General features: G+C 41.1%; 4 protein-coding genes across 11 annotated transcripts; 2 read left to right on the plus strand and 2 right to left on the minus strand.

Moving 5' to 3' along the window:
- Window positions 1-2994: 2994 nt before the first annotated feature.
- plcxd2 (phosphatidylinositol-specific phospholipase C, X domain containing 2) lies at window positions 2995-14546 on the minus strand. The gene is made up of 9 exons (XM_034212111.1): window positions 14473-14546; window positions 7743-7839; window positions 7457-7593; window positions 7193-7312; window positions 7011-7064; window positions 6775-6930; window positions 5914-6024; window positions 5574-5704; window positions 2995-4531 (listed from the first exon to the last, which is right to left on the minus strand). The coding sequence occupies exons 1-9, from the start codon at window positions 14491-14493 to the stop codon at window positions 4372-4374; spliced, it is 987 nt and encodes a 328-aa protein (XP_034068002.1). The 5' UTR covers window positions 14494-14546; the 3' UTR covers window positions 2995-4371.
- On the plus strand, window positions 9262-20072 carry mak (male germ cell-associated kinase). 4 transcript variants are annotated; one of them, XM_034212107.1, is made up of 17 exons: window positions 9262-9375; window positions 11186-11307; window positions 11444-11584; window positions 12978-13032; window positions 13152-13273; window positions 13514-13593; window positions 14483-14615; window positions 14767-14938; window positions 15033-15200; window positions 15720-15959; window positions 16083-16363; window positions 16584-16729; window positions 17103-17249; window positions 17911-17997; window positions 18549-18668; window positions 18889-18984; window positions 19254-20072. In XM_034212107.1, the coding sequence occupies exons 3-17, from the start codon at window positions 11481-11483 to the stop codon at window positions 19412-19414; spliced, it is 2112 nt and encodes a 703-aa protein (XP_034067998.1). In that variant the 5' UTR covers window positions 9262-9375; window positions 11186-11307; window positions 11444-11480; the 3' UTR covers window positions 19415-20072. The 4 variants fall into 4 exon arrangements, with proteins under 4 accessions (XP_034067998.1, XP_034068000.1, XP_034067999.1 ...); XM_034212109.1 differs by lacking the exon at window positions 18889-18984; XM_034212108.1 differs by lacking the exon at window positions 17911-17997.
- A 20-nt stretch (window positions 20073-20092) lies between these two features.
- tmem14ca (transmembrane protein 14Ca) lies at window positions 20093-22337 on the minus strand. 2 transcript variants are annotated; one of them, XM_034212113.1, is made up of 5 exons: window positions 22248-22337; window positions 20978-21062; window positions 20691-20792; window positions 20502-20589; window positions 20093-20277 (listed from the first exon to the last, which is right to left on the minus strand). In XM_034212113.1, exons 2-5 carry the CDS (start codon window positions 21051-21053, stop codon window positions 20220-20222), a joined length of 324 nt encoding a protein of 107 aa, XP_034068004.1. In that variant the 5' UTR covers window positions 21054-21062; window positions 22248-22337; the 3' UTR covers window positions 20093-20219. The 2 variants fall into 2 exon arrangements, with proteins under 2 accessions (XP_034068004.1, XP_034068003.1); XM_034212112.1 differs by lacking the exon at window positions 22248-22337 and adding an exon at window positions 21145-21370.
- Window positions 22338-25489: 3152 nt separating this feature from the next.
- On the plus strand, window positions 25490-37960 carry tfap2a (transcription factor AP-2 alpha). Of its 4 annotated transcripts, none has more exons than XM_034212041.1 (7): window positions 25490-25670; window positions 29827-30246; window positions 31313-31364; window positions 32645-32870; window positions 33556-33674; window positions 35202-35343; window positions 36431-37960. In XM_034212041.1, the coding sequence occupies exons 1-7, from the start codon at window positions 25638-25640 to the stop codon at window positions 36714-36716; spliced, it is 1278 nt and encodes a 425-aa protein (XP_034067932.1). In that variant the 5' UTR covers window positions 25490-25637; the 3' UTR covers window positions 36717-37960. The 4 variants fall into 4 exon arrangements, with proteins under 4 accessions (XP_034067932.1, XP_034067930.1, XP_034067931.1 ...); XM_034212039.1 differs by lacking the exon at window positions 25490-25670 and adding an exon at window positions 27180-27379; XM_034212040.1 differs by lacking the exon at window positions 25490-25670 and adding an exon at window positions 27184-27379 and having other exon boundaries at window positions 32651-32870.
- The last annotated feature ends 33339 nt before the right edge of the window (window positions 37961-71299 follow it).

Below are 71299 nucleotides of genomic sequence, written 5' to 3' on the forward strand. Positions count from 1 at the left end.
AGACTCAACATAAACACCCTTATGATATAGACACACCAATTTGCAAAAAAGAAAAGCATGCATGATGATCAAAATTTTTTTGCATTTTCATCCAAATGGTAATTATAAAGCAAAAAAAATTACTTGTAGAAAAATGATCTTATTTTCAAACATGCAAACCCATACTTTATGCAAAAAAACATGTGCAATTTATTCCCTAAAAGTCAAGAACTGTTGGTATTTAAGCAGTGGCAGGCTGCTCTTAGTATAAGTTATGTGCACCATCTGAAAACTCTCTGCTACATGTACAGTCATGCACCAGTCTGGAGATATCACGGAGAAGAGGCCAGGAGTTCTGTATCAGAGGTATGTCATATTATTTGGCAGAGGTTCAAGTTTTCTCCACAGTTCATCAGAGAGGTTGCAGAAAACACACATTATGCACGACTATAATACAACCTTATTCAGGCAGAATGTTGTTTAGGCTGTGCACACACACCACAACTGAAGTGGAATGCCCGGTGTGTTCTTATGGCTGGAAAATGACAGATGTCGTCTTTGAAAGTGGTTCTCGGGTTAGGACTGAGGCCAGGGAGGGTTTGCCTTCGCACAAAACAAACAGACGCACACATTTTTAAAGCAGCAGGACTATCTTATCTCACAGGCACCACTGGGATCGCTCTGCTGACAAACAGGAAGAGAGCATGATCCACTTTCACCACTGCTTCCTTTAAAGTGAATCTACAATAAAGTTAAAAGACCCAACGGATAAAATACAGAAACAAATAAGTATCCTTTATATTTTATATAAAGCCAAACTTGGAATAGGTTAATTGGGTAGGGGGCAAATGCTGTCCATTATGTTTTTATGTTTGCCTTGGTATGGCAATATGTCACATGGTCATTTTAGGTCTTGACTCAACAGATGCATCTTTGGAGCCTGAAGCCTTAAAAGGGGCACAGCTAAATGTTATCAGGATAAGGCTCTCGAAAAAAAAATGGTTCATTTCCTTTTGAAGTGTTTCCAGGAGTTATTATGCATCCATGGTTGCTTGCTAGCATGAGAGCGGCTAAGCTTTCCCAATGACATCATCTAAAGGAGCCTGTGGGTTAGGTTTGAGGGCCGCTGAGCGTTTGACAGCATTCCGAGGTGAATACCACAAAATCCCATGTGATCCCAGGAGGCTGAGCAGGAGCTCTGGAGCTGTTTGGACAGGGATTCAAACCGGTGACCCTGCAGTGAGAGACAGCTTCATTTAAATCCATCATACCTTTCAGTCTTATTTTAATTTCGCCTGTCTGATGTAAAAAAAGGCTGTGAAACATCTGAACCACTTGACATCAAATCTCCGTTGTCATCAATGATGAAGGGCTTTGAGGATTAGTGTGTGTAAAACTATTCAACCCACACGCTTTAAATGACAACTTAATGACAGATAATTGGATGACACTGACACTGTTTGTGGCTTAAGGGTGATTGATGTGCCTCTACTCGTTCTGCCTTTTTCCTTTTCCGACCCCACAATGTGTCAGAGGTTTAGTCATAAGAAGAGTGTCACCGGTTTTTACAGCTGTTTCAATACTGTAGTTGTTTTGGTCAATGAGGGAACACTACCACATCTGTGTGTGATGGATGTTGACTGACCTGGTTGATTCAGATCAGACATCACTTAACACCCGGGATATAGCAGTGGTTACTTAAATCAAACTTGGTTTACTCACCAGGATATTTGCAGAGCTGAATCACTTTTATAGTGTGACATACATGGCTCCCTAAGACACAAACGCACCATGCAACCAAAGCATGAGTGTGACGATATTCCTGACACTCAAATGGCAAAAAGAAGACTGGAAACCAACTATAAATGTGGCTGCGTTGAAACCAAGTGAAGATTGTGAGGTTTCACTTTTGGTGTAGATAGGGGAAAAGACTGCATTTGTATTATTTAGGAAGAGAAAATTACATAATGGGATGTAAAGGGTCATACAAATAAAGTGTGGCTGCAGATCTACACAAACTGTGGTGCCCAAAAATACATGTGTCAATGTTTGCACATATTTCTGCAGAGAATGTTTGTAGAATTACAAAATCCTGGCTGAAAAACCCAGGCTCAAATGCAGTACTTTAAGACTTTTTTTTATAAAATCATGCCTGAGTTAACGTCTTCTCCTTTGAAACCTTGGAAGCCAGCAGGGGTCCAGAAAAAAATAGAGGGAAGGAGAGGGGACCAATCCAAACAACAAAGGAATGCTCTCCATCAGTTGGAGCGCTCCGCTCTCCCACTTGCCTGCCTTGGTATGTGTAATTACTCGGCAATTAAAGTGCCTCAGCATGTGACTGTGTGTGTGTTGGTGTGTGTGAGCCTGGCGGTGCTTGGTGACCATGCTGAACCATGTCAACAATGTGGCCTGGACAGATCAGGCTATTTCACACAAGTGAGTCATAGAGTGAAAAAACGAAAGGCATAGTGGATGAAAAGAAAACAGTATATACAGTTAGATAATGATGCTGCTGAAGGAGGGAAATGAACAGCTGTTAAAATATCCCTTTCTGCATCTTAATGTAAGCTGACCTTTCTCTTACTTTCTTATCTTCTTCTGCAGTCTCCTCTTATTCTGGTAACCACAGGAATGCAGGTTGACTGTCCCTGCAGTACTTTCATTTCACGCATAGTAATCACCTAGCCCACAAAGCAGAACACAAACACAGTAACGCACTCAGACACACACTGAGATATTCATTTCAGACGACGATATTTTAGCCTTTCTGCCCTTTTCTATTTCAACATGTAGTAGACAATGTATTTTTTATAGAGGTCGATGCAGACATGAAATATCCTGGATATGGTCAAATATACTGCAAATGCTCCTATATGCATTTACCCCACATACCTAACTGTCTCACAACATTGTTTCCATTCCAGCATCTCGAGTCAAACAATGGAAGGGAAAAAGTACTGAGCAGAAATACTATAAACAGAAACATTTATAGCCATGTATACATGCACATGTTTTATGAGCATTGTGGCACAACTTCCACACATATGTACCTCGGCGATCCCCGCATAAAGGTGCAACGGATTGAGGCTCTAGTTTAATGGAATAGCTTGACAATACTGAGAAGGTGTTGGCACAGCGGGCTGCTTTTTCACGACCTGTGACTTAACATAGAAACAAAAAAACTAGAACCCGTACTTTTCATTATTGGAAAACCGCCAAGTGCATAGTTAAAAAGCCAACTTTAGCTCACTGAACATCTGTTTACAATTAAGTGTATACCAATTCCAATACCATCAAGCTGAATATTTTCTTTAACAATTCTTTATAAAAATGTGCTAGTACTCTGTAAACCAAATTCAATACCTATAAATATAGCATTTTAAATAGCACAACATTTATACAATAAAGGATCCATGACCCTTTCTTGCATGAATTATGAAAGCCTCACTCAGGATTTTTTTACCAAGTGTCTTTTTATTGCTCTTGGGGCATTACAAACAAGATTTTAACTTTAACTTTTAACTCTAGTTTTTTCAAATTTAGAAAATAAATGTTTTATATGTCCACTCAGGAATGCGTTAAAGTCTAAACTGAACATTTGGAAAAAATGATAAATAAAGATGTGCAAACTTAAAATTACATTATAATAACTTAAGTATATATATTTAAGGCCGAAAAGATATTGCAAAGGAAGTATTTTCAAGAAGAACAGTAGCAGTAACAGTATGAATTTTAGTTGAAATATAGCCAGTGATGCATGACGTCCACTTTAGTGGATTTCCTGCAAACATAAAATCAATACTTTGACAATTTATGAATGATATGATTCCTTAGTTGTTACTTGAGGTCACCAAATGTGTTATACCTGCAGGGAGCGCTTTCCCTGAAAGGATATCGGCAGGATATCGGCAGGTGACATCTGGCTTTCTGTCGTTCATCTTGGTTTAGAGACATTTATCATGCACTTGCACTGACTTTCCACTGAGTGGCAGTGTATGGGATGATGCAATATGGTCCTATGTAGTGGCTGATGGTGCAACTATGCCATCAAAACCCATGCATACAAGAAAACACCTTTTGAAAAGCTGTCCACTGTAGTGACCCCTATGCGTGAAAGGGTTAAAGAAAATCAATTATACTGTATATACAGAAAAGTAAAAACGTCATAAACATTGGAGATATGTAACAATTCAACGTAACAAAGAGTTATTAATTGATATAGGAATGGTCATTTTATGGGTTTAAAAAAATCCTTTAAAAATGACTTAAGGAACTCCAGCATTATGTAGAAAACCCTTATCCGACAATGTTTTTGGAAGAATCTGCAGTCCGACCTCCGACCTCCAATACGCTGTGGGTCAGCACATATTTGTCCTGTCGTGCAAACACGTGTCATCTTTGTTTTCGCTCCTGTTCAGACAGCAGCAGGTTGTTGAGTTTGATGACAATGTTTGCAAAGTCAGTGAGCTCCACAAAGTCCGAGGTGATTATGTTGACCCCGTCCAGCCCCGGCCTCTGAGCCTCCACCCAGGAAATGATGGTGGGCAGGTTCCTAGAGGAGAAAGTGTATATGAGAAAGCAAACAATAACACTTCTTAATGTTAAACTGACGGATTCCCTGACCTTACAAACAATTATCTAAAGCCATGTTTCTGTCTCTGGAAGGATTATTGTTATTATTATAACATGTGCCAAACTCTAATCAGTTGTTTCTTAGCTGAATGTCTGTCTGTCCACCTCATTTCATTTGTTGATAAGATTCTGAGATACAGTAATTGGATTTGGGAGACAATGGACCTGATAGGAAAAAGTGAAAGGGAGTGCTGTTAGTTTCCGTCTGTCTGTCAGTGACTGCATTCTCTGCTCGTATTGCTTTGAATTCAAACACTTTCTGTTTTAGTTCTTGTCATAGAAGCACACACTGACCATGGCTCTGTAGCGGTAGCAGTTCCAACACTCTTAAACTCTCCGCTATGTCTGAGCCGCCTGCAGCAGAACAAAACCAGGAAGTCTGTTGTGTATCCAGCAGTGATAAACAATCCCATTTCCTCGGAAGGGCAGAATTAGGCCTCCTCCTGTCTCGCCACAGATTCCGCTCAGGAGTTTTATAGCCCAGCATCAGTGGCTGTTTCTCTCACTTTTGAGGGAAGGTACTCTAAGTCAGGAATTCCACTTTCAGCTGAGGATCAGAGAGCTAGCTGGCTGCTATACTGTGTGCAAATAATGTAGTCCTTACTTAGGGAAAGATCTCTTATCTAGGGGTGAAATGCGTTTCTGTTTGATTAGATTTAAATGTGTTATTTATATTTTCATTTGCACCACATATTTAGTTTGCTTGTATTAAAGATGATAATAATTGTTACTGTAGGCATTTGTAGCATGTACTGTACTGCCCTCCGTTAGGCCAAAAATAAATATTACATTGAGTTGAGCATTAGAGGACAAGATTCAAAGATACATGACAACATAAACACTCACACACATGGGATGGATTCCTAAATCTGTTATACATGTTTCAAAGCAGGTAATATATTAAAAATCTATTGATTAAACCCTTGCATTAGTTTACAGAAATCTTAAACTCAGTCACTGACCTCTCCACCAGGTAGTTGCGCAGCCCCCACAGCAGGCCCTTGGCCACAGTGTTGACCCTGGGTGTGAGGATGGCCTGAGACACGTGGAAGGAGCCATGATTTGATCTGTCTTTCAGTGTAGCTTCCAGGAACTAGACGGGAGAAGGTCAAAAATGAACTTGGTGTGAGATTTTTCTGAACATAACTTGAGTTACATATGGTACTTTGTTTTTAAGCTTGAATCCATTGTGTGTTAGTGAATTGTTAATATCTTTACAGTTTTCAATGGATAAAATACAATAAATATACATGAGGCTCCCATGCTGGTGAGTAGTTGCCACAGTCTGTGTTGTTTTCTGACCTGCGTGAGCTTGTTGGGTTCGGTGGTGTTGGCCCAAGGAGCAGGGATCTTGTTGCCGGGCCACATGACAGGGATGCCCTGAGCTGATGGATGGTGGTAGAACACAATCACCTGAGGAGAAAGTAAATAAAAGACAGTGAGCAGATAAGCTGCACAGACCGGGTATATGAGTAAATATCAGGTAATTAAACGTATGTTTTAATTTCTCTTATCTTGCATTTACACTAAATGTAGCACATTATATGCATACAACTTATTGGCACCAGTGCTGAATATCCCTGAAGGTAGGTGTAAAAAGACTGTTTAAAATCATGAAAACACATTTGACTTGTCTGCTCTTCACTAAAGAGATTAAGCAGAGTACTGGTTGCGTGTCTTTACGAATGAAACTTAATAAGATAGTTTGGCTTCCTTTTGAGCTGCTAATTGTACAAATCTCTCCTCGTCTCCTCCCTTTTCTTCGTCTACTCTGCCTCCCTTTCTTCTTTGCCAACTAACCCAGTTACGGATTAGGGCCAAAGGAGCAGGAGTTAAACTGATAGTATCCGAACCAGGCACTGACATGCACGTAGGACCATGCTGACGGAATTGCACGCACACAGATGTGTCTGAAGCGTGTGTCCATATGTTTAAGTATCATCTCCTTAACAAATGACGCTCATCACTAATTCTTGTCCAGAAGGTCACAAGTGACAGGGATTACCTGACCTCATGCGTTAAGTGTGACGTCAAATACACACACACTTCCATGCTGCTTTTACTACATGAGCTTTAAAGGGTCTTAACACTGGAGTCAATACACAAAAAATGTGGTTGGAATAATGTTTCAAGTGATGTTGTGCGTCCACTTTCATTCATCACCTGGTATTTATTCTTCCAGAGGTAGTCCAGAGTGATGCTGTCCACTGCACACATGTTACAAAGCTTGCTGCCAAACACTTCCAGCAGCATGGTGAGGAGGTACACATGATGCTCTGCGCCCATCGCATAGTAGTGGTTGAAGTCTAGAAACACTACCTGAATCAATCAAACAACAGACTGCATCAGTTAGTGTGTCTGTGCTTTCTGGAAATTATGTTTTTATGAAGGATTCTCACCTCTTTCCTGTGTTTGCTTAAGAAGGAGTTGATTTCTAACAAGCCTTCGCTCACCTGTGGGGGAGAAAGGTTGGAAATCACTTGTTGCATCAAGCCTTAAAGGTAACAAAACACTTTTTCAAATAGGGACCCGGCACATGTCGTGAAGCAGTAAAATGTCAGAAAATATGTAGTCCACTCACCTTGTGGCCAAACAGACCATGGATGAAGTAGATCTCCTTTCCGGACTCCCGTGGCTTGGAGGAGACTCGTAGATCAAAGTATCGGATTCCTGCTTCCAGCTGCTCCTTAAATGTCAGATTCTAGGAACACACACATCATTTATTACATCACAGGTTTAGTTAATGGCTTCAAAAACAGCTGTTACATAGACTTTTGAAATCTGCACCAAAAATCAGTGTAAATGACAACTATAAACTAAAAGTGTGTACATTTTAACTCAGTACCTGGGTCATGGCCCACTTCACCATGACCTTCTTGGCTAACACGCTGAACATGGTGGCCAGGTACTTCACAAATGCCTTCTGGTCGGGGCCAACAGGAGCATGCACATCCACCCAGTAGGTAAAGGAATCATGAGACCCTGCAAGAGAGATGAAGAGAAATTAAAATGGAATAGAGAGAGGATCCAATCATATCCCTCTCACACTATAGCTTTATTGTTGTGGTATCCATGCAGGTGGGATGGACAGAGGAGCAGAGGAGACACATCTTTACGCACGAAAGGCTCACCTGGCACGGCGAGGTGTTTGAGGGGCATGGCACTGAGCTTGGGGGGCAGAGAACCCATCCAGTCGGCATTGACATTTCCAATCCCTGCAGGTCGGGTCTTCATGTCAGAAACAGCCAATTAAAAACAAACCCTCATGAAACCGCGCTCTGGTGGAGATGCAATCCTGGAGGAGGATTCCTGTGTGCTCCCGAAAGATACAAACTACCGTAGATCATGTTCTAAAGTTACAGTTAATCTACGTATACCAGCGGTTCAAAACGACATCAACCTCTTACGACACGTTAGCTGTCCCGGTTTCTTTAGAGCCGCGCTGTTTTCCTACCGGCGAACAGGAAACAGTGGAGACAAGCAGCGGGTGGCTAACGACTGTGCTAATCCTCTTAGAGCAAAATTACACTTGTTATCTCCCCTCTCCTGCTTCTTGGGTTTACCTGCTTTGTGTGTTAGTGAGCAGACCACCACTTGGACACATGCTTACACAGAAAATATAGGAATGTTGTCTTCATTTTAAATTAGAATAAGCAAATCATGACCTGTAGCCTGTAAGAATAAATATGATACCCACGTTATTATTCATGCCATATGTCTGTGATCATCGCGGTGATGGGGACTACTTGGTGCATGTAACCTTCATCAGGGACTCATGTCTGTGTTCACGACCAATTATTTTAGCCAGCCCGGCTAAAATAACTGGATGGCCTACCTGCCTGTCAGCCTTCCATCTCGTGCACACATGTATCTCGTGCCCTCATTGGTCATGTGCGCGTTCGTGTGTGTTGGAGGAGGGGGTTTGTAAGGAAGTCTGAAGGAAGGGGCAGATTTTTTTCGGCTGCGTACTTTCAAATTGTAGCGCACTTGAGCTGGTTTCTCCATTCTTACCTACCTTACCTTTAAGGTAAGATTGATGAGTCTGACAGCTCTATACTGGTCCATGTGAAAATCAACACAGAACAGAACTACGGCTCCATCTTGTGGTGGAGCACATTAACTACAGTGTCCAGATATGAAGTAAAGAGGTCTCACTCTGACCCTTTTTTTGTCGCCCTGAACATTTATGCTGTAAATAATAGCCTGGAAACAAGTCACCTTGGCGGACAGATTTGAGTTCATCAGCTAACAATTCATCTCTGTCATTATGGGTCTGAAACTAGTTTGCATGGATAACAAAACAATTCAAACATAAATTAGGCTACCTGTCGCTTTGGTTCTTGCTTTGTGTGGCCGAGTTCAAAGTTGAACTCAAAGGTGTTAAGAACTTCGCCAAAGACTGTTAATATTACTGGCAACACAACTTCAAGTCAATTACACTTCTTTCAGAAAAACTAAAGTTCAATCTGTATATATATTTTATTTTTCTAAATCATGGTTTAAATTGTTTTCATGGATGTATTGTTTTTCTTAGATAAAAAAAAAACACTTCCGCAAGTCCCAGAAATCAATGCGTCTGAGCGCGCCCCTCGTCACATGGAAACAAGCGTCACGTTTGTATGGTTTGTATGTGCGTTGCCATGGGGAGCAGTCACGCGCACGTAAAGTATCGCAGGAGCTAGCTTTAGATATTTAATCTGAAGAAACTTCGAGCTATCAGCAGGCGCAGACAACGGCCGAGGAAAGGAGCAACGCCTCTAAATGGTGAGTTAAAAACTGGAAGAAGAAGAAAAGGGGGGTTTGAAAGAAATTCCAAGAACATGGTGGTTGAGGAACTGAACTGTCAAAGCAGACATGTCAACAACAAATGTTTCTCTGGTTTTAACTCTTTCTGATGAACTCCACTGTCTTTTATTTTTACAGCAATGATATCAGTTATTTTTTAGAGTTAGACTAGGATGTCTTTCCTTGCTGTGTGTTACATTTAATGTTTATGACAGTATAGTTTAAGGGAATCAATTACCTCCAAATGTACTTTGTCAAGAAATGGCATTTAGAATTTATGATCCAATTTAATTATTCTGTTTCTTTTCCGCTGTCCGGTTAGTGTCCACGTGTTTTCAATATAATTGACCTTGAATAGCTTCCTAATGTCATGTGGCCTGGATACTTTTCTTAATTCCCTTTAAATCCCTCCACAACAGATTGCCATATGCGAAAGCTGAGTGCAGGCCAGCAGTCCTTTGGCTGGCTTCTCCTCTTGTCTTAGAGCTTATTGTTTCACTGAGACTTGGACATCAGACAAGGTTTTGTTTAGAGCAATCATTTCTGGTCTATATACAGCATGCACAATGTATAACTAATCTATAAACATTTACATATTTGTAATTGTACTGATTATTAGGAGACATAAAGCTAAATCCAGTTTGGACATACTGTTTGGAGGGCCCCATTCAATGAAATGTACACTGATCTTATTTTGTGTGGTAACCCTTGGTTTACCTGCATCTTCATTTCTTCTAATCTAAATACAGCATGTCAGCGATCGACAAATGTACTCAAGTTTCAAGAAAATAGCTGACAGATGGAATTCAAATCCTAACACTAATGCTCAAAACTATGCTTTAATAGCTTTACATGTGTGTATGCTTTTCATTGTTCTTCAACCAATCCATATATTAACAGTTCATCCATTTTAAATGTTATTACCTGGATTATGTCAGAGTATGCATGCTGTGTTTCAGTCTACAGGGCTACCACTGTTTAACCTTGACATTTAAAGAGATTCTTCTGATGGTTGATAAAGAAAATAGCAATGATTGGTCATAAGTCCACTTTTGTAGCCTCTCATTATCAGAAGAGGTTCTTTGACAGTACAATCCCCCCCATGTAATGAATAGTTTACACCTTGAGGATAGTTCAAATGGCAAAAGTAACTACCATGTCCTACAAGATCTATAGATGTATGTTAAGTTATCAAAATATACATTTTACGACCATTAAAACCCCAGACTTTCTCTTGGCCTTTCTTTAAGAGAAACTGAACAAGAGGTTAAACTTAAAAGATTTCAGGGAGGCTACTCACTTTACCTTATTAGCTTTAAGTTAAAATACACGAGGCAGGTGCAAGAATACATATTTATGATTCGATACATATGCATAATAATACAATAATTGTATGTTACAACCTAAAACAGCACCGTGGACAGCTATGCATTTCACTACTAGAGAAATTAAACGATATCAGTCTGACAGGTGCGGTTAAAAAAGCCCTTTGGCTGAATATGCATCACAACATTATGATGACTAAGGCCTTTGGTGTGAATCAGATCCTCCAGGCAGGGTGCTTGGGGAAGGTAGTGGATGCCGGTAAGCGTGATGGTGATGTAACATCCTATTTACATCCCTGTTGACTTAATCTGCCTAGGGCTGGCTTTGTCATCTCTCTTGGGTGGTCATGTGCCTCCTACTAGTGAGACACACGCCTAATCCTCCTCCCTGACAGAACAACAAGAAGTGCTCCTCGTTTAGCTTTGTAGATCTAAGGAAAATCCTTGTGTTTGGTGATTTCCAGGAGTGGGTGAAGCTTCAAACTGTTGGCACAGTGTCCACTTTTGGCTGACCTACATGAGCAGGATCCAACCTTTCTAACAACGGGTCAGACACTGCAGGATGAGTGTGGAACTGCAAGGGTTGGTGAGCATCGTGACAAACTGGCCTTTTAAAAATGATGTCTTCTAGGAAATTAACTCCACTCAAGAATAGGCAGATGAAAGACTTTTGATCATTTGAATTGACTCAGTTTCCCCCCCCCCACCCCCACCTTATGCAGAAGGCAAGTTAAGACCCTAATGAAACCGTCTTGAGAGATGATGAATCGCTACACCACCCTGAAGCAGCTGGGTGACGGCACCTACGGCAGCGTGCTGATGGGGAGAAGCAACGAGTCTGGAGAACTGGTGGCTATCAAGAGGTGAGGGTATTGATCCTTTTTTAAATATACATTTTGTCCTCTTTGTTTCAGCATGTCTTTGTTATAGCATGACAATATCGCAATATTTGTGGTTATTTTCCCTATTGTGACAAAGCATAAATGTGCTCTCTATCTAGTGTTAAGGGCAGCTTTACAAGTGAGTGCACCATACAGTACTGACAGTTCTATATAAGTGCAATAACTAACTTGGTATTCCTGCATTTAACTTGTATTGCAGCACTTGCATTCTTTTTTATTGCACTATTTTACTTTCTCGCCTAAGATTGAAATCGCCAACAACTACACTGTTTTGTGCGTATGACGATAAAATCTTTGAATCTTAAATATTTCTCAAAGTTCATACAGTGCACAACCTAGTTTACATCGAATACTGTTTAACAAGTCTAACGATAACCCGGGAAAATGTCATCACAGCAAGACATTTAATAAAAATAGTGCGATATTTGAATATAACCACACTCTGGAAGTATATAATATCAAGGTTTAAGTTTCAATATACACATTCGTTAAAGAAATTGCTCGTTATATATCAAATTAAATTGTACCCACACATTTCTAAACCAATTTCTGTGCAATATTTGCCCACCTTAACACTTTTAGAAAGGATGCACTCAATTTTTTTTTACAAAACTGAACTTGAATTGTACTTGTACCCTGTATCAACATCTAAAACAATGTTCAAAGTGAAGTTTAGGACTTCTGGTTTCCTACCATCACTAGGGCAAACAACCGGCTAACATGCCTTTGTTCCAGCAGCGTGGCAGAAGGGTTCAATAATAGATGAGAAACCGGGGAGATGCATCCACCGGCTGATTATATGGTTACCATGCAAGTCAATACAGGTGGTGACGGTGAAAGGCAGTGAAAGTAGAGGGAGTGTGTCGGGTTGCTGTCATTGTGGAAGGGACCACAGAAACTGGCAGGTGACCAGAGGGGAGAAAGAGATACGTGCACGTTCTGTGACTCTTACATAACGGCAGGTGGAGGGAGAGGTAACGCTGATCAGAGAAGATAAGCTGTCGTAAATGTGTCTCGCATACCAGCTGTGGTGTGGTTTGAATGTATATAGCAACACATACTGCGATAACAACTTAATACAACTGAATCAAGTTGCATTTCACACTTAATTTAAGAAGAGAAGCAAATGGTAAAGATGTATTTATGTCACTTTATGGCTTGAGCTTTTGCTGGTTTTATACTTCAAATGAAATGCGGTGAAATTTGAAACACCTCAAAAAAGCTGAATTATTGATGGAGGTAAACAAAGGAATTTCGACTCTACTGTATGTGGGTTATATGCCCTGCAAATGTAGTGTCTTGTATTTTCAAGTTGCATGTAATAATTCACATCTGGTTTTGACTTCCCCCACAGGATGAAAAGGAAGTTTTACTCATGGGAAGAATGTATGAACCTAAGAGAAGTGAAGGTGAGGATGATCTTGAAACTTTAGATGATGCTGTGTTACGCAAGCAATTATGCCTTAGAGCAGAACGGTGCCATATTATTGTTGATGTTCTTAACTTTTCCCATGATTCGTCACACTAGTCTCTAAAGAAGCTGAACCATGCGAATGTGGTGAAGCTGAAGGAGGTCATCAGAGAGAACGATCACCTGTACTTTGTCTTTGAGTACATGAAGGAGAACCTCTACCAGCTTATGAAGGACAGGTAAGAAGACATTAACACACTCTACAATGTATGTCTGCACAGAAGTCTAGTTTGAGCTTCCAGAGCTTCCTCTTTCTGGCGCGAAAAGTTTAGACATTCATTCACACAAATAGGATTGTGATGTTCCTTTATATTTTCACGTGTGCTACATTTTTCAACTCATTTGATCAGTTAGTGTGTACCAAAAAAAAAAGCGATTTCATGTATTCTTTCTGAATCCTATCAATTTTATGTTTACAGAAAAAAGTTGTTCCCTGAATCAATTACAAGAAACATGAGCTTTCAGATTTTACAAGGCCTGTCATTTATTCACAAACATGGTAGGTGCACTGTGTTCCCTTCATGGCCTGCAAGTGCATGACAGTGGTTGCATACTGCAAGATTCACGGCATATTGAGAAAACTAAAAAGCTATAAAAAGTGGAGCATTTCAATCAAAGTTCGAACTTGGCAATCTGGTGATAAATAAATAAGAATCTTGTCGTTTGTAAACCCTTAATCATCTAACCTGTTGCTCTGCTTTACTTTAAAGAATGGATGTGTGTACGTTTTGGGGAATGTGACAGTTACCTTGCACTACCTGCTATTTTTTCCACACATCCAGAATGCATGTTCTTTTCAGGATCTCTCTTTCTTTTAACTGCTTTTCTTTCATTTTTCTTTTAACCCTCTTTCCTTCCTTTTCTGTCTCTTTGGTTTTCTGTTAGAGAGAATAAGATGTTCTCAGAGAATGAAATTAGGAACATCCTGTTTCAAGTGATATCTGGGTTGGCTTTTGTACATAAGCATGGTAAGAGGCTTTACTCTGTCATTCTTTACCTGTTCATATTCAGAATAACCTTTCAGTAGTTGGTTTGGGTGTATATTGTAATTTAGTGCTAAGTGCACTGCCAACATTTAGATAAATTCCCTTTAATGTACATGTGGAAATAAGTATTGTATACCATCAATAACAGGCTACTAAAACAGCTTGCTTAAGGTTAAAGAAACAATGTATCCATGGTTCAAAATGTCAATGTTGAATACACAGACCATTGAACCAAGGCCAGCGCTGTCAGCGGGTATATACACCCAATCATCAGCTCCACCGTTTTTCCTTTTTCTTCTTCTAAATTTAGCGAAAGTTTTAAATACTAATGTAGAACAATTGCATATGATTGTAATCTGGCAATGTGCTTTACACAATGACTTAAGACTTACCAATCCACAGGGTTCTTTCATCGGGACATGAAGCCAGAGAATCTGCTGTGCATGGGTCCAGAACTGGTGAAAATAGCAGATTTTGGACTGGCCAGAGAGATCCGCTCCAAACCTCCGTACACAGACTATGTTTCAACCCGATGGTAAGCATAATGAATCGCCATCTTAAACACAGAGGAGAGCATGTGCATCTATTGCAGTGTGCTTAACTGCTTTGGTACAGATGCAAGTTAGATTCACTTTTTGCAATACCCTGATTGTACGTTTGTTTACTTGATTATGTCCTCTGTCCAGGTACCGGGCTCCAGAGGTCCTGCTCAGATCGTCTACCTACAGCTCTCCTGTTGACCTGTGGGCGGTGGGCTGCATCATGGCTGAGCTCTACACTCTCAGACCTCTCTTCCCTGGAAACAGTGAAGTGGATGAGATCTTTAAGATATGCCAAGTTCTAGGCACCGTGAAAAAGGTGAGAAGAAACAGAATGACGAAAACAACATAAAAATACCTGATTAATAAATAAAACATACATTTAACCATCTGATGGTGTCTTCCTCCCGTAGACGGACTGGTCAGAGGGCTACCAGCTAGCTTCTGCTATGAACTTTCGCTTCCCCCAATGTGTGCCCACCCACCTGAAGACCCTCATCCCAAATGCCAGCAACGAGGCCATCATACTGATGAGGGACCTGCTGCAGTGGGACCCCAAAAAAAGACCCACTGCTGTACAGGTGGGGGAGAGTATGAGAAACCATAGCTTTATTTGCATTAGCATCCTAATCCCAGTCATTTGTTATTAGTTCTGAAGTCATGCCTGATTCCCTCTGGCCCTCTGCATCACGTATCCATATCATGCAGAAAACATGGTCAGGTCATTACATGATTAAACATAATTTCCTCCACTGAGACGGTTTGATTACTCTGTGGGCCCTGGGTAGGAAACACCTTACCAGAGGGAGGGACTTTTCCATTCTCTGCTTACAAAGCTCCCAGGTGTAGGATCACATCCAGATTTAGCTGATTCCAAGGAAACAATTCAAATGATGTTTAACTTACTCCACACAACATATACATATCTGAATAGGATAACGTCTACATTGCTATTCTTTGTAATGCATTGTCACATTGTATACATTAAAGCAAACTTCCTTACAGGTTTGAGTGTGAAATGTTAATTCATAGTGAACAATGCTCAGGGAGTAATCGTAATAGCTAAAGAACAATCTGTATTCCTCTCTCTTCCTGTCCAGTCCCTGCGTTACCCATACTTCCAGGTAGGCCAGATCTTAGGGCCTCGTCCTCAGAGCCAGGAGATCAAGAAGGTCCAGGCCAGGCCGCCGGTCTCTGAGTCCAAGGCTGATACCCAGCAGTCTTCCTCTGACTCCAAAGCCTCCACTTCCTCCTCCAAAAACCAGCAGCAGCCGCACCATCATCATCCTCTTCAGCAGATCCCCCTTCCCCAAACTGAGAGTAAAGCAGGAGGTCATGCAGTGAGTATCACAAACATTATTGTATTTCTTGTTGAATCAAATAATGGAGTTGTCTGAGTTTATGCAGATTCAAACACTACCTTGTCATACATAAAGGAGTCTTTCTGGTCCCTTACCTTGCAGAAAGCAGCATCGCAGGGCAGTGAGAACAGCGTTGGTGGGGGGGGGATGGCGGTGCTGAAGAGCGGCCGTCGTCGCTGGGGCCAGACCGTCGCCAAGACCTCAGACAGCTGGGAGGAATCAGACCGCTCAGAAACCGCCGTCTCCGACTCCAAGAAGCCCAGCCTGGGGGACGCAGAGGAGGAGTGGGGCCCTCAGGAGGAGAGGGGCCCTCAGGAGGAGAGGGGCTCTCAGGAGGAGAGGGGCCCTCAGGAGGAGAGGGGCCCTCAGGAGCATCGCCCACAGTAAGTGTCCTAACATAACTATATTGGTGAATTGTGATTTACATCAAGCATCTCGCATTTCTCAAGAGTTAGTTATGTATGCAAAATGTCCTTAACTTCCCTAAATGATTTAACAAATCTATTACCCACCATAGGAATAGGACTTATATTCTGACTTTATGTGATGCATGGAGTTGCTTTTTCGGTACAGACTCTTAAAGTGTCTCGTTTATGTTTTCAGGCCCAAGCCGTCGGAGCAGAAGCCTCTGTATTCCTACAGCACAGTCACTAAGCTACCCAACAATGTTAAGATGGGCCAAATGGACCCCAATCTCCCAGGATCTGCTGCACGACAGCACTACCTGAGCCAGTCTCGATATCTGCCAGGTAAGACTGCATGATTAGCAATCCTTATCCTTGGAAAGAGAGCACCAAATTGTAGCGTTTTATATGCAATTTTTCAATTTGTTGTTATAGTTTGGCATAATATCCCCTCTTACAGTCTTTATATGCGTTGTTTAAAATGTCAGATGAGCTATTGTAAAGCATGACTGCTGGTAGATCTAGTGTTTAATGCTGAATGACACTAACTATCGTAAGAAAACCTAAGAATCAGCAAGTCCAAATGCAAATGTCCCTAAATATTGGTCCTAAAAACAAAGCGTTATCATCATACTTTAGGTCACCTGATCAGAGAGTTTCAGAAAAAATTCAACGTGGTGATTTAAATGTTTGTGTTGATCATTCCTGTTGCTTTTAGGGTTGATCGGCAAGCATCAGACTTCTTCTGGCGATAAGGAGTTGAGTGGTTTAACGCTGCGGGACTTGTGGGAGAACTCCTCAAACACTGTAAATAAACCGCTCGCTCCTATTGGAGGAGGATTATCAGTCACGAGAGCCAAAGCAGGTGAGGACTAATGTCTAACGTAGAGGTGTTAAGTGTCCAGATTTTACTAACATGTTAACAAAATCAAATCTATCAGAGATAAGAATCAGGACATCACCTCCACCCACCTCATTATGCCATGCAGTGGAAACCTGGCTACTGTCAGTGTCACATGATACAACACTTCTGTGCCACCAAGGCACTAAATGCTAATGATGCAGCTAATGTCTCCTGATCAGTAGTTATGGAGCCATTGACAAAGCAGGGTTAGGAGTGAGTGTCTGCGACTTTAGAGAAGGGAGATCTCTATAAATCATTTGTCATGTAGACAGACACACAATATGGGTCCCCGCTGTGCTCTCTTCTTCTTCTTCCGTCTCTTTCTTTCACGCTGTCTCTCCCTCTCCATTGCTTATTCATGAGATTAAGACTGTCGGTGTAAGATCAAGTGTTCCTTAAAAGGCCTTCAACTGCACCCCCTACTTATTTGTCCCCACACTCACACACAGCGTTTGTTTTGATACACGTATGAACCTATTTGTATCTTTACAGTCAAGAACAATAACCCTTTTTCTAACTGAGTGCTAACATGATATTTATCTCACATTTCTGTTTTTCCTTTTCCTCTTCTTTCTGATTGCATGCATTTCTTCTTCGGCCCTCCTTTTCCGTGTGAAACTAGAAGACAATGCCTCTAAATCTGACGATAGCCCGCCAGAGAAAACTGTTGTTAAAGAAAGAATGCTGGAGAAAATTGATCTCTCCAAAGGTATTTTATTTCATGTGAACTTTTGTGTTGTATTTTGAGTGTTTGCTGATGCAACAAGCTTCAGTTATTCACCCAGCATCTTAACATGTGAATGAACCCAACTGCCAAAGACTCTGCAGGAGACAAGGGTACAAATACACAGTTTAGCCAGAGAACTAAGAGCTCCAGTTGCTAAATAGATGTTAGATTGCACTACAACCACAACATCTTCTTGGGGGAACAATAAGGCTTTTCACTAATTACCCCGATAAGCATCTGTGAGCTGCAGATGGATGGAGTCGCTGCAGAAGCTGAATGACTTCAATCACTCGGCCTTAGTCATTTGTTTGGGTCCTCAGTAGCTTTTGCATATGCAGTAGCCACTTCACACACATCATTTGTATCAGTAAAGCCATGTGTGAGAACATCTATTAAGTGTGTTTTCTAAATTTGACTTCATTTGTATGTTTTCAATGGTGTACATTATTTAATCTTATATGACCGTGAGAAGCAGCTAATGGAGGTTGATACATTAAAATAAGACACATTAACTATGTTTTCTTCTATTTTAGGGAACTTTGTGAGCACCAAATACAACCTCTCTGGCGCTTATATTCCTTCATTCCAGAAGAAAGAGGTGGGCTCAGTGGGGCAGAGAATCCATCTCGCTCCTTTGGCTGGTCAGCACACAAGTAAGATTTGATCATGCTAAGCTGACATAATTATTCTTAATACCTTTACATCTGGTAACTTCACTTGATCCCCCTTTTTCCAGCTCCAACGGTTTCACTCCCTCATCTTTCTGAATATCAGTTTGCCATGACTATTCGTACTCCTTTACTCCCTTTCTCTAATCAATTTATCACCTACTTACTGGTACTATATGTTTCTCCTCTTTCTTCACTCTTTCAGTCAATCCTTCCTCTTCTCCTGATAACAAAAAAGAGAAATCTAAATCTGCAAAGGCCAAGCCTGTATCCAACTCCTCTTTGAGCGAAAGTAATGAAGGTATTGGCCTTTTTCCAGTAGTTACTTGATTTTTTTTTTAGCCTTTTAAAATGGTTCTTGCCTGATTCCTTGCATTGAAGTTTTCAGATGAACAAAGCTGTCCTTCTGTATTGTTATGGTCCAGTGCTTTGACTGCTGATGACATTAAGATCCTAGTAAAATCCTGTCTAGCTAATGTGGATGTGTCCTGCTTGCTTTATCTGGCTATAGCTTATGTGTTTAATACTGTTTTTATTAGAGAAAACTCACTGACTTGCGTGTTCCTCCAGATTACGAGGGCTTGAAGAGGAGAGCAGACAGGACTCAGATGAAGGGGGGCAGCTACTCGGCCCTGGGGAAGACTTCTGGGAATCTCCTCAGCCGAGCCCCCCCCGTGCAGCCGGTCCACGGCAGGGTGGACTGGACATCCAAATATGGTGGAACTCGGTAGATCGGACAAGTCATGCAGCTTCTCCTGCTTGATGGACTCTTGTATACATATTTAGATAATGGATGTTAACCCCAAGCACAGTTTTAAACACACTGAAACCCTACAGGGAATGCAGTATGTTCCCCTGAAACAAATGACAAAAAAATTAACAAGGTAGCTGGTAGGGGAAAAAACTGGTCTCAAAAGACATGCTTTCAGGAGACATTTTTCATGCCACAATTGCATAATTCTGTTTCCAGAGAGCCCAAAAGATGTTACTGTAAAACATGTTTTGGAGATGACGGTTGCCATGATGCTGAATAAGACTGTCTGCTAGACAATCCCACTGTACTCCAGTGTGAGCCAATTCTACTGTTAGTGTTGAGATACTCTGTGTACAATTCAAATGTAGCATAGCTTTTCATTTTTATACTGTAGTTTATTATTGTTGTCAAGTATTGTTTTAATACTGATAGAAAAGCACTAACAGTAATTTATTAACGTTGATCCCTCTGCTTTAAATTTCATAACAAATTGTAATAGCAACAAAAACGATCCCTTCAACTTATTCTGTGCCGCAAGACAATGGCACACCTATTTGTATTATGCAATGAATTAATTGAGCATTTTGTAAACATTTTATACAAATAAATAAATGAAATGTCATAATGCACTCATACAAAAAGGACAAGACAACCATTTCTATTATATAAACAAGGTTCTATATTTCATCCTCAAATATACACTTTACAAAATGACATTAACGGTCAACAGTGAAAGACAGATGCTGACATGAAACAGATCATAGGGTACACCTCAGAGTCCATCACGACTCCTGGGGTTTCTGGAGCAGAGACAGACCGAGCTTTCCCACCATCACAAGACTGAAACAGGAAAAAAATGAAAAATCACATCTCTGTTTTTGACATTTGGCCCATCGTCTGGGGTCAACAGAAAAGGTCCATATAATGAGCCTATCACAGACATTCATCAAGTACATGGTCTTTCATAGAGCCAACCACCACACCTTGTCTGAGTCATCCTTTTTACCTCTCCTTGAATATGTTCATGTATGTAAAATAAATCAGTTTTCTCATATGACAAATACCTTGCTGCAGCCATCAAGCCAGCTGGCATGAACTTCCTGGATCCGTAGAACCTCTTTCCCATCACACCAGTCAGAGCTCCTGATGTAGCTGGAAGACACAGGATGAACAAAATAAGATGTAATACAACTTGCTCAGAAATTGAAATTATCCTCATGGGACACAAACATGAGTGTTGTCAGTATAATTACCAAGGGACACCCAAACTTGTTTAGGGTCATTGGAGATCTGGTAGGCACCGAAACCTGCGAGTCCGCCGAAGAGAACACCAGCAGCCAGAGAGGGGACACTGCCTGAAAGAGAACACACAGCACATCAACACCATTTATTATATCAAGGACTGAAGAGCATGAACAGACTGGTGTGTGTGGGAGTAACACACTTTAGTTTTATATGCCATGAAAATAATTGAATGAAATAGATAACATCCACATCCAAAGCATACACAATAATACAAAATACAAGAATATAAGGTTACCTGCTTTGACGTAACCTATGACTCCCCCAGAAGCGATGAGGGCCGCGTAACCATATCCTACCCAATCCACAGACATGTTGGACACCTGCAAATAAAACGGCGTATGAGTGGACCTACATTAACTATTTAATTCAGACAGCTTCCTATTGAACACATAATAAACGTACAAGTGCAAAGACATCAAAAGGACTGTCTGAATGCTGCAACACAGAGGTGTTACACAACACTAGCTGAGGAAAGAGCAGGTAGAGAAACTGCATCATTAAAGAGAGTTCTCCCGCTCTGACACAGTAGTGCTTGTCTGTTTAATATCAGAAATCGTTACAATGTGGACCAACGGAGGATACATATCTGTGTGTCTGGCTAACTCAGATAAGGCTAGCTGCAGTGGTGGAAAGTAACTAAGTACTAGACTTGTAATTTACTCGAGTATACTACTCCACTACAATTCAGAGGTACTTTATGTACTTTTACTCAACTACATTTATTGTATACCTTTATTTACTTTGCAGATTTTGATTAATTATGTAAAATATAACCAAGTGTTAAATCAGACTTTAGTTCCACCTGGAGTAAATTCACAAGCTACCCTGCAGTATACAAAGTCATTCAAACTAGCTGCACCTTTACCAGCTTTGAGAACACTTTAATGCATTAAAAATTATAAAACAAAATATATAATATATTATTCTGAAATGGGCCAATCTGCATAATGAGTACTTTTAATTTAGGTACTGTATTTTGATGCTAATACTTTTGTACTTTTACTTTAGTATTATTGAAATGCAGGACTTTTTCTTGTACATTTTTCTTCCTACAGTCTGGTACTTCTACCTTTACTCAAGTACAAGATCTGAGTACTTCTTCAACCTCTGCTTGCATGTGCAAAGACACCAAAAGGGCTGTCTGAATGCTGCAACGCAGAGGTGGTACACTTAACTAGCTGAGGAAACAGCACGTATAGAAACATTGTATCATTAAAGAGAGTTTTTCAATTGCAACCCTTGTCTGTTTAAAAAAATCTGAAGTCGTTACATTGTGGACCAACAGTGGGTTATGTGTGTGTAGGCTTTCTTATATAAAGCTAGCTTCTTTAGCACAGAGCCTTAGCCATGCACGCCTACCACAAACTAGCATCTGTGTTGCTGCTGCAGACATGCTAACACGACGGATTACAGAATATATACGCCATTGTTTGTATTGTATTTACAGCTTTAAACGTCTAAAAAAGCAGTATGAAAACATGAACCACAAGTATGCTCCATACAACCTTGCTCTCAGTTTGTCCTCTGTTACTGTCAACACACGGCAGCCTGTTCTCCACCGAGCACAATTTAGTGGTACACACAAAACGCGACAGGGTGCCTGATGGGAAATGTAGGCCGTAGTGGTTGGGAAGCAGGTGCTGCTGCGTTCATGAAAACACGATGTATTGACATAAAAAATAACAAAACTTGACACAAGGTTTTGGCTTTTCCCCCCTCAAACTAACAATTTCTCCCTAACTTCCCTGTACTTGAACGCAGCTGAAATGTCCAGCACTCCTATGAGTCCTGTAAAACCAAAACAATTTAAATATGTATTTAAATAATTATGTTTATAAAACGTAGTATATCGTGCATAATACATTAAAGTCACAAATAAAACCTTCTAAAATGTGTTCGCCTAGACAGTTCTTCTCTTAAAACGTACCATTTTCCCTCTTAATTTCCCCCTGAACGCAGCTGTAATGTCAAACTCTCTAAATGCTGTTCAACCTATGGTTTTAAGATATATTTAAATAATTATGTTTATAAAACGTAGTCTATTTTGCACAATACATTCAATGTCTTAATTTGTCTATGCATACAGAAAATAACAGGAGCAATCTAAATCAATAATGGAACATAATGTATAGGATTAACGATTAATTAACACGTTGGTAATAGCACCATTTGTTGCATATCATTTGACACTGCCACCTCCCAAGACTGATTATGTACCCTTGAGCAAAGCGTCCCCATCTGTTTCCACATTGATGTGCATTAGACAACAGAGCATTATTTCAGAGTGATTTGCTCTAAGGAAAATAACGGCTTCTGTTGTTTGATATGCCATAATGAAATGTATTATTTAATTGCTGTAGAAAAAAATACAAACAGTGTGGAAACTGAACCCTGCTTACAAGAAAGTCTTCCTACAATCTAATTTCCTAACTGATATGACAGATACATTTGTCTTATTTTTTATCACCACTAGATGGCACCACAGGATTATATTCTGCTACTTTTTAAGCCATATCAACAACCTAAGCTTCTAGTAGACTTATTTTGCTTTTATTTTAATACTTTGACATGTATTCTGTTTTGCACTCAGATATACATGTCTGCACAGAGGCAGAACAAAACACTCACTCTCACAGATCTTCACTCACATCGGAATGTGTGTTTTCAGTAGTGGAGCCCTGCTGTGATTACCGTGAAATGTTAAGTCTTGGAAGTATGATTAAAGTTCATGAAGACAGACAGGTGGATGAAATCAAAAAGATGACTTAACCTACTCCAATGAATCTGTCCAATTAAGTTGGAAAGGTAGGCTAATAAACAAAACCTGCCTGAATTTCGACCCATGGTCATGTTATATATTTTACTAATTTGAACGTGTTCCTTGTGACCACCTGCTTTTTTGAATGGCATTGTTTTTTTTCACTTACTGGAATGCTTACGCACACATTCTCATTTGGTTTCAATTACCTGCAATATTGTCTTAAATGTTATCCTTTCTCCAAAAGCAAGGTGGCGCTAGAATACAATTTATAATCCCTGGGAAGCAGCGTTTCATTCAAAGGGCCTGAAGTCTTCTCACTCAGCAGACATCAATTTCATGATTTCACGGAGCTACTTCTTGTGACGGGAATCGGTATGGTTACTTCAGCAGTCAGGCACGTCCAGCTGGAGAGAGTGTGCAACCAACAAAATCAAGCTGGGCATCTTTTTAATATTCTAATCAACTTTTTCATAACTAAGGGGGGCAAAAGAACAAGTCCCAGTCATGGTCAAAATGTCAAAACATCTAGGGAAGGAGCAGAGGCAATAATAAGAAGGTTCCTTATATGTTGCAACATTTTCTCAATGAAAGGAACACGGCATAATTATCCTACTACAACCAATACAAATATAATAATACATTATAATTACCACAATCATTTATTTTCATTCGTGTCAAATATGAATGCAAAGTGCCTGGGGTGCAGCCTGTTAAGCACAACTCGCAGTTTTAGGAAGTAGCCGGAGGCCGGTGCGATGGTGGAAGTGGTTGAAACCAAGCCTTTTAAACAGGCTGGATATTCAAAAGGGACCCCGCTCCTGCACTCCCAGACAGCTCTGCTTTAAAACGTACTCCTCCCTTATAGAGCCCCAAACAATATTTTTGATCCCCCCCTCCTCCACCTCCCTCTCTTTTGTCCAGTCCATGGTGAAGGTCTATAGCTGCAGGTATTGTGTGTGCAGTTAAAATGTGTTCGCCTTTGAAGTCAAACATGAAGGCAATTGTTTTAAATATTAACACCGCAACAAACAAAAATCTATAGATTATATGTGGAATTATGCAATTGTGAAAAAACACAAGTATAAAGAATTTATTGGAGAAAAAGGCACAAATAAAGTGTGCGTAAAAAGTGTGTCCAATATGTAATAGTGTTGGATGTAAATCCATGCAACGCTTCCCGTGTGCAAAGCAATGACAAAAAGGTGTGTGTGTGTGTGTGTGTGTGTGTGTGTGTGTGTGTGTGTGTGTGTGTGTGTGTGTGTGTGTGTGTGTGTGTGTGTGTGTGTGGGTGTGTGTGTGTGTGTGTGTGTGTGTGTGTGTGTGTGTGTGTGTGTGTGTGTGTGTGTGTGTGTGCGTGTGTAAAAGGGAGAGCTCATTCGCTCCTGGCCCGAGGGGTCTACATAAGTATGTATTAGAAAATAAACAGTGGATAAATAAATAATGACCCTCACAATAGCAGGGTAGCGTTCTTTGTAGAAGTAATGATGTTGGCAGTTAACCTTCAAGTTTTTAACTTGACACAGTTTCATTTGAGAATTCATGGTTTCTACCCAGAAGAAAAGCTAAGAAAACAAACAGATATGTTCTTAAAAACTGTTTGTCAGTTGAAGACAAACATATGAAACATACACAAATAATATTATTTTTGCTTTGCTTTCTCTTTAATTTTCAGTTTTAGCATATTCTCTAAAAACACATGTATTCATTATTATTTGAATTAGTATATATATTTTCTCCCATACATCACATCACAAGTTGTCTTGTAGAACTCTTTATGTAAAATTGCCTGTTGGGGAAAAAAGCTTAAACTGACTTTTCCACTTAATAAGTCAAATGTATATTTCTTTGTTCGTTTTAAGAAAAGTCATTTAATTGTCCATTAGCGACCACAACATTACAGTTTAGGCCTATCGGGCACCTAGTCAACTGTGATCAGGTAGTTTCTCCCTATCGTCCACACCCGAAAGACTGCGCATGCGTCACCAGGTAGCCCCGCACCGGTTTTTTTAAGGCCAGGTGAGGCGATTCCGTCCAGGTAAGAAAGTAAAAGGTTTACTCCGGGACCGGAGGCTTAATGCGATAGACACGGCACGGGATCGACAAGAAAACTACTAAAGGCAGCAGAAGACAAAGAATGTCAATTATGGGCAAAATGGGGGATTGGCAGGTGAGTCGCTCACTTTAAGACAAAGACACAGCTGTAGAAGCCCATGAAAACTGTCAAAGTGTCGACCTGTTGTATGATGAGCCTGCACAGGCACCTAAAATACTGTATACAGTGGTTACACAACACTTGTGTATTTTACAGGCGTATATATTTGTTCTGTCAGGAAGAAGTCAATATAATTTATTTAGGAAACTCTTGCGGTTAAGTGTCAACTTAACCGTTGTTTTGCTCTGAAACATGATGATGTTATGTTGGAAGGACTCCACACACGTTTAATAGGCCTATACAATCGTATGTGTTTTAATAGAAATTACAAATGTGTCTAAACAAGCATAACTTGCTTTTTTTCTTAAAAGTGGAGTATTGACGAAACGCAGCCCTTATTCAAAAATATCTCGTTGCGTCTTTGAGGTAAAATCCAATTTATTATAAATGTAGCCTACTTTTTAAAAGCTGTTCCAAATTCGTATTACATGTTTTTAAACCTAAAAAATACAAAGTATCCCATTATGGACTTTCTGTAGAGTTTCGTTAAGGTCTTCCTTGTAAACCTGGCATTGTTTTGGTGAGGTGTGCATGGAGGATTTAAACTGCTGCTACAAGAATTCTCGTTACCGATCAGCCCCACAGACGGCCAGGCCACATCTCCAGAAAGGCACCCGCATCAGCCAGTTTCATCGCTCCATTCTCATTAATAACAACTGCTCGTAAAAAAGGCACTCCACCAAAAATGGTAATCCGGGTTTTGAACGAGAGGGGCCAACGCCTTAAAGAGCGGGCGACCTGTCTGCTGACCCACGACCTGCTGAGGTGAAGGCTGGGCCGGCGTCAGGGCAGAGCCGGGCTCCCGAGCCGCTCATTCAAATGAAACAAGGCCATGTTGTTGTGTTAATTATTGACACCCCCCCCCCCCCCCCCCCCCCCCCCCGTCAACCCTGCGCCCTTACAGGTAGTCAATGGACCTGTAGAGCGGCTTGGAATGGCTCACCCTTTTAACATAACATTGTAAGAATAGCCTCTCAAGGTCTCCACTCTCAATGGGATTAAAATAACAGTTTGGGAGTTAGCAAATCAAGGCTGGCAACAAAGTGTGTGACAGTGGTGTATTTGCATAGGCATGCTGTTTTCACATCGAGTATTAGAAAAGTCATCAAGGGACAAAAAAAAGTTATTTCATAGCATTTTTCCTTTTAATCAAGTCAATTTAACTACATCGCTGCTAAAATAGCATTTATGTAGTCCTTCCCTTTTTTTTTTTAAATACTGTAAAATGTACCAAAAACCGTCCCAGGTGCAGGTTCCCATGCATGGCTATATTCCCCCCTATCCCCCTAACAAACACCTCGCTGAACAGTAGAAATGTTAAGCATGTGTAGCGTCTTGCTGCTTTAGTTTTTACCTGTGCGCTGTCCATTGGTGTTGTGTGAGCAGATGGAGGGAATCAAACGGCTGTTGATATGCTAATGAGGCCCTGTGCCAGTGTTATTACAGAACTGCTCCAGCCCTTCACTTCCACCATTAGAGGGAGACCTCAGAGCGCAAGACAGACAGCAGCCCACAGCTTCAATACAAGTAGTTTTTCTGAGCGGGGAGCACAATTCACTGAGTGAAAACAAGACTAAGGCGAAACCTATACTCAATATCCACCTCAACAATCCATGAACATGCTTTGGAAATTAACTGATAATATTAAATATGAAGATTGCGAGGTAAGGGGCTCCTCTTTCATTTATTTAATTTAATTTAACCTTTAACATTAAACTTGGATATTTTAGAGATTGTATTGTTTGGATCCAAATGTGTCATTGTTTTGACAGCTGGTATGGGAACATATTTAATTCAGCAGCAGGATGAATAGATCCATGTCTTTTATTAATTGCGTGGATTATTATGTTTATGTTTTTTTGTAGAGTACATTTAAAACTATAAGAATACAAAAAATGATGGGAAAAATAACAACAAATGTTATAATAATGAGAATAATAATTGTGCAGTATGGCAATACAATCTGTATTTATTACATTAGTTGCATGATTACAATCTCACCATGATTTAATTTTGTTCTCTTTAAATTCACATTTTAAAATATAACAGAATATTAAAAGGAACGTATTGGAAGAATAGCATACTACTTTACATTTACCATATATTTTATTAAAATATATATTTTAAAAATTAAATGACAGATGTATTTACTTTCGCAGCCTGCTTTATTCACTGCTCAAATGGCATGGACATTTACCCTTCAGTTTTAATTTCATCTGCAATTTCAGCCGTTACACTTCGCGTGTGTGCCTGCATGTGTGGAGTGCATACACCGAGTTATTGTTGTTATGGGCATTTACTAAGTTAGGCAGTAATATCAGGAACTTGTTTGGGAATGGAGAAGTCAGTCCAACGTATTTTCAGCCGCGTCCTGGAGATAGGGACGGCCGGTAGTAGGAAAACAAAAGCTGGGCACCTCCGCGTTCATGTTGGAGTGTTTATTTTTAATTTACAGGCACTTTCTTTCACTGGTGTGGATTTAAAAAAAATACAGTCCAGTCACAGACCGTTTTCTAAATATATATTGTAATGTGTGATTTAGCTGGAAAGAGAATGGAGCTGTGCGTAAAAGTTCCAAACGGCCCTGTCATAGACTTTCGGGAATTATTTGTTGTCTTTTCGGGTTAAAATGAAAAGTGAGCCGGTGTGACTCTGGCTTTGGAGGTGAGGAGGAACCGGTGGATAAATTCGGCCGAGACAGAGGAGAGAACGGAGACCCATGGAGGGCAGTTCGCGCAGAGAATGAGGTGGAAAACAAAGGGACGAAATGAGCCGATCGGAATGCCCACTATCGTCTGCTGGATATTTTTACCCAGTTCCGAGTTGTTTCCTTCCAAGGCTTCTTCTTACTGTGGTCCACCTCCCCTTCATTCCTATGTCTTTCTTTCACTTTTGCGCTTTGGCCCTGGGACCCTTTTAAAATGCCCCCCCCCCTCCTCCCTCTCTCTCTTTCTGATTCGTCTGACGAGAGTGTATGTCCCTCTTTTTGTCTCTCCCTCTCTCCACTCCCTCAACAGTCTCTCACTCCCTCTTCCTATCTCACTCCCTCTCTCTCCTCCACCTCTGATTAGATATACTGATTCATCCTTTCAATGGACGTCATTTAAGCGCAGACTCCTGCCTTGAGTTGCGTCCTCCGCTTCACGCCCGATTTCCGACCATTCTTTCCTTATTATTAAGTATTCCTGTAATATTAATAGTCATGAATGCGTTCTATTAGGAGTCCAAGAGGGAGACGAAGAAGCGGCTCTTTTGCTAATATGAGCTCAAGCCAGGGGACGGCAGCACTGTGATAGAAGCCAGGAGAGCAGGGAGAACAGAGGGTTTTCCAAGAGAAACTTTTCGACCCAAATCCGACGAATATCTGCATTTTTTTCGACTCACGTGAAGGGCAGGATCTAACCATTTGTTTTCTGATGGATTATCGTCCTGCTTCTGAGGCACATATCTGATCGCCGGGGCCATCGTGATCTTTCAGGAGAGAATAGTCTTTCCGGGGGGCTACAGTTTTTTATTTTGCTGGTTGGTTCCCTTTTGCTCGCCCCCCTAAAACACGCAAAGTGTTTTTGAACTGAATACTCTTTTCTTGAGTGGGCACCAAAAATCCGTAAACATGTTAGTGCACAGTTTTTCCGCGATGGTAAGTTTGCAGAAGCCTCTCCGTGACAGACTTTGAATTTGTTTACACACCAGATTTTGTAATAATGTAATATTTCATTTCGAGTATTTTTTTGGTGAAGCTTGCATGCTTAACATCTGTGGGACACTTTGGAGAACATTGTAAAATTGGTTATTTATTTGAGAGTATTTCCACCTCCGGAATTTCGATGTTTTTATTTGTGTTTTTACTTTTTACCGTTTAATAACATTATTAAAACGTGCGTAAAAGTAATGTATATATGAAAGTCTTATCTTTATCGGTTAATAGCAACCAGGACAAGTTATTCAGATTTAATACAGACTATTCCTGTCAGGCCATATTTGATAATGCCCCAGCAAAAGCCCGCAGAGCTCTTTTACTCTAGTAAAAACAAAGAGTGTAACTGCGATCACTTAGCTGTCTATTTCTAAAGTATTCAAACCTTAAACACACTGTTCCTTCTTCCTCCAGGACCGTCACGACGGCACCAGCAATGGGACAGCCAGGCTACCTCAGCTGGGCGGCGTGGGCCAGAGTCCCTACACGAGCGCCCCTCCGCTCTCCCACACACCGAACTCGGACTTCCAGCCCCCGTACTTCCCCCCTCCCTACCAGCCCATCTACCCGCAGTCTCAGGACCCTTACTCGCACGTCAACGACCCGTACTCCCTGAACTCGCTGCACGCCCAGCAGCAGCAGCAGCACCCGGGCTGGCCGGGCCAGAGGCAGAGCCAGGACAGCGGCCTGCTACACCAGCACCGCAGCCTGCCCCACCAGCTGTGCCGGGATTACCGCAGGGAAGTGCTGCTACCGTCCGGCCACGGAATCGACACGGGACTGTCGGACTCTATCCCTATCCATGGAATACCTCACTCTTTAGACGACGTTGGGGTGAGGCAGCATTTATATTCTTTGGGCTGTTAAAAAAAAAATCACATTTCTTATTCATTTTAGGGACTACTGTTACGAGTTGAACTAATATTACAATTCAAACAAAAATAACTAATAGTGCTATTTCAATGTTAATAGAATTATCAAAACATGTGCATTTCAAAATTCCTATTCATATATAATATATATTAACATTATTAGGGTATTAATTTAATAAATATAAGAAGGATTACAGAGGATTAAATTAGCAATTTTTTGCTACCTGAAAAAATAGCATGACATTTTTTTCCTGAGATGTTATTGTAATTCTAATAAAAATATCCTAATTATGCATCGTTACTTCCATTTATAAAAAGGTTTATCGCTTTGTAAACATTCAATATTACACATGTTGTTAGTCGTCTAATTCTCGTTTTATTTTATTTATTAATATTATCTCTTAAATCTAATTAAAATAAACAGATACAAGTAAACAGAAGAAATGTGCCATTTACGTCCTTTTTAAGTCCTCTGATTTAATTTGATTTCTCAGTTTAAAAACAGCTGAAGCTCGCCGATGTCTGCGAACAATTACATTATAAAACATAGCTTGCACTAACAGGAACATTTAGTTTAAGGTAATAGCTCACGATTACTAAAGATGCATGATAAATGAGGGCTAAAATTGTCCAAAACCCTTATTCTTATTTAGAGGATTCTTCCCAGTTTTTAATCAGAAACAAACACCAATAATCCTCTAATTAGTTCATAGGCCTTTAATAGGCTGCGCTGCCGTAATTACTATCCAATCTAGATGAGAAGTTTCCTTGTGAGTAGAGCCAATATGAGGGCGAAATTAGGTCAGGATTATGGGGCGACACAGCTTCTTTATTTAAGTCTGAGTGTGTGATCTAGTGCAACCCGCTGAAAAAACATGGACAATAATAACAGGTATGGGCCTCGAGAGCCTCCATGGTGATTGTGTCCGCTAATTGTGCCAGGCTTTGTTCGAGTTGCATTCACATGTGAGGTAAAATGTCCCTGCCTTTTGTGCTAAAATTCTCTTTTTTTTCATTTTTTGCCATAGTCTGTTGACGATCAAGGAATTCACATTTCCGACCAGACTGTAATTAAGAAAGGTAAGCAATTTTCCTCCGAGATATCATGCATGTTTCTGCGACACACACACATGCACACACACCATTCTGCTCCAGAGAACTCGATGCAATGCGGTAATGCCTGACTGATCCTAATACGCAGTAGCCTATTTTTCATTACATGCTTTCCAAGTGCATCAAACTGGCTGCACCTTTTTTTCCTCGCTGATGGAATTTACTGTCAGCGTTTCAGAGCAGCGGGGAGATGAGTAGGGCTGCTGGGCTTTGTAGGCAGTGGGTATTGATGGTCAAAGATTCAGTCCCATAGACTTCAGTGGTTGAAAAGCCAATAGCTGCAATCACACTGCATGGTCAAATTTAAAATGGAAGTTGAAGCGTAGGCCTACAGTGTGTGCAGGGTGTTACTGTGCCATTTATGGAGGGAATCTGCTTGGAAAATTCATGTTGGATTATAATATGTTTTATATTGTTAATATACAACACTTGGAGTCCCTTTTCACGGTCATGTTTAAACGCGTTTTGTCAGGTCACAGACTAGATTTGTCTTTTTTTCCCATTCTCTCTATTTTGAGTCTGTCTATCAGCGCATCAACATGATAATTGGCTTCTTATATTAGTAATCTCAAGAGTTCGTTTAACTCCTATTGTCTCTATTAGGCTCCCCTGAGCCATTAATGTCACAAGTGATCTATCCAAAGGCGCACAGTCCCCTTTGTCTCCGGTTACTGCACACCAAAACGGTGTAAAGCCCAGTAGTGCTGAGCCCCACCAACCCCCCCACCCCTGGTTTTGAAATCACACACGGGCGATTTTTGCTGGATATACGAGGAAATGTCAACATAGGTGACTTTATCAAATCTCTCGGATGGTGTGGCTGCTTTGTGCAAAGACGATCCATTGTGCGCAAAAATAGAACGTGAGCGCCCATAGCCCAGAGTTTCTCTATCTGCTGCTCAATCTCATATACATTTCGTTTTCGTAAGATAAAGAACAAATTAATGACACATTTTAATTTTGTGTGCGAGAATTATGCCTGATAGAGCTACTGACAACGCAAACACACAAATTATTATTCTTATGCTATTTCCATTGCTATTATTATAATGGATTCTATTATGTTCGTGTTGCTGAAAGTGTACACACATGTGGTGATAAACTCTAAATCCGGGGCCTAAATCCCCCCTTCTCATTTAGTTAAGGCTCTGCATTGCATGAAATTCACTGAGCACGGTCTCTCTCTCTCTCTCTCTCCCCCCCCCCCTCCTCCTCCATCCCCTCTCTTTCTTTACCCCCATTGCTAGGTCCAGTGTCTTTATCCAAGAACAACAACCTCTCCTCCATCCCCGTAAATAAGGACGGGCTCTTCGGAGGGGTGGTAAACCCCAACGAGGTATTCTGCTCGGTTCCGGGTCGCCTGTCCCTGCTCAGCTCCACATCAAAGTACAAGGTCACGGTGGCCGAGGTGCAGAGACGCCTCTCGCCACCCGAGTGCCTGAACGCCTCACTGCTGGGAGGAGTGCTGAGGAGGTGAGTTCAAAAAAGAAAAGAAAAAAAGAATCTCCACCTTCTCTCTCTTTCTGTACCTGTTTGTCTACTCCAATCCATTCTCTCTCTCCTCTGTACCATGAATAATTAAAATCGACCAACCATGACACCTAGCTCCTGCATTTAAAGCAGGAGGGGTCTGTTAAATTCCATATTAACTTCCCCTATAGTGCTCTCTCTCTCTCAAATTAATGTAGGCCTAGTCTGTTTCAACCCCAGCCCTATAGGCCCACTGAAGGCATTACACATGAAAACATTGGTCTCCAGTGAACTGTCTACTGAAGTGCTGTAGACACGCAGCCAGTAATAGCGCTGCCTATTAAGTAGGGCTTTATTTATTCATTTTGTACAGTATTTGTTTGCTGGTGAAAAGGGCTGGGCTCTTTTGGTATTATTTATAGCACGCACGAGGGATGTAATGGAGGGTAAAGCCAGCCAAATGCACCTTTTAATTAGTGAAAAAAAGCGATAGAATAAAAAAGCTAATTCAATTCCTGAACCACATTAACTGTAAATATATAGCCACCATAGGAGGTCCACATCCCAGAGATCAGAGAACATTATAAAAATACGTTTAACTTTTTGCCAAACAGTTGTCCTATACTTATACATTTACTACATTATTATATATTTTATATATTAAAATGTGCACTCTGTTCTGTCCCAGGGCCAAGTCTAAGAACGGAGGAAGATCCCTAAGGGAGAAGTTGGATAAAATCGGCTTGAATCTACCTGCGGGCAGACGCAAGGCAGCCAACGTCACCTTGCTGACGTCACTAGTCGAAGGTAAGTCGAGTGCCGTAAATCACGTTCCCACTCTTGTAGCTCCCGCGATATCAGGTGCTTGCAAAGTGGGATTTCCCCCCCCTTCTCTCTTTCTTTCTTTCTCTGTGTTGGAAATCAGCATATGCGCTCATCCGTGTAATGTGGACCGACTTTGCCTCGCAAGTAATAAAGCATGAAGGATGTGTGTGTGTCTGTGCAGTGCACTGTGTGTGAGGAGGGGAGAATGCTGCTGGTTATTCTATGGCTTTGCAGTGTTGGCCTTCGCTTTCAGGAGCACACTTGCAGGTCCACGGCTGGCCTAGTTTATACACAGGATGAATTCGTGTTGAAGTCCAGTTAATTATTGAGTGCTGCTTGTTTATTGGGCACCACTGAGCTGCTTCACCTCATGGATGAGAAGTGGATTGATTTATTACCCTGCATTATTTCAAACATTAATACAGGCCGGGTATGTCGGCGCAGGGCTGATTTTTTAATAGTGACTTAATTATTTCGTTAATAGCTTTGGTCTTTCGTGAAGATGCAAATGGAATGGCGCTGACCTATTGGGAGCTATATGTTTTGGGCCTATTAAAGAATAAATTAGTCAATTATGGCGCGCTGAAAAGATGCACTGAATAAATCCATTTTGCTTGCAGAGTTGAACCTTATTATTCAGTGCAGTGGTATTTGGTTGTGCTGTGGGCTTTTAAAGGTGAATGCCTGCGATGGTTCATTGGTCCTTGTTAATCATTATTTCAGAAGAGGGCCGAGTGTTCATTGTGCTTGGTAGAAAATGTGCTGCTGTATTGTAATGAGCCTGGAGAAATGTATGATTCTGGGTGATAAGGGGGGGTGGTGGCACGGGGAGGGTGGGAGAAGGCAGCCGGTTATTTAGTGAAGGGACAGTGCGTTTGCTGAAGTGCTGTCATTGTTTATGATCTGCTCCGTTTTATGGAAACCAGTTTACTGGACTTGAGCTTTGATGCTAATTGGCGCATGCGTTCTTCCGGAGTGGAGGCTTATGGGCAGGAAGCCCCGCAGTAAAAACTCAACTGCTTCAGGAAATTAAAACCAAAGACTAACACAAATATATAACAGGGACGGAATGAAACCTGTATATGTAAAGACAAAGCGAGATTTAGGTATAGCCCTTTACAATTGCTTCCCCATGCCTGTGTGATCTGCTGGACTCTCAATAATGTGCAGCCATTGGTAATCAATGACATGGTGTTCAGCATGACGCCCCGTCTATATTTCATATCCACTTATTGTCTTTCCTCCATATTATTCCGTTCTCACGGTATTGGGGGAGGGGGAGGGAGAGCTTGACGTGCATTGACAGCTCGCAGTTTTATTATTATTATTCCTGGGCTATTATTGTCATCATTAGTGTTGTTGTGAAGGCACAGGTGCTGTAACCCTGCTGTCTGGACACATCAGATTAATCATGTGTCGTCCAAGCAGGGAGTGTGAACTGCTCTGAATTTGATGTAACCATATTTAATAAGCAAACACATTCAACCTCGTTTTTTCTTTCCTTCTCAGGCGAAGCGGTTCATCTTGCCAGGGATTTTGGTTATACATGCGAGACCGAGTTTCCAGCCAAGGCAGTAGCTGAATATGTAAACCGTCAGCATTCAGACCCAAACGAACAAGTCCAAAGAAAAAACATGCTATTGGCCACAAAGTAAGCGCTATTATCACATTTCACTGTGTCACACCAAATGCATCCAAACACACACGAAGACAGGGATTGGATTATTAAAATACACACTTACAAATAAAAGTATGTCATCATGATACATTACGTTGTCATCATTGCTCCATGCCAATTTCAGTCCGCTAATAGCTAGCATAATATGAATTAATTAACAAGCTGTTTTGTGTTGCCACATGGCCTACTTTTAATTGTTACTGGACATCTCTGCAAATTATGGATTTCATTCAGACCTTTTTATTTACACATATAATTCATTATAATATTATACATTATTATTAAGTTAAATGCTCTGTTGTTGGTATGTTGACTGGGCCTTTTCCTATTCCATAAGCACCGTTTTGTTTGTGATTTCAGTGACACTGACACATAGCTGGTTCACATGCAGCACTATAGGTGTTTTTATTATGAGAAACAGGGGGATTCCTTAACTGGCCTGCATTTAATATTGATAACGGGCCACTAGTATCAAACAGCTGTCCACTTAGAGTGTATTAAAATACCAATACATTGAAATGAAGAGAAAACGAAAAATATTAGATTTACATTTAACGTGACTATTTTGCATAAAGATAAAGGTGTTTTTGGTTTTTTAAGGATTACATTCCGGGTTTTTTACTTCATCGTTGTGTTGGTTGCTGTTTCTACTTTTTGATAATAAGCAGCTGCACGTTTACACTGCGAAATGGTTGGTTGTTCACCGACAAGTCATTTGCACTCATGTTTTCTCTTAAAATCTTATTCTTAATAAAAGAGAGATATCCTGCCCCTGAGCTCACAGATGAGTTTCCACCTGTTTGTAGCTGCAGGACATTTTCTTTAGCCAGGGGTTAATTTCTGAAAACAAAGCAGAGTAAGATAAACAATTTCAGTGCACTAATAAATGTTCTAAAGAAAAAGTCTGCAGAAACAGGATCTGCTCACTTTAGGCTAATTTTGAGTTTACAACCCAGCACCCCTGCAGGACTGACTAATTACACATTATTTTTGATTTATTCTCATCATGGGTTTGCAGTGTTGTGGGTGTGTCATTAACTCTGCGTTTTCTCTGTTTTAGGCAAATCTGCAAAGAGTTCACAGACCTGCTGTCCCAGGACCGCTCGCCGCTTGGAAACTCGCGACCGCAGCCCATCCTCGAACCGGGAATCCAGAGCTGTTTAACCCACTTCAGTCTAATCTCACACGGGTTCGGGACCCCGGCACTGTGCGCGGCAGTCACGGCCATGCAGAACTATCTGACCGAGGCTATCAAAGCTATGGACAAAATGTACCTCAACAACAACCCCAACAGTCACTCAGACGGCACTAAAGGCGGAGACAAAGACGAGAAGCACAGAAAGTGATGTTTCCATCCTCACCGGGCCAACACCCCGGAGGCCCTTCTTCTACACCGGCCCCTCCGCCTCGCCCCGGCCCCCACCCATCCAATATAAATATTATAAATACCTTATAAATACTATTGATAAAGTTAAACGTGCCACTTCCTGATCTTGCGAGCGGTTTTACATGTTTTGTTTTGGATTCACGGGGGAAACGACGCGAGCATCTTCTTCCAACACCTGAACCATATGAAATGTTATTTTAAAAAAAGAAAAGAGAAAAAAAAGCTGCGGAGGAACAGCTCCAGGGCGAGGAAAAAGGTGTATTGCCTCAGCCAGAGGACTTTTTATGTACTCCCCTTATTTTTTATGAGCTGCAACGAATGGACTGAAATCCAGCGACCCCTCTATATCTCAATTTTACGATTGTGACAAAAACGAAGCGAAAAGAGGATGAATTCTTATCAGTATTGTGAATAATAAACTTGAAAAACAAAGAGAAATTCCACAGAGCTCCATGTCATGACTTCAGTTGTAGACTCTCACTCTCTCCAAGCGACCAACTTGAACTTTTTGAAATTTCAACACGATTCACGGTTATATAAGGGAATCAGTGTTCATGTATGTATATATTTATTTATGTGTAATTTAATGGGAATTGTAAATATGGTGCGTCTGTTGAAACTTCTTTTTTATTTATCTGGTGCCTCCTGTTTTAGTGGGTTTGAATATTCGGTTAGTTATTCTTCATGTGATTTTATGGTTCTTAGAAAAACAGAAGTTTGGGGTATTTTATTTCTCTGGGATATTTCAATTCAGCCCTCTTGTAGCATGTTGAGGCGACATTGAAGCAAGTGAACAAATTGAATAGAAATAAACTTCCATTTCTCTCTATATATATCATCCTTATTCAGTTTTTTATTTGAGACAGAGCACAGGTGACACCCTGAGGAGAACTTGTTTTATTTGTGTTTCTATTTTCGTTTTTATACAAGCTTTTATGTGTTGTGCCAATCAGAATCACCTCTTGTTCTCTCCTTGAAGCACCATAAAAGCAATAAATGGAATATTGTCTTTTTTTAAATGTTGGAAGACATTTAAAAAAAACATTTTTTGGGACCACCTGATATCTTGTCATGTCCGATAATGTCCAACATTGGAGGCGGTTTTAGCTGTATTGTATAGACATGTGCTGGCAAGTTCCCATGCCTGTCAATGTATTATAGTCCTTTGTTGCCCAGAAAAAAATAAATATTTGATACGCTTCATCTCGATTTTTATTCATATCTTTTAATTTTTTATTCACTGCACCCGGGTGTTTTTTTTCCCTTCCTGTTTTTTTATTTTGTTGGTCTTTTTTCCATTCTGAACGGCTACAGTAATTGAGTTTAAGTCTCCCCCGACGATTGCTCCTTGCAATAAGCAGCTGAACTCATTGCTTCCCTCAAGTATAATAAAAAAAATCTTACTTTAAACTCCCTAGTTCAGAGCACAGGATCTTATGCAGGCCAAATGGCTCACAACAATGGATGTATTCGCGTTTGAAGTGCAGCGCCACCCCTCCAGCTAAAACCCTCTGAGATGTATATAGGCCTGGTGTGCAATGTTTGGTTGTTATCGGCTATATTTGACTCCCCCCCTCTTTTATTCTGCCTTATTTAAAGACATGCATCACATATTTGTTATGTTGTTTGCCTCTCAGTGTAATCAATGCACAATCAGCGCGCAGTACGCTGGCGTTTTAATCTATATTTCGTGATAATCATACCACTTTCATGCGGAATCTTCATCTCTGGCTGGTATTTTGTGTTGGTCTTTTGTTTGGCTGAGTGAGCCTATAACTATCACGCAGGCTGTAATAGCAAATCTGATGCTGGCCTTGGCTTTATTTTGCGTGCAGAGCTGCAGAGAGCGTTGCATAACACTTGACTTTGATTGTATATTGATGGCGTTGCACCTAGCTCGGAATCATCTGATATGGAGCATGAATCGGTGTGGTGATATATGCATCTTCTTTTTCCCTATTTCACTGTCTGGTAACCGTGCAGTTTAAAATATTGTGAGAGCACCCCCCCTCCCTTGCTCCTCTTTCTCTTATTATCTGCATGATTTTCGGGCCCTGGTTTAATTCTGAGGCAGTTGTTTTTTTGTTGCAGGAGGGTGAATGAAGCCTAACTGTACATGTCCTTGGCATAATTGCGATGCACAGTGCTGGAGCAGGTGAAGCGAGGCATTGTCTGTCAGGCCCTGTTTTTGTTGGCTCAGTCTTCAGATTGTGTGTGGGATCCTGTCCTCAGGCACAATAGCTCACTCATAAAGGGGAGAGACTACCCGGCTGCTCCTGCTATGGTGCATGTGAGGGGGGGAATAGCATAAATAGTCACTTTAGGGGAAAACAATCGTATTAAAAACAGCATTGGTATTAGCCAAAAAGGAAGCCCCTCACGTGTGTCATTAATGCTAATGTTATTTAAGAAATGCATCAGGGGTTGGGTGAATGAAAACAGGTTTTGGAGGGTGAAACGAACGCATTAGAAATAGTGGTATCTGTGACAATGGTGGATGTTTGTGCCTATTATTAGTGTGAGATGAGGAGTATGGCAGGGCCTGTAATTGTGTCTTTTTGTGTAATGGAATTGGTGTTAAAGAAACTCCAAATCCTATTGTGAGGCGTTTGTTTACACTGATACTAGCCCCATAATTTGCATACCTTTTTTAATACGAAATTGTAATTATACCCAAATTCGATCTTAAACAGGTCGAGCTAGTTCCTCAGTGGAAGTCATTTTAAAAAAACACAACAAGGAAGTGTGACATTTGAAGAGCCAGTCAGCAATACCCAGATGAATTTGGCTAATTCAATCCATGCTGCTTGTCTCAAGTAAAGCAATTACAGCTGATTCCCGGTTAGTAATTAATAAGTGTGAGGCCTGTTGTTATCAAATATGTTGGAGGATTTGCGAAATAAAATATTAGAGGGGTTAGAGTGACGCATTGTGTGTGATTAAGCGTTTTCTGCAGGCAGATGATGCGTAAAGATGAAGTGTGGATAGTTTTTTAAAATTAATTTCATACACTAACTTGCAGTACTTTTTTTGTATGATTCAGATATTTCCCTATTGAATGCTTGTGTGCTAACAAATTGAAAACAAATGCAACTCCGTTAATTGACCACTGCCTGTCGCGCATTTTACGCAACTTTTCATCTTCAACCAGCTGCTCTCATCAGCCCTGTACACATGTGTCCCATCCACTTTAAACGCCAGCAGCCATGTATGTGGTCAGAAAGTATTTAGTTGACGCTGTTGAGGTCACTGCCTGGTGAAAGGAGTGTCTGCATGGCCTAATTACCCCGCAGCACCATGGCTACAACAATCTGCACTGTAACGCTCGCAGGCAATGCTTTGGAGCTGCCTGCCTGCATGGGGAGATATAGGACAGCAGCACACAAGGAATAGATTTTTTTTTCCTTCCCCTGCACTGCCACAAATGTTATATTGGGGTGATTGGAGTTTGATTTAAGCCCTCTCCTCCTGACATTTAAACAGATGGATCTGCTGGAGATTGAAGTGATTGTTTAAAGATGATCAGTCATAGCGAATTACTTTGGGGGAAAAATACTTTCCAAAAGATCATTGTAAGTGTGCCTTATTGATGGAAAATAGATGTGTTGAAGGAATACACATGTTGATGCTCAATAAATAATAAGGGACAGATATATACTCGATCTACACACTTTTTGCAAACACAGAGCAGGCCCTATATAGTCAGATGTGTCACCATTACGCATTTCAAACGGCCGGCTCTCGCTTTAAATGGCTCGGACACGACGCAGGGTTCCTTTAAATGACATTTGATACGGTTATTGGTGCAATCGAATTAGGCCGTGTGACTCTAAAGTTTGCAATGAAGCGCAAAATGGCTAATTGTCCTCAACTCTGACATCAGCCGTCATTGGCGCTGACCCCCCTTGTGGCTCCCCTTGCCCACTGAGAGCAGGGCTCAGAAGCCAAGAGAGGTCAATGACTCAAGCAAATCATCAAATCACCGCTGATTACTCGAGACATTAGGTAATCGATTAGAAAACATTAAGTGACTTTGAATAAACAAGGGCCTGCTGATAGGAGGAGCTCAATAACTGCAGAGCAATATGGCTCGTTCACAAAAAATGAGAGGTGTTTGATTAATTGCACGTGCACTTCCATGCACAAATACATGTTCGTTTTTTTTGGTGGTTTCTGTGTCACTTAAACCAAGTGGCTTTGGAAATATAATTTTGTTTGCACTTACAGGTCTCATTATCAAACACTGAGGTCTGTCAATTTCATGGGCTTGTGTATCCCTAAATATATGAAAAAAGAGGGGATTACAATTGTGTTAATGTTTCCCTGCTCGGTTAATGCAGTTTATATTCTAGTTTCTGTCATTCTCTCCCTCTTTCTGTCTCTCCCTGCATCCTCTGCAGTCAGCCAGGGGGGGAGTGTCGCCCCGGGCCAAACATATGCTTCTTTCCATTGCACTAATCCAAATGCAGCGTGGAGGAATAATTGCTCGAGTGGCCGTGGCTTCGCAGGGGCTTTGTCCCTCACTGGCTCCCGTCAGCCAGGCACACGCCATTTCAATCAAGCCTCTATATCTCTCTCTCTCTCTCTCTTTCTCTCTCTCTGTGTATCAAACCTCGGACCTTTTATCAAACCAGACCCTCACGCTCCATAAGCACACAGCCACATCCTCTAAAAGGCGTTTTTTGTATTTCCCCCTCATGTTGTTGTTGCTGTCAGGTCATCACATTTGGAGCCCCATCTTCATTAATATTGACAGTGCAGCACGTTGGCAGGCTTTATTGGCAAAACGGTCGCATGAGCAATGAATACAAATTAAAAAAAGACTTTTTGGGTAATATTTCCTCAGCGCCTAGGAGTATTTTTAAATATATTTCACAGATTCCAGGCACCAGGAAATATTCGGTCAAGTAGGGGAAATCCACTTGGTCATTCAAGCAGAAATCTGACAGAGTTGATTATGGCTTGTTTGGATTTAATGTGTTGTTAAAAACAGACCTAAAATGATTGACAAATGACGTGATCTGCACAGTTTCACAGATGTTGTCCTTGGGGCACTTTCGTGAAAATAAAATAAAATGCTGAGGGCCAAATATTTACTGTATCAGTAGTAACCAAACATAAATAATAATAATAATAATAATAATAATACAATATTAATTTATTTAAAATAAATTGCAAATGTTGTAGGTTTATTAGGCCAACATTTGGACAGACAGTATCCCACTGTTCCAAATGTTGCCATTACAATTATGATAAAAGATAATTCGATTCGGAAACAGAACTGTCTGTTTACCTGTGATGAATTTCCAAACATACACAAGTTTTACATCGGCCTGTGTTCTGATCACACACACTCTCACACACACTTTAACAGCCCGTGTAATCCTTTGCCTTATTTTCTTGTGAATCAACGATGGAAAAATCACTCTATAGTAAAATGTAGCATTTGCTAGGAAATCAAATATTTCCACGGATAAGAAATGATATAAGACAGAGCGAGAGATGGGGGGGGGGGGGGGGGGGGGGGGGGGGGGGGCAGGGGGGAGCAGCGTGGATGTCTGACTGAATTAATAGACATGATAATTTCACACTATTTCATAGTGAGCTATCTGTTCCATCACAGCAAAATAAAAGGGTCACTGCGCAGCTGTGGCAAACCCCAAGCGTTATTATGAAGTTTGATGACAGACCCCCACCCTCTCTTTCTTTTTTCCCCCTCTCCCTCTCTTTTTCTTCTCTCTGGTACTTCGCTTCAGGCCAGCAATAGCTCGGGGCCACGCCGGTGCCTCCCCATGATAAAGGACTTATACTCTGTCTGCGCAAAGAAAGCCGCAGCAGCTCCTCTCTCTCTGAACCTAATCAACTCACTGGCTGGGCCCTTAACGATTGGTATACACCCCCCCCCCCCCATGTCTATTTTCCTCCATCCCTCTCTCCCCCCTTTCTCTTTTTCTCTCTCTGTGAGTTGCTGCACGTTTTGTTGGACATTTCTATATTTATTTTAGAAATGGTCACAATAATAGTATTAATAACAATTACAATAATAATAATAAGATTTATGATTATTCTTATTTTAAATCATCTTCATATAAATACACAATAAAACAGTGTAAATAAATAAATACTGGTCGAAAGGAGTTGAATATAGCACTGTGAAATAATATGAATTCTATAATAAATATATACAAACATTAATCTATACAGTGTGCATATATGAATATACATATAACAAAAGGATGGCATATAAAAGTATATAATACGCCACAAAGAACATTAAGGTCATTTGAAACTCAGCCGAAGTTGTTATTCATAACTGCAAGTTCCTCACTTTTTGACTCCTACACACAAAAATACATACAAAAATAATTATTTCCCATCAGAATAAAAAACAAGACATTCATAAAGAAATGGGACAGATACTAAAAATACCAGGACCTCTTCCCCTGGAGCCTCCAGGTTGATAAGTCCTTAAACTCTAATGCCAGGCGATGGGCCCATTCTCTCCATGTGGCTTCACTCCTGCCTCCAGGTTAGACTTCATCCAGCAGGAAAGAAACTCTGATGCAGTCACTACAATCTTTTTTCTTGGATGAAAAAGGGAGTATGTTTGGTGCTGAATTTCTACAAATGCTACTATTTAATTTTTCACCAGCACTTCCAATGGTATTACTTGCTTAAAGTGACTATATCTGCATTTTCCTTGCTGTTTGAATCTTAATGGATTTTGCAGTTATTGTCCCTTTGGATAAAAGCGTCAGCCAAATGGAATGTCATGTCATTTTTGGACTTGCTGCAGTGCTTTGGGTATTGGGAATTATAACTTATTTTTTTAAATAAAGGGCATCAATCGGCAAAAATATGTACTTAATTAAAATGACCCTTGTCAATCATAAGAGTGGTGTTGCTGTGAAGGCCAGTAAAATAAAAATATATAAAACTATGGATATGGAAGATACTAATGACCCTTGTGTCCTTCATCACCCTCTTCACTTCACAATAAGGACATCAATTAAGAGGAATCAGAACTATAAAAATATCTCTTTCTTTGCTTATAAAATGTACTTTTTTAAGCTTTGAGTTGTTTCACTTCATTGATTGTCATTTCAGTGTGAACAGTGAAGAGTGACAGTGAGAGATGGAGAAAGAGAGGAGGGCGGATAGTGACAGGTGACAAAGGTCATGCGCCAGTTTCAATCCGACGCTCCTGAGAGCACACGGTGTCAGAAGTGTTGCAGCTCCAGATTGTGAAGGCTGTTCTTTGACTTATTTGTATGTTGACACTTAAATGTATATGCGTGAAGAAGTGTGACTGAACCAGGCCTGAGCATGACCAAATCATTACCCTGTAACCCTCATAAAGAAGATTTCGATGTATACAATTTCACCCCGTCAAATGGTAAAGGGGTAGTGATAAAAGACACTTTATGATTGGGGTTTTTAATAGATTTAAAAAACTGTCTCATATATTGTTCTTTGGAATTTTACTGTGTTAATTCTGCCTGTATTCAATATATTTCTACTCATGCTAAAATATTTCAATGTTTAGCCTACAGTGGAAAACAGTGCGAAACATGCATTTAGACTATTGTTAAAAGAAAGTCTATATTGAAACCAAAACTAATGGGAGTTAAGCCACGGTGACCCTTGTGCACATATCCAATGTTAGAGAACTTTTTATAATTCTTAATGAAAACAATTCATGAATAATGTGCTAAGATATCATGTAGCCCAACTGTATGCTATTTATGTTGCTGGATTTTGATGGTGGTGTTACATGACATGGCACCCATTTGGCTACACTATGGTCTATTTTTTTGGTCCATAAAATGTACTTTGCCTAAGGTTAGGGTTACACATTTTGGTTATGGTTAATTCAAATCCTAAGAAAAATATTTTACAACAAAATAACACACTTTAGATACATTCCTGATTATTTCTTTTTTGAAAATGTTTCCACACTGGTTTTGTTTTTAGCCTCTGCTGATTTATTAAAACTCCTCAACCTCCTGTCAATAGTAACACAACACTTTAGAATGACGGGAAATAACTGTACATTTTTAACCTCACAAACATGGCTGAGCATATTGCATTCTGTGGTACCACTTTACAATAAGACTACCCTTATAAAGGGTTTACGAATAGTTTGTAATTCATTTATTAATTAGGTTGTGAACACTTTATAAATCCTTAATAAGCTTTTATAAGACATGAGATGAACAGGGCAACTGTGACCGGTTGTTTGCCAAATAGTGAGCCCACATGTATCTGTACTGCTAAGCCTTGGCTACCTAGCTTACTTCGTCTCCTTCATCAGCCAGCATCCTCCTTGGTATCTGTTGCTCACTGAGTTGATTCTCGCTAAGTAGCCAATATAAGGCTTAGTCATCTTGCCAAATAGTGAGCCTGTGAAAGCTATGTTAGAACTGGTTTATAAATGGTTCTTAATGATTAATAAAGTGTTTACAACCTAATTATAAGCCCTTTATGAATCCTTTATAAGGGTAGTCTTATTGTAAAGTGGTTCGCATTCTGTCTACAAATAAGTGACCACTGAAATAATATTTTTGCACCAAATTCATCATAGACATTCAATTGTTCTTGACAGAGTGGAAGTACAATACAGTTTTTGTCATTTTGAGAAGTTCCTGAGCGGCTGATAGCAACTGACTCTCCTTTATGATAAACAGCCACATTATTAGCTTAAAGGAGAGTCTATGGCTGGGAGTTAGAGAGCTTGGTCTGGCCTCTCGCAGCCTGTGAAGAAATGGTTTTGATCTTACCACAGGCTAAACACTGCCAACAGGACTTGACATTGCAGAACAATTTCCCAATTACCTTTTGACATGCATATTGACACAAACGCGCAAAACTGTAATTTTCCCTCTGAATTTGTTAGCTTGAGGGGCTCACTTTCATGCCAGTGGATTGTCAGATGTGCTGCTCTCTCTCCCTCAGTTTCTCGTACTCACTATATCACTCTCTCTTTCCCAGTACATGTGTCCAGAGAAAGGATTCCCTACTGACAGCTGGAAAACGGAAAAGACCATTTCCAAAATGGAGGGGAAAAATGTGAACTTTCCACGAGGCTTTGTTCACATGAATTCATTTTTTTTGCCAATATTTAAATCTAGTTGAAGTTTGTGTTGTGTGTTTACTTCCTGTGTAAGATCTTATTTTTGAATCTGGGAAAACGTGCTTATTTTTCTCTCATGTTTTTGGAATCTTCATGGATTTAAATGCGATCTGATGCTTTGTTTCCACAAACAAGTTTCATCTAATACTTCTGAACACTTGTGTGCCAAAAACCTCAACCTTTCCCAATAAACATCGCAAACATGTTGTCTCCACATTGTCAATCTCATGGTTCTGGCCAAACTCAACATGCCAGTTGACACTGAAATGCCATAATCACTGGGATGTTTTCCTGCGTTTGAGATGTCCAGGCAGCAAAGAGAGGAGAGAGGACGGAGGCCGTGTCATCACGAGCTTGTCATCGTGCTGGGCTTGATTGGCACATGCTAGGCCGGATTACAGGAGCTGGTGTTGATGGAAGGTTACCCTGAGACTCCCAGCCGTCTGAACCCCTGAAAAGTGGGTCAGGCTTGGGCTTGGCTCTGCCCCGAGCCCCTTTGCCCCAGCGCTGGTCCCGATGCAGGAGCTGTGGAAGAGGAGGATGGAGCCTCAGGCCTCGGATGAAGGCCAAAGCCACTTCCTCAACCTTCCCTTGTTCCAGAAACAGAATCATATACATGGTTAGCTTTCTTAAAGATCCAGCATTTGAGTGAACAAATAATAATACACTTTTGGTTATGAGTATTGATTACTTTTCTTGTACAATGGCTTGACAAAAAAGCATTCAGTGCAGACATAGAATATAATCATAGAATATAATAGAATCCTTTACTCTCATTATACAGGTACAATGAGATGAGTAGAGCTACTCCTTTTTTTAAGGTGCCATCAAAAATACAAAAAACAAATAAGAGACGTACAACATTCAGGAGAAGACAACATACAAACAACAAGCATTTATACTTCAATATGCAGATAAAGTTAAAGTGCAGGAATATATCGGTTTAAGTCAAAATAAATATATACATATGCTTGTTTTCACATTTGTTTCAATCAAAACTAATGTTTAATTTATTTTTCTATACTTTAAACAAGCAACTGTTAGTGTGTTTGCTGCTTGAATGTCATGTGTTGGTGGTAGGAAGCCAAACACATGAAAATAACACAACTTCATATTTTGTGATACCCAGATGTTCCCAATTATGATCACACATCCCTGATTTTGTTTACACTCTTCCATTACAAACAGCATATTAGGCTGTCTCCAGATTGTGTGATGATGCAGAAATAATAGAGTTTGGATGTTGATTTGCTGTGAACTCCCAATGTTCAAAGTAGTCTAAATGTCTGGTTACATATTGAGCCCTCATGATCCAGTTCATGACCGGCCAGTGTGTTTATATAACACACATTTCAAAAGAAGCGCAACAAATAAGTATTTTTGACACTATGGGGTAACAAATGGTTCAAAAGTAGGATGGAGGCAAGTTTGTTTGTTTGTAAAATCAAATTATACATCATAAAGTTCTCACTGGTCTTATTGGGAAACCACTTTATATAGTGTGGTGACAGCGGGTGGAGTTTGACATTAAAGTGACATTGAAACAGTTAAAACAGTGTGGCTCATTTCTGCAGCTTGGAGTTAAAATACTAATGCAGAATATGGTATTTTCTTTAATACACGGACTAGAATAATTAACTAGCAGGATATTCAAAACCTCCTAGATGCAAACTTGAAAAGATTAATCATTTTCCTAGCTCCTGAAGAAGTCGCACAGCAGATACAAATGAGAAAATGTAAATGCGGCCTATATGAATTCACCATGGGCACCCTCTTTATCTCCCTCCATGGCCCTGGTGCACACTTTGAAAAGTGTGTAACCCAAATGAGCTCCGTCTTCTTTCAGTAGTCACCTAAATTAAAGCAGCCACAACTAAGGGCTGGGGCTGAACGCCAAAGCTTTGCAGTGGCAGCACCGTGTTTAACACAAGTTCCATTAAAAAGAGCCCATTACTACTACTGAGGGAAACGATGCCCGAGGCCTCTCTAAAGTGTTGCAAAAACCTCATTGATAATTAAATGTTGGTTACCCCCGGTATGCATCGCTCCCGCACTTTGCTTACCAATCAAACCTCCGCCCACCACTGCTGCCATTCGCTCCCTCTCCTCGGTGTTTATCAAGGAATCATACAGCTCTCTAATAGGTGCCAATTAGAACCAATGGGGGCTCTGGGGTTAATTATTCCCAACACATTATTTGATTGAGCGTATTTAGAGCAGTACAGTGCTGGGGAAAAATAGTGACAGCGGTAGATAACGCCTTAGTGTTTGTTGACAGTGACAGACACATGCCTGATAACGTGCACACACATCCAAATCCTCATCCTAAACAGCAGAAATGACTTTATTCCACTTCCTGTCACATGATACTTGATACTAAGCTGTACTGTATGCAATGTTCCTTGTGTAAAACAATATTAAAAAGGTGGAAACATTTAAAATGTTGCACCTCACTTCTTCCAAAACCACGTCCAATTGATTGACTGAAAAATCTGAAACGTTGACTTTAATGAAATGTATTATGTCAAAAATAAATCACAGAACTGTATTAGGTTAGTTGAAAGCAATAATATTAAGTTGCTTTCAATTAACCTCATGTGAAATATGTTGACATAATACATTTAATTAAAGTCTTCAGTGTTGGATCCTCACATCCTTCAAAGTGCTTTTGCTTTGAATTCTCACTCATAACAGCCCAGTGTTGAAGTCTCAAGGTAGCGTGAGAATACAGATATAAGAGGCAACTTGTTAATAATTTGTAATGTTGAATAATCTCACTCACACAAACAAGAAATGCCCCAAATGTATTAGATTTCACTGGCGATAGCAAACAAACAAAAACAACAACTGGTGAAAAATCATTATGCAGGTTCTTTCAAGTGCAACGAAGAGTGTATCGCCATCAATAATACAATATGTGAAGAGGGGGGGGGAAACAAATGTGGATTCAAGCGGCTCTCCTTGAACAGTAAACACTGGCAGGAGAAGAAAGTGAAGACAAAAATAATATGATACACAATGAGCTGTAGGTATCTGATTTATGCTGGGCAAATAGATAATAATCATTACGCCCAGATAGTGCCTCTCCTCAGCCACACAGCAAAGAAGCAAAGACATAAAAGTAAGTTGAGAATAAAGCTTTTGACAGGTTGCTAATGGATCGCTGTAGGCCCATCTGTTTCACTGCAAATAGAGAAATGTTGGGGTTTTTTGATTTGGGTGTTGAAACTGTTACCACTGTCACTGTAAACAATAATTGTCAAACATATTTACCTCGCAATCGCTTTAGCAGATGTTCCGCTTTTTGTTTCAAGCCGCTTTTTTGTGTGTTGTATCTCCCCTCTGCAGACACACCACACGCCCCCCCCCCCCCACCACCACCACTACCACTGCTGCACCCCCAACTAGAATATTGAGCAGGTATTTGCGAAAAGGTGCTCCAGGGCACAGAGTGCGAGGGATTGGGTTTGGGTGGGGCGGTGGGGGAGAGGGGAGGAGGGAGAGAGAGAGAGCAGGAGGGAGGAAAGAGATTATCTGGGCCCTTCATCAGCCGTTCAGCCCCCCCACCCTCCTCCTCCTCCTGCCCATCGTGGAGCCCGAGGGCCCGAGGAGGCGGCCCCGTGCCTCGCAGCCATGCAACCTCTTTATCACTCTAATCTGTTAATTGTAGGCGCTCAATTGGCACATGGTGGCTTTTTATTAGAGCCTCCCAACATTAACTAGACGGAGAATGTAGAAAAGCTGGTGTGGCCTTTTCTGTTCCTGTGCACCATTGTATGTATCTATAGCATTTAGCAGGACTCAGGTTTCAAATTCCTTTCACTTACACTTATAAAATCTAAAATCTAAAATGGTACTTTACATAAGTACCATTTTAAGTTACTTGTACTTTACTTTTTTGATTTTACTACTACAATTCAGAGGTAAATAGTCTACTTGTACTCTATTTAATACCTTTTGTTACTTTGCAGATGTGGATTAATGATGTGAAATATAAACAACAGTTAAATAAGACTTTAGTTACACCTGCAGTACACAGTCATTCAAACTAGCTGCATAATTATACTCAAAACATATTATGTAAGGGAAACTTCTGTGTAGCAATGCAGTGGGAGTCACCGACTCAGGAAAGAGACACGGGTAGAGCAGGAGCTTTGATGTCAAACACTGATGGTTTATTTGGAGCTTCGGCCGGAGAATTCACATCACAAGTCACAGCAGCCACGATCTGACTGCACGGTAGAGTTGCCACGTCAATTCTAAAGAACTCTACCCCAGACCCATGTATTTAGCTAGTTCCGAGAGCATCATCAACATGCCGCATAACAAGATAAAATCATAACACCTCTATCAGCTGACGTCAACAGGCAGGAACATAGAATCATAACACCTCTATCAGCTGACGCCAACAGGCAGGAACAGGGAGACAGAACACTGAGAGCACAGCAGCCAAGGTTATGAGGTGCGTGTGCTCAGTCAGGACAGTTTGAACTGATAAACTGGGTCAAAGTTATGGGCCTTGGAAAATATTCCCCAACACATTATATATATTATTGTTGAATGCGCCAATCTGCACAATGACTACTTTTACTTGAGTTACAATTTGAATGCAGGACTTTTACTTTTGTAACAGAGTATTCCTACACTCTGGCAATTCTACTTTTACTTAAGTACAAGCTCTGAGTACTTCTCCCACCTCTGTTTTGAGCTTAAAAGCTGCAACAAATATTAAAAACCTGACACCTAGTCCATATAAGAGACACAATGCATCTCTTTTTCTTTAACCCCCTGATGTTCTCCCCTCACAATGGAGGCTTGGCTCTTTAGAAGCAGACTGAATGCAGGGATGACCCTTTACTGCAGCAGGCGATCAGCAGATCTGATCTCAGGTGTTCTCCTGCTGTCTTTGTGCAGCTTGTTACAGTGAGCTGATCCCCCCCCCCCGCTAAAGGACACTTTGAGGGAGGACTGCTGGAAGGCCAGAGGTCTCCCCCCTGTCTAGGCTTGTCTGTGACGACTGCTCTTTCTCCCCCCCCCATTCAATTTCTCTGCCTCCACCTTTGTTAGTCAGACTTGTATCAATGAGACGTCCCTGTTTTTAAAACATAAAAAGGGGTGGGGGATTTACTGATCAGGTGACGCAGACATAAATGCACACACCTTCAATGCTTTCTGTGGCCCAAACAGCTTGTGTTTGTTGTCAAAAGACTGATTAGGAATAAGACCCCCTCTCCATGCTGAGAGGTCAACAGCCGCTAAAGTCTGATAAATCTGCCTGTGCAAACATTAATCACAATATCAACAATCCACCAAAACGCGGCTGTTAAATGTGACTAATTAACAGTGTAGTCAAATTGTGTCCCTCAAAAGAAGGCAGCAATATTTTATTCAATTGTATGAATTGTTTGTTTTTTTACGTGTGGAGAGATCCAAATTACTTGCCTGGAAGTTAACATTCAAAATGTGATTTGCATGTGTTTGCAGGGTCACACCTCAGGAGTTAGTTTTTTTAGTATCAAAGGTACGCCCAGCGATTGATGCTTTAAAATGTTTGATGTCAAAGGGGAGGGCGCAGTACTTTCAACAAAAGTTTTACCTCATGAATCCCGCAGAGAAATGCAGGCCTGCAACCTGGTGACAGAACAATGGAGTGAGCGATTTATGGCTGGCTATTAACAACTCCTGCTTTCAGGCCTCCATACTGCAAACAGGTGTTTTACGAGTCCGCCTGCTGTTTATTTCCACCAACTTTCAGAGTTTCCATTTCTACACCCGACCAAGGGTTAAAAAAAATCAAACACCTCAGTAGAAGACAGAATCACATGGTTTGCACTCACTTCGTCATATTTCAGCTACAGAGGAGAAACACTGGTCCCTTTGCAGCTGAACGATTAATATTTTCCATGTTATGGCTCATCACTCACTTAGCCTCTTTTTATTGGTTCTTCACCACAGAAGAATTAGTGCTGCAGGAACTTTAAAAACTGCCATGAAGGACGCAAGAGGCATGACACCGCCTCACAATAGCAAAGGGTACAAATTGATTTAAATATAAACATGTCCGGCTTACGATCAGCATCTCCTCCAAAACAAACCCAATGTCCCCTTTTTTTTCTCTGTTTTTACTGTTTGTGTGAGATTTACAAAGTCACTTGAACCAAGCTGCAAGTAAATAAAAACATCATGATAACGAATTGGATTTGGAGATTCAATTTGTTTAATTTTTCACAGGCTGGAAAGACTTTTGGTTCAATGGGATCTTTGTTTTGGGAGACGAATTTCTGGGAGAATATATTTGTGACTGAGCAAGTGTTTTGATTTTGAGTCTTTTCCCACACATGTGCTTAAATCTTCAGAATGCGTTTAATTTCCAAATTTTCAATGCATCTATGTTTGATTTTGTGCTCCTCTGAGTGGAGAGAATTGTGTGTTTGAGCTTTTTTTTTAAACTCTTCGCAGCCGTTAAGTTTTTATCTTGATTCTGCGGCCTGGTCACAAGGACTTCATGCGGCAGACAACAGTGGGTATGATACAGAACTAAACACGGCATGAATATGTCTATTTTGGGTCAATGGACAAAATGCAGCTGCAGAATCTCTCCTCGATCACATCTGCTCACACAGTTAAGGGTACTGCCATTTATTTGACGATTGACTTCAAGACTCAAGGTACATTTATATTTCAGGCACTTAGCTACGCTCGGGTTGCTCAAGGTATCATTTTTTGGGGAAAATTGAGGAGATCTGTTTGGGAGGGAGAAGGAGGATGTGAAGCGTTTCCTGAATGGATACGTTTTCAGGTTACGGCAGAAGACAGGGAGTAAGTCTGCCATCCAGCATGGAGTGAAACTAATCTAATTCACTTTAAGGAATGCAAGAGGGCCAATGCATACAAGGTGTGAGGCGACGGCCTGTAAACAAAACTTGTGGAGGGTTAAATTAGAACCTGACACACATACAATATATCTTCAGAAAAGCTAAATATAACCTAACATGCCTAGCTTTTCCATGTTTGAGGTGTGACTGTAATGTCTAGGTAGGTTAAGACAGCTCTTAAGAAAACAATACGTGTTGATTTATTGACTTGTTAGCCAGCACTCACAGAAAAACTATTTTTCTCTCTGTCATGTTGCTAAACTGTTTAGTTTACTATCATTGTGATGCTATTTACAGTTTACAAGGAGGACAAACAACACAACTAGCTTCAGAGTAACAACATGTGTTACTAGTAAAGATCCCTCATTGGGATTCCTGTCACAGTAAAATATGAAAAATGTGTCCTCCTCCAAATTGCTGCTGTTGGATTTTGGTAGAGAAGGAACTGTAGCATTATAGTAGTGGGACTTAAACCTTGTCTGTATGTGTGTTTGACAGGCTAAAAGTAATTGTCTGTGTACTGAAGCATTAGCCATTTCCTGTTGTGTTGACAGCTTTGTCATTGGCGGTCAAACTTTGCAGCGGCTGAACATGCCACGCTCCAGACCGCACTCCAGTTAAATAGCTTTTATTGGGTGACTTTTCGCCAGGCTAAATGGGGATACATTTTATTCGCAGTGTTTGGGGAGAGCCCGAGGTGTGTACGGCCAACATAAGTGGAAAGGCTTTGCAACTTAAAGCAGCCCTTACCTCGCGGCACTGTTTTATTACAACTACTGTTTACATCTCCCAATACATCCTAAGTATTTCCATTATTAAGTTTGGACAAATCATTTGCCTGGGGTTCAAGGTAGTATGCCATTGAAACATGATCCTACTGTTGATCTTATTACTGCCAAACCAAACAAGCAGAAATCAATTTCAGCAGGAAAGGTAAAGGAAGAAGGGAAAAAAAGAGGAAATTAGATCAAAACGATCGGGGGTGGTGGTTGCAGCTGTGGGTGCAGCAGAGAGGAGGGGCTAGGAGCTATATATGACACCAGTGTTTGTTCACTGCCCAAAGTCGACAAATAGTGAGCGCTGATTTCTAAAGCATTCAAATATTGTACATCACCCCCACCTCCTGCCCCGGAGGTAAAATCAGACACCTTGGATTACATTTTCTTTGTATTCATCACACACTGAGCTTAGTTTTTAAGACTCACTCCACACTGGGAGAAAAGTATGTTCCAGCTGCGTCGGTACTAACGACGCCTCAAGTCTGATTAGCTGACAGTTTAAAGGTTTTTATACACCGGGTTTTCATTTCATACATTGACTTAATAGAGTGTTAATGAAAATACAGATGCTGTTCCTCTAGCCTGTACATCCTGTATTTATTAGTTTTTATTGGGAGCGTACATGAAATTGATGTCCTGTAACCAAATATCGCAGATTAAAACTAAAATAATTAAATCAAGATTTCCCTCTGATCTTCTAAGGATGTTAGAATAGGAGCTTGCTAAAAAATGACAGGGTAAAGAATACTGCTGTGTCCCACTGAACGTGAATCTATCCCAGGAGATGTTGCACCCCTGCAGAAAAATGGGTGAAAAAAGGAGGTGATAGATTAGCCCTAGGAGTAAATACAGAGATTCTGGCAGCAGGCCACTTGCAGCCTCTATAAAACAGCAACATGCGTAGTCTTCCTGCCATATCCCTTTCATTTGGGTGGCACTGCAGAGGAGAGGACTGTGCATTTACACTGTTAATACCACATCAGTGATGTCATGGAAACATTAGCCATACACCCTCTGTCCACGCAGGAGGTGACAGTTCACAAATGTACTAATTGCCTGCAGTATGTTGGTGTCGAAGATGCTTGCTCAAATGCACATAAACACAAATATTTAAAATGTCCTTAAAATAGCTTGATCTACTTTACATTTTAAAGTTAGTTGACAGAAATCTTTATTTACAATGCTCACAATGAACATGAATTGACAAGTCAACGTGAAAATGGCATCGCAAACTTATTCCAGAGCTTATTATATGAATATTACAAAACAAACTGGGCCATTTGCATTCTGCTTTCACATGGTTAAACCCACGGTGCAGAGCCCGCTACTAACATATGGCATATTCCTTAAAGATCATACATATTTCAAATATGTTAATATTGCGCGCAATATATGCAGTGAGAGGTTACAAAACGCACATTAGAAAGCCATGAATTAATCTCATGAAAAATGCAAACCTGTCTAATTATTCTTTGGGACAATCATCAATTGCAAAACAGCTTTATGCATTCAAAAAGAGGGAACAAATAGTCGAGGAGGGAAATGTTGCTCCCCTTCTGCATTAGCATTTTTGTGTTAAGCACTGCAGTGTTTCTAGCACTGGTCAGTCATGCAGGCTGCTCGAAATTAAGCAGAATTTCCAAGGACTTTCGTCCTCTTACATCATGAAGCAGGGACAGTAATGAGTGAAGAAGCTCTTTCTCTCTGTATGCAAATCCTTGGGAATGTGCAGAGGCCCTTAATGTAACACATAGTTGATTTCCCAGCTTTTCTGCTTTAAATAGCTTTGTGAGAAAGGCAAGGATCACCGGCATGCTCCTGAACATGCACACGCAAAGAAATATGAGCGCCATGACATGCTGTAGTACCTATTTGACAAACAATTCAGAACTAACATTGAAATGAATTGTCAAATGCATGTACTTAATAGAAAATATCTGTCTGTGGCAACACTAATTGCCTGTTATCTTTGCAGATAGCTAAGGTGTGGCTTTGATTGCATACTTGCTCGTATATGTGCTCTACTGTGGAACTGTCAACCTGTCTGTCTTCATCTGTCACTCACAGCGGTCAGTAAAGATACCGGCATGTCAGTCCACCAGAAATACAACAAACAAGCAGGAAGGTACCTTTAATTCTTTGACAACTTTCAGGTTTAGGCCTAATGCTGTTCATAACACCAACAGTAAACAAACCATAGCACCAACTTGTCAAGCTAATGTATCTTTCTACACTCAAGTCAAAACATATTTATCTTAAAACTTTAAAGAACAGCTGCATTTCATCAAATGGGAGCTTGGCCTTGAAAGCACTACTCCTTTACCGCTCACAAATCTAAGAGAAGACAACATTTCTTTGATGCTAGACAACCCAAACGGCAAACATAATACTGTCTGCAAAGTGTGAATATTTGTATCTTTTTTTCCCCCCTTCCTCTACTCTTTTCTTTTCTGCCTGCCCTGCTGTCTGCCTGTGTTGTTTTGAAGCGGTGAATAGATTTAAAAGATGCAGGATGACAAGACAAAGAGCTAGGGAATAGCCCCCGGGCGCTTGTGCTTTAAGTCATGCCATTTCCTTGCATGGCAGGCAGCCCTAAATAAGTTACTTATAAGCATTTATTGATGCACAAGTGTGGCATCTGTTCCTAGGCTGCGGTTCTGGATGTAATTAGCTCAGAACCTTACGCACTTCAATCAAGCGACACATTAAGAGATACAACTCCCCCACACCCCCTCCCCTTCAATGTTTCCTCCCTGATTCCCTCTTTCAATCTCTCTCGCTTGGGTGTTTTACTCATTCACACTGCGCGGAATCCTCCATGCACAGTAATTACTCTACGATAACCTCCATCATCATTATCGTTATCCTCTCCAGCATTCAGCCAGCATAGTGGGGATTGCTTAACTGTAAAACTGGCGAGTTTCTGCCATGGCGTGAGGACTCGCTTTGATGACATCACCACCAATAAAGGGACGCTAAACAATCAAAAAGGCACATGAAATCAGTCGCTGGTTCAGACGTGAGCTATTTCACAGAGCCAGATTTGAAACGACCCCTGAAATTCTTTTAATAGGGTTTGTTTCACTGTGCAGGGATGGCTTTGTTGCCTTGTGTGTGCACACACAGACATACCATGGTGTGTGTCCGTGTGCATGTACTTAGGCACGGCCAAAAGAGGAATTCAATTTGATTAATTTCAGACGGATTTTGGAAATATAAACTATTCATTTTGTTGCATAGAACACAAGAGAAGGTTTAAACCTAGCCCAGGGGTAGAGTCTTTGTGTTGAGTCTTCTTTGATATTACTGAAGGCTTTTTATTGAGCTCTTGACATGATAGATAAACCATACAGTGGATTGAATGGCCTTCCTCTGCAGCACCCAGTAAATGCCATATGCCATTAACAATGCTGCAGTGGGGTACATAAACCATTAATATAACCTTTATGACCGTGCGCTCTAACTGAGCATGTCTCCAATACGCAGCTCCGCCTCTGATGGACGTGTTATCTGAGGCCTCCTCTCAATACCACTAAAAGAAGAATTTAATTGCACCAAACAGATGAGATGACAGACATTAGCTTTTTAAAGGCCGTCGTAAAAATGGAGACAGGATGAAAAACACAACAACTGGTACACCTATCTCCTGCAAACTCAGTCAATAAAAACTACACCTCAATATGGAGGAAATGAAAAATGCAGATTGTGGTTTCTATGAGGTTTGATAAAGCAAATCCAGAAACCAGTACCAAGGAGTCTGTGACCTGCTGTGTGGGTTTAATTGACGGGACAGTACGAGTGCCTCTTCCAGGCCAGGGGTGTGGAGAGGGTGGAGAGTGACAGGCGATCCGTCACAAGATGAGTGGGCCCAGTATGGAGACCTGTGGGGTGCCACAGACCCTCGGCCACTCCAGCAGGGCCTGGCCATTGATCATCACTGGGGGCCTATCGAGGAAGGGATGTGACTAAAGCAGGCTTGCGTGGAACAATGGTCCATAGTTTGGCCGACGTGCTTAAGCAGCTGGGCGTCAGTGCCTTTAATAGAAGGGGTAGACTCCCTCTATATGGTCAACAAGGCATTGTCTGTTCCCCCCCTTAGACAGAAAAGGTGGTTTTCTGCGAGGGGTTGGACCCACTGTCATGTGGTGACTTTTTACCCCTCAGCCAGCAGTCTCAATCAACTCAATGGACTTTGTGGCTGACATGGTCTATATGTTTGTATGGAGGGGGGAAGCTACAAAGGAAGAAAGCAGCCCATTGAGTCACATAGAAGGGGGAACACACACAGCATATCACAAGGGAGCATCTGGTAGGAGGAATGTGTACATGATGTCAAATGATAGTCCAAAGATAGGCCTCCCTTCATAAAAACCAGCGAGGGTGATAAAGGGCAGCCCTGACAAGAAGAGTCAAGAGGAAGAGAATCTTGTTTGTGTTGCCTCGTCGGAGAGTTTTCTTAATGGGGTTCGTTGCTAAGATTGGGGAGGTCTGCCGTCTTGTGACACATGAGAAGGAATGTTTCCATGACCAAGTAAACTGTCTGACTCAAATCGTGCGGTTGGCTAGAGGAACAGACAAGATAATACTGTCTTCCCCTCCCATTCCCCTTCAGCATCCACACCAAGTATGTCTGTCTGGAAAGATAAAAAAGTTTTGAAGAGCATGCGTGCAAATCCACCTTGATCCGTCCCCTGAATGCACACTTACTGTCAGCGTAAGCCAAGGCATGTTCAGGCACATGGGAGCTAACAAGAATCCTGCAAACACCTGCTATAATTCTCTGCAGTTTGAGTATGGGTATCAAATCACCACCTGTCTAAGCACAGGTATAAGTGGAGGTAAGACCTTTTTCATGAATGTCTCGAAGTGTATCTGTTATTAAGCAGGTGATTAACCATGGATAGTTTACCCTTTCATGCCCCAAGTTCAGGTACCTAAATCAGTAGAAATTCCTATCTCCTGCAGGAACCAATAAAGTATCATTATATAATTATCACATATAGAGATTTGTCTGGCTACTGTACCGACCGTCTTCTTCATGTCTTTTATTTCGGTGTCTTAAACCTTGAGCCCAGTATTCTAGGGAGGATGTTTGTCAGATTTTGCACCAAATAATTGTATCCTGAATTCTGTGCTCGTGCCGAGTTGTGTTATATTGTCCCATATATATACCATATGTGGCATGCATGTTAGTATATATTTTCTTATAAGCATTTGTGAGAGGCCCTAAGTAGGGGTTTACCTTATGGGAACATGTTTACATGTAAGCTCAGTATACCACAGACATGTAGCTAAACAAATAGAGACATTGACTATACAAAGACTTGTTAAAAGTAAAACACGAGCCTAGACAAACACACATAAACACATATGTTAATTTAGTTCAACCAGGTTGCATGATTGTCATACAGCCATGAGTTTCTCTTAAGTTGATGTCTTCCAACCCCTTATAATAAATGGCCTTGGTCCCAGCCACCCAGTGTCATACAGACCAAATGGCAGCGGGAAACAGAAATCAACCATCCATTCATCATGCACTTGTCAGATTTTGACCTCCCTACCATTAGCCGGCAGATGTTGCCCAGCGTTCATATGAACTCTGCCTGTGCGTTCAGAATAACCCAAGACCACCAATCCGTTTGACTGTGACTCAAAACACACACAAGCACACATTTGTTTGTGGGTGGGGACAGAGCCCGGCACAGTATAATAAATAGGGTGTGTGGGCAAGTCACAAGGGAATACCTCAGCTCAGCTGTAAAACTCTGCTGGTTGACTGACCCAACTATCTGTTAGCCCCCCCCTGTAACTGTCCCTTTGGGTCTGGCTTGTGGAGTCCTTCCCAAGGGGGTCCTCCTTTAAGCCACCTGACTATTACCTGTGGACCGAGCTGTCACAGTTACCTGCACAGGGGAGCTACAACACACACAAACAGATTAATGCCACACACACACACACACACACACACACACACACACACACACACACACACACACACACACACACCACACACACACCACACACACACACACACACACACACACACACACACACATCACACACACACACACACACACACACACACACACACACACACACACACACACACACACACACACACACACACACACACACACACACACACACACACACACCACACACACACACACACACACACACACACACACACACACACACACACACACACACACACACACACACACACACACACACACACACACACACACACACACACACACACACACACGGTGGTGACACCCTGAGGGAATGTTGTGGCAGGGGAGCGAGCAGCTCTGGGGAAAGAGAGCATGCCATCAGTCAGGAGATGGCCATGTGCTGACTGAAAAAAAAAAAAACTCACTGGTCAAAGACAAGCAAATGCAGGACGTTTTTCTAATGCAGGAGATCGGACACGGCACAAAGACAACCTGAAAGCAAGCTGGTGGACGTGGACAGGTATATTTACTACAGAGCTGATTAGGGAATGTGGAGCAGGTGAGTAGAGAGGATGAGCAAGTGAAGTGAATCCACATTTTTCCTCAAGGTTGAATGCCCTTTGAAAAAAGCCTCAGCTAAATGAAATGTAATGTAATTTGATAAACTGATTACTGTGTACTAAATAGGCTACACACTGTGATTTTTGTCTGTGAATTATTTAAGAAAAGTCTGCTTGTTTTCTTTTTTTGCACAGAAATAACTTGTTGCAAAGGAACAGCGTCTTCTCCCTGAGCTGAGAGGTTGTACCCTGTTGCAAAGCACTGACCAGCGGGGTCTGCAGACAGCGGAGCGGAGAGAGACGCAGAAAACAATCTTCTGCTTGTTTCTGCCTTACCTCTTCTGACATGGTCTGACCTCTCCATCGATCTCCTCTCCGAACAATGGGCTTCCTCCTGAAGAGCAGGCTGTGTGTGTGTGTGTGTGTGTGTGTGTGTGTGTGTGTGTGTGTGTGTGTGTGTGTGTGTGTGTGTGTGTGTGTGTGTGTGTGTGTCCTCTTTCCTGGCAACATATTTTGTTCTAACCAACATGCCCAGAACTCTCCCGGACAAGTCTCTAAGGTGTTTTCCAGAAAGGCTGATTCTGATGTTCATATATTGTTGCTACAGCATGGAAGTCGTACCAGCATGCTAATATACTTTAATGCAGTTGTATATATATAATGATGGAGACATATCTTTATTTAAATCATGTCATGAGATTTAAATTTTTGTCAATCATTCATAACTTGAGATGTTTGTGTGCGGTACTAATTTACTAGCAGTGAGAGCAGGTTTGTCGTTTTGCCTGTCAACATCAATGACAGAAAGCAAGGTGAATCATCTGAACACACAGAGACACACACACGCATACTCACGCAAGCTTGTATGCACGCAAACACTACCCACTCGTCTTATCTTACACAGCTCGTAAGTAGTAAATACAGTACAGTGAGTACACCAGGACCCCTGCCAAAAACCAGTGAAAAATATCAAAAGGAAGTGAGGAAGGAGAAATAAAATGAAACTGAGAGAGAGGGGGCGAGGAGAAAGGGATGGAGAGGGCCTAGAAAGTGACTTGAGATAAAAATAACTAGTCACACGACACAGAACAGATCTGGGAGCTGCTTCTCTCGCCTCAGGGCTCGGCCTGCCCAGCCACTATTGCGAGGGGGAGGAGGAGGAGGGTGAAGAGGGGGGAGGGATGAAGGGGTGATGGCAAAAAATGAGAGAGGGTTTGGGGGATGGATGGAGTGGACAGGGGAGAAGGTGGTGGTAAAGGGCAAACATCTGTAAGGCTCACAGAGGGAGGTGGAAGAGGGGAAATGGAAGATGAGTGAGAGAAAGGGGACAAAAAGTAAGTATGAAAGAGAAATAAGAGCATAAAAAAAGGTAAAAAAGAGACAAAGAAATGGAGGTGTGTTTGATGTATTGGCTCTTGCTCACTAGTGTGAGTCCGCCTGAATATGCTAGAGGCAAAATAAAAATATATTTTGTGATTAATTCCAAAGAAAGTGGACTATTATGAAGGGACTCCACCAGCCAGTGCATACAGTAACATAAATATTAAATGAGCACCATACAATGCGATGCAAATATCTGGCAAGGGAGTGAAAAACAAGGTGTTCAAAGCTCTTAATATGTATTCAACTGAATTGATAATTCATTTATGAATAATGCATTTGTCTTGTACCCTGATAACACCCATAATATAGGAAACCTGTGGCCTTCTTCTCATTTCCTAATCAAATTCTGTCTTGCATTAACATTTTTGCACAAACTAAATACTGGTCATTTGAGATCTTTGCCAGAGACTTACAGGGTTGTGCTGCCACTCAACTTAAATGGAAATGAATCATATTTAGTTATGGGTGCTTAAAACATCCAAAACATTCATATAATTCCAGAAAAATCTTTGTTGTTACACGACCTCACTGCCAAACATTCTTGGTTGATACAATTAGTTTACAGACTATAGTTCCTGGTAAATCTGCCAAAGTAGATCTGGAATAAAACTGAAACTATATATGTGTGGAGTAAGTGGGAAAATATGCTTTTTGATATTTGAAGCGACTCTTTAAATAAGAGAAAATCCGATCTAAATAAACCTTCAACATCTCCCCAGCACAGTTTCTGGCAGTCGTCTTTGGGAAAATGTGCCCATGCTAATGTTTTACAAATCTTGTGAAACAGCAGTCGGCTCTCAGGACACCCCACACAGCTAACCTGATGAAAAGTCCAAGAAATCCTCCACCACTGAGGGGGATCTGGTTTTAGAGTCCAAGGCTAACAAGCAGCTGGAGCGAAACCTCTTCAGTCCCGCCTCTGCAGCGACGTAAAAACTTCCCTGCCAATGTGCAACTGACTGACAACAGCGTGTTTCCATCCTGGCTCCATATGCCCTCCATGCTGCTTAACAACCTCGTCAGTGGATCCTGCAAAGGTCCATAAAAAATAGGCGACCACAGATAACGCCTGATGGCCATTATTGGCACCAGGAGGGGGGTCCCCACCTCCTGAAGCAAGGCTAATTAACCGACAGGCTTATCTAATGATACCCCTATCTCTCTTTTTTAGTTCATCTCTCTGTCTCTCAGCCGAAACCCCCCTTAGACACCACTGCCTGCGCGCTGACATTGTTTTCTATTATTATTCAGGCTGTGATGCCTCGGTAAGTAGTGAAAAGCCTGTTGACCATTCAGTGGCCAGGGGAGAGGAGAGCTGGGGCTGTGGATAATTAAAAGTTCCCCAGGTCTCTAGCCCTCAGGGGTCAAAAGGAGGGGCTTGAGGGGATGACACAGTGGCATGTGATGGACAAGTCGCTCTTTTGGGTAGCTCAACAAATCTGAGAATCAACCTGATTAGTATGTCCTGCCCAAAAGAAAAAAAGTCCCGAAACAAAAGATGCCGTACCTACAGAAAATGTAAGGACAAAGACATCACAGCCACTCTGAAACAAAGCATCAGTGATGTTTGCGAGTTATCTTAACAAAAAAACAAAGCAACATTTCATGGATGATCAGTTTAGCAGCCTCTGGTTGTTGCAGGCTTTTGGCTAATGTGCGTATCACTTATCTTTCACACCCTGATACTGTTAATCTGGCTGTGGCTCTAATATGAAAATTAAATATTTTTGTTTTGGATCTCTCATTTCAACAATGAGCTTTATATATTGTTTTGTGATGATCAAGTTTTATAGTATTATAGTTACACATTCACATTGTGACCAATACAATATCTGTCACTCATTTTCGAATAAAAAATACCCCACAGTGAAGCCATAGTGAGCCCTTCTTCTCAGATCGATCAGCGGATATCCCTCATTACTGATTGGCTGTGAGCTGATTGCATCCCATCATCAAGAAATCCCCTCTAGCCCCAAGGCTTGTGTGTGTGTGTGTGTGTGTGTGTGTGTGTGTGTGTGTGTGTGTGTGTGTGTGTGTGTGTGTGTGTGTGTGTGTGTGTGTTTGTGTGAGGATATATGATGGTGGCTGTCACAGCTTACTCGATTACTGGGAGGAGAGGAGGGGAATAGAGGGGAGGTGGGTTTGACCATTACAACACACACACACACACACACACACACACACACACACACACACACACACACACACACACACACACACACACACACACACACACACACACACACACAATCCAGGGTCAAAGAGGTGTTAACGGAGGGTCAGAAATCATATTGCAGGGGATTCTTTTTGTAGCAATCTCCATTGGCCGCCCACCCTTCTACCCTCCCTCCCTTTTTTTCTTCCCGCCCTCCTCCTTTTTCTTTTTTTTTAGAAGGGAGATTTAAGCTGGGTCAAGCAGAAACGCTAGCCCAGTTTCCGCTGCTATGGCCGATAAGGCATTGTACCTTGGCCCAGTAAACAATGGGATGCCATCTGTCCATTAGCGAGAGCACAGCGTGAGGAAGGAGAGAGAAACAGAGAAAGAGAAGACCCATTAGTGTGTCCAACGTGAGGGCAACTTGAAACACATGAATGGAAGAGATCCTCAGCGAGGGGTCATACAAGTTACTGCAGAATAAATAACTTTTCTTGACGCCTTTAGCAGTAAAAGCGCTTATTTTGAGGAAAAATTACCATAAAGAAATAAGAAGATGGAAGTAAATTGACATTTAAGTTAGCTGGCTGTCTCTATATTTACACACTGTACCATACCCATTCTGTCAAATGTATACTGTTATATCCATCAATTCATATGCATATTTATATATGTATACACCGTACTCTGACCTGCCGTTTACATATCTTATGTATTCTTAGCGTGCAGCACATCATTCACTTTTATTCCAGGACAGGATTTCTTTTAATGCGTGTCAACTTATATTTTTAAATGTTCTTATATGCTAGTTTTATCTTATATATGTTTGTATTTAAAGTTTCTTAATATGCAGGTATGGAGAGCTGAGCGTAAGAATATCATTGTAAAGTGCAACTGCCTGGAATACAGTATATGACAAGAACATATCTAGAATCTAAAATTAGACATCCAGGAAATTCACAGCAGTACAAATCTGTGGGCCTCTGAGGCTTACTCAGCTAAAGAGGCGAACACAAGTATAGCCCGAGGCGATTCCATGTCTGCCTGCGGCGATGACCCCAAAAAAGACCACGGCAAAATATCCCCCGAGGCGCAATTATATCTGTTACTAACATTAAAATGCAAGAGCTAAAGTCAAAGATCTTCCAGCGCAATAAAATCAGATGCATTAAAATAAGTCTCACTGTGGCCTAATGAGAGAAATTACCATCAGTCATGATTATGTGTCTTTTGTGATGGAGACATCTCTTATTGGGGCTGGGATCAAAGGCCCCTTAGTGTGGGAGCGCATACTGTAACTAAATGAGTGGGTGTCAACTGTTAATTAATACTTTTTCACAAAAATGTTATTGGATGCTGTAATAAGTCACTAAATAACTGTGCCCCACACTTTTATTTTAACAGAGAAATGTGTGATCTTTGATACCATGCTCAATACTTTTGAAACATTTCTCACACTTTCAGGGACAGAACTTCTCCGTATAAATCATTTAAAAAATGTTTTCACTATTATAATGTGTTTAGACACTGATCACCGGTCCCTAATTCATCTTCTCTGTCTGTCCCCATTGTCTGCCTTCCTCTTCTATGCTATCCACATTCTGTTTAACTCCCTTTTTATCTCTCTCACACCCAGGGAACTACTAGAAGTAGTTGCTTCACAGCTTGTCATCACATTGAAGGAGAAACAGGTACAAATGTCTGCTCTTTATACGACACTGTGCGGTGCAGTCCTGGCACTCTTGGGACAGGAAGTGCTGATCTGAAAACTGTGGAGTGTGAGACTCTGGGAGAGTGTGCAAGTACATTCATGCATATTACATATTACTTGAATTAAGTTAATGTGTGTTCTTGCATTCACTTTGTGCATATGTATAACTGTGTGTGCATTTAATGGGCCTTGGACTGACTGTTGGAGGTAGGTTGGGGGGGTGCACATCTCAGTTCCAACCCTAAGGCAAAGAAGCTATTCCAGAGTGTTTTCACTAAACAATCTATTTCTCACGTAGGTTGTAACTCTCCCAAAAAAGTGTTGTTTTCAGCTGCGAACATTTGACAGGGTGTAGTACATGCTTGAATCATGGCACACATTGACAAGGAAGGAGTTGTGAATGAATTGTATCAATGTCAAGCTGTGGGGCACTCAAGAGGAGCGTACACGTCACAGGTCACATGGGAAGAGTGACACAAGGCTAAGATAGCAGCTAACAGGCTACAGAGCTCATATAACGTTGAATACAAAATAAAAGAACAATGCAATTTAATCAGAGAACAAAAAGTGGGGTTTTGTAATTTGGTAGGAAAAAAGTAGAAAGCACACATTATGTCTATGTAAAGCAACACAAGTCATGCAACATAGGATGAGCAGATATTTAGAGAGAAAGACATAAAAATGGAGAGTGTTGAGCGTAAGAGAGGGGAGACGGAGAGCCTGAGGGAGGATGGGAGAGGCGGGGGAGTGGAGGGCTACCTGCTGCGAAACTTCAAAGTCCAAGCTGTCACCTACATTATTTGACCTTTCACCCCCTGCAAACCCCATCATATTATTGTCACAGTTTGAACGGCTGAAGCACTGTCTGGTAAAAGAGGAATAAATGTGTTTCTGAGAAAAATGAATTCGTACCAAAGACGACTTCACGAGGATAGAATTTAGGATCTGAAGGTGTGCTTTATCCGTTTATAAATTTACATTTCTCTCCCTCAGTCTGCTCTTTTCTGTTGCTCCATTTTCCATCTATCTATCTTCCAGTGACGGTGGTGAAGAGAAGATGCCTTCAAATGATTAGAGTTAAATAAACAGTGGTGTGGCCTCGGGGCGTGGAGGCAGAGGAGCTGATGTGAAATCAGATGCTATCAGCCAGGTGAAGCTTGGCTCACCTGGCTCCACGGCAATAACATGAATAACTGCCGTGCCGTGAATTATCAGGATTTAGCTACATTTCTTTATAAAGAGGAAAGGCCAACCCGGAAAGTGTGTGGAAAATGTAAGAGAGAGTTCAACTCCTCCCACAGAGAGAAAAACATCCTGGAAAAGTCTTCTCTCAGATTCTAACCTCCCACCATACCCTGACATACAGAAAATACACCATCAGCGCTGATCTGATCAAGTTTTCGGCCGGCTTATCAGTGCAAACAATATGCGGACAGATTACCATAATTGAAAACGATCAATCTGAGGCAAAGCTCTATTTTTCTCCGGCTCAGTGTGCCGAAGAGATATTCCAAGATTGCTGATAACGGAGCAACAAAGGCCACGCAGGCAGCAGAGCCATTTATACGTCTAGGTACATTAAGATACAGGAAAAAGGCAACTCAGGTGTTCCCATATCAACTGCAAGTGAGTGAATCTGAACAATACAGACTGGGAAATAGTATTCTAACATGTACTGTAAAGAACTAACTTTTACCACTCAAATACTGATTCAAAATCTGTCTCAAACCACAACTGTTGTTCTGTTTATGCTCCTGTTTAATCACAGTTTTCCGAGGAGGTAATCACTGATGATGTCTGACTTCATGCCTGGGTTGTCATCCATCTACTTTCTTGTGTGATGTGTGTGTGTCTGTGCGCGTTGTGTGCATGTCTGAGGTCATGCCTGGATGGCTATCTATCTTTTTGTGTTACAGCGCCTCAGGCAAGATACTGAAATGTGATAAGCCAAGCAGGAGCGTAAATACTTGGCTACTTTAACAACACTGCAAAGCGGACACACCTTGTTGTGTGTGTGTGTGTGTGTGTGAGTGTGTTTGTGTGTGTGTGTGTGTGTGTGTGTGTGTGTGTGTGTGTGTGTGTGTGTGTGTGTGTGTGTGTGTGAGTGTGTTTGTGTACCTGACTGAATAATCTAACCAATCTAAATAATTTCCTGTGTCAGAAGTGCAGTACTTTACACATTCCTGCATACGTGTCTCTTAGAAGGCATGCAATACTTCTGTTATTTAGGTGAAACTCAGCAGCACACCTGTCACAAGCAGGCAGTGTGTTGGCAGTACTCTCTGCTATGATAACAATAGTTTATCTCTGTTTACATTGCAGTTGGAAAAACTAAAACATTGTCATTTATCTTATTTAAAACACAAACAAATATCTGTCAGCTTTGGGGACGTAGAAAGGCATGCACAGATAATTATATAAGTCAGACATATGCTCTTAAGTATGTTATGGTAGTTTTCTATTGCCGTTTTAATACATAGATATGTTTGAAATTAAAAAGCTGGCAGTTGTTCAGACCTTAAAAGAGCACACGTGGGTCTGAACGTGCACACAGTTAGGAGAGTACATCTAGGTGTGTGTATGGAGATGTGTGTGTGTCTGATTGCGTGTCCGGGAAGTAAAATCCAGTGCCTTTTGTTTATCCCCCGCTAAGTGTCTAAATCCAGGGGAGCAGGCTCGGGCAGGCTCTTAAGACGGAGACCTTTCTCATTCAATCATCATAGGCCGCTTTGATGTGTGACCCCTGCTCCTCGGCTGGAAGACCAGAAATGAACAGCCAGGTGAGTTCACTGCGTGTCACATTAACACAAAAGCATGCAACTTATACTACAACAAATGCATGCTTACACTGTCCCATGTGTTAGTAATCACACTGGTACACAAACACATGGCTCTGCCTGGCATACTCCTGACAGATAAATCCTGTTTTTCAGTCAGATGGTTTATCTGCATGAGAGTCATCTGGCTTTTTAATTGTTTTGAATCACAAACATTAGTCGATTGTTGTGTAACGTCTTGTCAAATCACCTTCAGACTATTTGAATGAAAAACTCCTGGGTTTAACAAACAAAGATGAAGAGGGAAAATCTTTACTGCAATGTGCAGCCGTTGCACTTTTGACTCTTTGTCATTTTGAATCAACTCTACCTGCACGTCTTAATCCAGTTTCACCTGGTTCTCTGACCTCTCCCGGGTCAAAAAGTCAGATGACTACTGCATGAAAAAGGGAGGAATTATCCTCTAAACCCCCTGGAAGACTCTTTCAAAGCTGCAGTCATCAGTTTCTATCCAACAACTAAACACTTCTATTCTTCTCTAAGACGTCTGCATGCAGATTGGGTTTGGAGACGTTAAGGCAGTGCTGAGGAGGAGGATCTAGGTTTCTTTCTTTACCTGGCTAAGGTAGATGGGAGCAGAGTATTACCGCAGCACTTGAGCGTGCGATGATGCTGATCCACTCAGAATGTGAACCTGTGACCTCGACCTGCACCTCTCACACCCAAAGCAGCATCCTCCCTTTTCGAGCCTATCCCATGACACATTCACGCGCTAAAGCTAGCTATAATCTACCTTGGCGCTGTTTTAGACAACAGCCACGTCTAAGTGCCCATCTCCCGTCATTAACTTTTTTGCAGATGACAGCTTTAATGCACCTAATCACCAACCCCCACCTAACTGGTTCTGGACCGAGTCCTTGCGTGCCAACTGTGCCTCCATGCCATTCAGGCTGAGTCTTTGTATCAGCATTACTGAGGATTTAGGAAAGAACTCTGGGATGCCAGCGCACTTGATCTGTTACGGAAACACATGTGGATAGTCCATGTGGCAAAGAGACACCGCCGACTTTTGTTTACATCTCTGCAGATGCCGTGAGGAACAACGGGGACCTATTAAAACCACATTGTCGATACATGCGAATGTCTGGTATGAATCGTGTAGGATATTTTCAATACTTACTTTGTGTTTGCTTTTTACCCAACATCTTTTTTTTGTTTTAATGATTTCCATGTCTGGCCCCACATAAAGCACTGGAACTACTTTTCTGTTGAAAACCTTAACTGCACAGTACTATTTAAGGGCATTTAGTGGTTTGTGGCAACTGACTCTAAATTGCAAAAACATTTGCACGGCAATACTCCCCTCGCCTCGGAAAGTAGTTTCTAGATCAGGGTTTTATTGTGTTTGTTGATGACTGCCGTCTTTTTATGTGTTTTGCTCCATTGCTTCACTCCCTGCCCATTTTGGGGGGAAAACAACAAAAGGAGGGGGGAAAGAAAGCACTTGTTAATTCGCTGATCTCACCAACAATCGATTGAGATGTGTTTGTCACTGTTACGGCAGATTGAATGGCCCAAGAAAGAACATAGAGGCAGTAAAAGCAAGCGGAGTTTAATCTGAAGTTGTGAATGACAATATTGATTTGCCTTTTCTCTTTTGACAGGGCAGGATGGCGACTCAGAATCAAAGGTAATGGGGATTATAACTGTCACAACATGCTGTTCTTCTTGTCTCTCCTCTGCCTTTCACCATGTCTCTGTGTATATCTGCTTTTTCTACCGTTGGTCGTGTGATATATTATCAATAGCACATTTATTCTTGTCAAGAGAAGAGAGTGTAGATAATAAGATTCTATATTAGGGACTCTTGTCTGTGTCATACATGTTGTTTGTGTGTCCGAGATAGAAGATAAAACGCAAATAAAACAGCATTTTAAAAATAGTATTATCGTTCTGCACCAATAGGTTTACACATACAAGAAATGACTTTCTAAACACAGTAAAAGGGATTATGTTTTTTTTTTTTTTAAAGGAGCAAAAATAGAACTATTATAGAAATTATTTTAACAGTAAATAACATTTAAGATACATTTTTACAAGAACAAAAATATACAAAAAATTAAGTACATATTAAAAGAGTAAAATAAGTTAAAAAAGTTGATTATTTAAATATTTTTAAATACTCTGAAAATAAAACGTGCAGTATATTAGAATCTAAGGTAGAGAGGTTGATCTGCTAAACATCGTCTGTAATTTCCTGGCTTTTCTGACAGGGTAGATCCAATGCGTATCGATCACAATAATCGATAAACTTTTCATGTTTCCCAGGTCTACGTTCAGCCACATAAACTTTAATTCTAAAGCACACAAGTGTCGCCGAGCAGAGCGAAGGGAAGCTCTTCTCTGAGTGAGAGTGGAGGTATTTGCCTTTAGAGGGCCTTGTGGACACATTAAGGCCCATTTACATGTCCATAACGCCAACAGAGAACCCCATCTCTGCACTTAGGCTCAGTGGAGCCGGAGTTTTAAATATAGCAGAGAAGTGAAGCATTGAACGATGCCTGACTCTTTTACACAGCAAGTAATGAGTCCCTACGATAGCTTGTTTTGGATGATTTAAAGCTTTATTAACCGTCCTCGTGAGGTTTATTTGTAATTCTTCTCTTGAAAGGAGATATTGCCTCTGACAGTGGTAACTTATTCAACTTCACTTTTTAAAGACACGTCCCCAAGACATTTGGAGAATTCGAGAAAGGTTTAAAAAGAATAAAAGTGTGATGTGCTTAGCATGGAATCTCTATCTCTTGTTTACACAATTATGCTAAATAATGGCCTTTCTTGACCATTCGACAAGCCCCTCCCCTGTCGCTTTTAAGAAAAATGTAACTTTTTCTTCCCCTTTTGTCCCAACTGCCACAATTAAGGGCCACGGCTCCGAATAACAAAAAGGGGGCCCCTCCTTGCAAGGTAGCCTTAGGTTGTGTTTACACTCCAGGACATCAAAGGCATTGCTGAACTTTTCCAAGCCCCTCCTGCTCAGGTAGTAATCCCAAAGTATAATCTCTTTAAAAACTGTAAAACCCATTAGAGTGACACCATCTAAATCCTCACAGGGAAAGAAAGAGAGTGCGGGAGAAAGAGAGTAAGAAAGTGAACTTTGCGGGCCCCTAAATTGTGACAGACGCCCGTCAAGAGGATTTATAAACGTGGCG

The sequence above is a fragment of the Gymnodraco acuticeps genome, unplaced genomic scaffold, assembly GCF_902827175.1.
Source record: "Gymnodraco acuticeps unplaced genomic scaffold, fGymAcu1.1, whole genome shotgun sequence".
NCBI classification, from domain to species: Eukaryota; Metazoa; Chordata; class Actinopteri; order Perciformes; family Bathydraconidae; genus Gymnodraco; species Gymnodraco acuticeps.

Excerpts from the sequence above, each read along its gene's own strand:
- mak (XM_034212107.1), top strand. The coding sequence starts at position 11,481 with ATGATGAATCGCTACACCACCCTGAAGCAGCTGGGTGACGGCACCTAC. Across the intron at positions 15,960-16,082 it reads GTAAAGCAGGAGGTCATGCA|AAAGCAGCATCGCAGGGCAG; the intron begins GTGAGTATCACA and ends CTTACCTTGCAG. Across the intron at positions 18,669-18,888 it reads TTTGGCTGGTCAGCACACAA|TCAATCCTTCCTCTTCTCCT; the intron begins GTAAGATTTGAT and ends TCACTCTTTCAG.
- plcxd2 (XM_034212111.1), bottom strand. The coding sequence starts at position 14,493 with ATGAAAGAACCCTGTGGATTG. Across the intron at positions 7,313-7,456 it reads TGAAGTGGGCCATGACCCAG|AATCTGACATTTAAGGAGCA; the intron begins GTACTGAGTTAA and ends GTGTGTTCCTAG. Across the intron at positions 7,065-7,192 it reads ATGGTCTGTTTGGCCACAAG|GTGAGCGAAGGCTTGTTAGA; the intron begins GTGAGTGGACTA and ends TCTCCCCCACAG.
- tmem14ca (XM_034212112.1), bottom strand. The coding sequence starts at position 21,240 with ATGATGCAGTTTCTCTACCTGCTCTTTCCTCAGCTAGTGTTGTGTAAC. Across the intron at positions 20,793-20,977 it reads CATAGGTTACGTCAAAGCAG|GCAGTGTCCCCTCTCTGGCT; the intron begins GTAACCTTATAT and ends GTTCTCTTTCAG. Across the intron at positions 20,590-20,690 it reads ACAAGTTTGGGTGTCCCTTG|CTACATCAGGAGCTCTGACT; the intron begins GTAATTATACTG and ends TGTGTCTTCCAG.
- tfap2a (XM_034212039.1), top strand. The coding sequence starts at position 27,329 with ATGAACATGCTTTGGAAATTAACTGATAATATTAAATATGAAGATTGC. Across the intron at positions 30,247-31,312 it reads ACTCTTTAGACGACGTTGGG|TCTGTTGACGATCAAGGAAT; the intron begins GTGAGGCAGCAT and ends TTTTTGCCATAG. Across the intron at positions 32,871-33,555 it reads CTGGGAGGAGTGCTGAGGAG|GGCCAAGTCTAAGAACGGAG; the intron begins GTGAGTTCAAAA and ends GTTCTGTCCCAG.